At 36.3% G+C, this 72,089-nt stretch overlaps 6 protein-coding genes across 6 annotated transcripts; 3 read left to right on the plus strand and 3 right to left on the minus strand.

Moving 5' to 3' along the window:
• Positions 1 to 16,907: 16,907 nt before the first annotated feature.
• LOC128868924 (uncharacterized) lies at positions 16,908 to 24,567 on the plus strand. Its single transcript, XM_054111541.1, has 6 exons — positions 16,908 to 17,920; positions 18,331 to 18,715; positions 22,527 to 22,658; positions 22,733 to 22,920; positions 22,991 to 23,177; positions 23,238 to 24,567. Exons 1-6 carry the CDS (start codon positions 16,998 to 17,000, stop codon positions 23,427 to 23,429), a joined length of 2,007 nt encoding a protein of 668 aa, XP_053967516.1. The 5' UTR covers positions 16,908 to 16,997; the 3' UTR covers positions 23,430 to 24,567.
• On the minus strand, positions 19,643 to 21,967 carry LOC128868923 (protein O-glucosyltransferase 2-like). The gene is made up of 4 exons (XM_054111540.1): positions 21,677 to 21,967; positions 20,687 to 21,602; positions 20,325 to 20,624; positions 19,643 to 19,842 (listed from the first exon to the last, which is right to left on the minus strand). Exons 1-4 carry the CDS (start codon positions 21,859 to 21,861, stop codon positions 19,729 to 19,731), a joined length of 1,515 nt encoding a protein of 504 aa, XP_053967515.1. The 5' UTR covers positions 21,862 to 21,967; the 3' UTR covers positions 19,643 to 19,728.
• Positions 24,568 to 27,881: 3,314 nt separating the features above from the next.
• LOC128866819 (U3 small nucleolar RNA-associated protein 18 homolog) lies at positions 27,882 to 29,693 on the plus strand. Its single transcript, XM_054107811.1, has 2 exons — positions 27,882 to 28,794; positions 28,857 to 29,693. Exons 1-2 carry the CDS (start codon positions 27,991 to 27,993, stop codon positions 29,586 to 29,588), a joined length of 1,536 nt encoding a protein of 511 aa, XP_053963786.1. The 5' UTR covers positions 27,882 to 27,990; the 3' UTR covers positions 29,589 to 29,693.
• On the minus strand, positions 29,644 to 31,085 carry LOC128866820 (nuclear pore glycoprotein p62). The gene has a single exon (XM_054107812.1). The coding sequence runs from the start codon at positions 30,927 to 30,929 to the stop codon at positions 29,703 to 29,705; it is 1,227 nt and encodes a 408-aa protein (XP_053963787.1). The 5' UTR covers positions 30,930 to 31,085; the 3' UTR covers positions 29,644 to 29,702.
• Positions 31,086 to 32,285: 1,200 nt separating this feature from the next.
• On the plus strand, positions 32,286 to 60,111 carry LOC128868672 (kinesin heavy chain). Its single transcript, XM_054111017.1, has 4 exons — positions 32,286 to 33,187; positions 53,229 to 53,688; positions 53,767 to 55,640; positions 55,709 to 60,111. The coding sequence occupies exons 1-4, from the start codon at positions 33,041 to 33,043 to the stop codon at positions 56,150 to 56,152; spliced, it is 2,925 nt and encodes a 974-aa protein (XP_053966992.1). The 5' UTR covers positions 32,286 to 33,040; the 3' UTR covers positions 56,153 to 60,111.
• An 8,243-nt stretch (positions 60,112 to 68,354) lies between these two features.
• Positions 68,355 to 70,348, minus strand: LOC128867455 (protein arginine N-methyltransferase 5-like). Its single transcript, XM_054108657.1, has 6 exons — positions 70,090 to 70,348; positions 69,657 to 69,862; positions 69,430 to 69,595; positions 69,200 to 69,362; positions 68,597 to 69,144; positions 68,355 to 68,530 (listed from the first exon to the last, which is right to left on the minus strand). Exons 1-6 carry the CDS (start codon positions 70,108 to 70,110, stop codon positions 68,375 to 68,377), a joined length of 1,260 nt encoding a protein of 419 aa, XP_053964632.1. The 5' UTR covers positions 70,111 to 70,348; the 3' UTR covers positions 68,355 to 68,374.
• Between the last annotated feature and the right edge of the window lie 1,741 nt (positions 70,349 to 72,089).

A 72,089-nucleotide genomic window follows, 5' to 3' on the forward strand; every position in this document is an offset into this window, starting at 1 on the left:
GTATCCAAACCTAAAGGCTATCTTATATTGAGTTATGTTTAGTCGACCTGCATTGCTTCTAGCATTTGCTGTTGAGATCTGTTGGAAGTAGTGTTTGTGTTTTCTATTCATTTGTAGGAGTGGCAAGGCAGGTCTTTAAAACGGAGTAGTATAATAAGAACTATGAGGTGAAAGTTTCAGCGAGTTTACATTGCCCTTAATGCTTTGTGGGATTTGCTACCTCTGGACTTAGCAATCCAAGAGGATTCAAGAGGATGAAAATGAGGTATCGACTACACTCTGGCACGACAATCAAAGTTTTTAGTAGGTAGTTAGAGCAGTACCCTAAGATGTTAGGGTAAATGACAAACTGATAGCTGAAGTCTATTTTGGAGAAGAGTACCTACATCGTTAGATTACCTAAAAGTGAGCAATAGGTACATATATCTCAGAGGAGTCGGTAAAAACTTTCTATACGAATGGTTCTCAGACTTAAAATGGTACTGGAGCTGAATGGTATGTGGGAAGTAACTTCAGATGCTTCACTGCTTTAGGTATATTGACAATAATCCTGCAATCGGAAGTAAGTATTGCTGCCGACGGAAAGAATTGTGAAATGTGGCGTGGATGAAAATTCAGCGTCTGCAGTGGCAGTGAATTGGCTAATGAATTGAACCGGGGCCATGTTTAAAGTTAAGCATAACAGAAATAGTCGGGCTCTGTAAAAGTTTCATAAGTAAAGCTCATGAGAGAAGTTGGTAGGATATAGAGAGCTGCAAAACAACTAAACGTTTTCTAAAGTGTCCTATTAGGTTAGTAACAAAATTCCTCCAGTAAGGAATGGCGAGTGCACTGCAAGTACTTATAGGTATGATTAGTAGTCACCATAAATACCATTGACGATCCATTGTCTACATCTTGTTTGGAGGATTAGGATACTACAGAACGTTCAATCTGCCCCTTTTCGGCCTTTGCCAGACTTAGATGCCACATTTTTCGGTCGAATGCATAGACAATGGGCGGTCTTTATTCATCCTCCCTCAGCAAACTGCTAAGATTCATAAAAGAGTCAGGGAAGTTTGTTTAGAAGTAATGAGCTCTCACCCCACTTGCCCTTCCCCGCCCCTCATATTGTCTCAGAAAGTGTGAAGAAGTGAAACGAATAACATTTTCTGATTTCCTGGAAAATTTTGCCTATCCGCAATGACATTACATTTCATAGTTTGCAAATCAAATTAATGCGTGCGGCAGGTCAGATCCTGTCAGGTTCCGACGTGAGAAGTCTGTGCACGTGAGTTATTCTTAAGATAAATCCTGATTTTTTTCTCAGGTGTTCTTCCAGCTCATTTTTAATGTTCATTTTAGTCAACACTGTAACTTTCGAGTAGTAGGGTCATCATGGGAACCATCAAATGCTATCATTTATATTCCTACTACCTGGCGAGCATGAGTTAGAATCATCCAGAAGGCGAAGTTACATATTATATATACGATTTGTGACAATTATTGTAAGTTCCAAAAAATTGTGAATAAAACACAAGAAAATTAAGTAACGAGCAGAATTTATCACATCTCCCCCAACTCGACACAGCCATTTCAATGTTACACCCTTGGTAATCACCCGAAATTAACTCGTTGAGCACCACAGTTGCAGCTTCGTTCATCTCTTAAATGACACCTTGAAAAGTTCCCCTTAGCTGCGTCTTCATCTTAGGGACTCAGAAAAAAGAGACGCCAAACTGCCCAGCAACTGTCTGTCCAGCTGGAATATTCTCGCTTTCAGTGACTACTTTCCACCCACTACTAACTTTCTTTACGGCACTCAGGGTCATAATATTTGTAATCATAATCCGTAATCGCTGAATGTGTAACTACAAATCCTCACAGATTGATTTTCGCTCATTTTCACGATGCCACTTCCAAAGTTTTTTTTCGAAAAGCACACACGAAACAGAAACCAAACATTCAATAAACTTCAAGCTTCGACTGAAACTAAAGGAAAGCCTCTTCTTTCCATGTGTATATTTACAATACAATGTTGCCAATTTTCGAATTAAAACTAAACTGCCACACCCCCCAAAAAATGTAGTAATTTAGTCATTGGCTCTTAGTCATTTCTAAATTTAAAGTCAATTTTTCGAATTCACGCTAAAAATATCTGGATACATGGAATACGTGTGCGCGTGTGAGTTGATGCAATGATTTCTTCGAGGTGTCTAAGCGCCCATACATTTCGCTGATATTTTTATATTTGTGTATTGACATTTTTATATACATCAATTCATGCTTATAATCAACAGAAATTCATTTAATTAGTAACCAACCGAACAACTCCGCTGCGCTGCTCTTATTTTTGTTGCTGCATTTCTATTGTTTTTGTTTTTCTACTGTCGCTACTGCGTTTTTTTTTTTGTTGCACGGTTATGCCGTTAACTCTGCTACTCTTTTTATTGCTGCCTTTCAGGAAGAATTCCGTACTTAATTTAATTATCATTGGCAATAAATCTCTCAAGACAACTAACGGAAAACTTGAAAGGAATAAAACTCTAATTTTATCGCATTTCTTTGCTGCCCGACAACTGCCACAAGTGTCTTTCGAGCTGCTGCTGCTGTTGGCCAAACTTTGTTGGTTGTTATTGAGACTCCTGCTACCAATTGAATTGTTGTTGTTACTGCAGGCCACAGCAGCAATGATCTCTCGATCGCCTCTTCGTCTTCGTCTTCATCTTCGTGATAGTTGCAGTTACACATACACGGGCTCCTTCGCTGTCATCGACGGCCGTCGTGCTGGCGTCGGCATTCGCCTGAAGCAACATTCTCAGCAGGAGCGCATTTTCAACAAATGAGATAACACGATTAAAAGTTCAATAAATAACATGGCAAAGCTTGAAATCAACAACGTCACCTGCTTGCAACTAACGTGTTGCATTGGACATGCAATGAGATCCATTGATGCACCGTCGCAACAGCCATAGTCACGTTGACGCGTTGTCACACCACCAAATGGGCAGACAGCCCGGCAAACTGCTAGTCGACCGGCGTCAAGCAGCGTCCAAACCAGCTGATCAAGAGCAGTCTACATACATATACGAGTGGTGTCTAAGCGGCTAGCCAGCCACTGCGACCGGTAAATGGGTAGGCAGGCAGGATAATTAAGTGGCATCGCTAATGCGTAATTAACCAATCAACGCGTAAGCGTGCAACGCATGCAAACTATTGCTCCGCCTAGTGATCCACATATGTATAAAAGTAACCGAATGTACGTGCTTAGTATCTGGTGGAAGCCACAAATAACGTCGACACTGATGGCCACATGTTGCATGTGTTACAGATAAAATCTGCCGACTTGAAGAGTTGTTGCTGTTATTTGTTTTCGATTTTTAGTTTTGTGAGGCAGCGAAGTTGCTTCACTGCTTTCTACCCAGCTACGCATGCGCCAAAGTTCATTCATGCTCCGGTGCCGTGTGTAAGGTGTTTCTTATGCGCGGCGAAGCTAAGCCATACGTATTATAAGTGTTTTAAAAGTATTTAACGATTATATTGTCTACTTTTTTCCAACGTCCTTTGAATGCGTTCAATCTATTGAGATGGCTTTGAGCTGTGTGTTGTAATGATGCGGAAATGTTTATTATTTGTCGCTTTGTAATTTTGTCATTTCGAGTAGAGGAACACTCAACAAGCAGCTTTTGTTGTACGAGCAAACACTCACAAAATTCAGTAAAGAAAATCTTTAGTATGAAAGTAAATATTTGTTTATTTGTTATGAAATAAATCAATATTCTCAAAAATTTTCTTTATTTCACTTGTGCAATAGGGGATTGTATAAATTATAAATAAAAAATAAAATTGTGACTGACAGAATTTCGCTGACGAACTCAATATTTTTTGTGTTATCGAAGAGAAGCTGAAGGCAACGCCAATAAAAAAAAATTGTCAAAAATCAACGATATTTTCTAGTCACTTGAAACTTTTACTTTGTTGTACTAAAATTCAATGGGCTATAAAACCGCATACCCAGAAAATTTTTAGAAATACTGGAAATACAGTTGAAAATTTTGATGGAAATAAAAAAAAATTCAGAAAAAAGTCGTAGAGGCACAAATTGTTAGTGGTCAAGGGCAAGTAAAAGTGCATAGGATTTTTCAAAATAGATTGATTTTCGCAAAAGTTCCATGATTTTAAAACAGGGTTAAAAATTATCAAAAAGTCATTTGAAAATTATTTATAAAAAATTATGTGAAACCTCGAAAAAAGCCTAAGTAGTTCCATGAATGAAATTGTGAATATATTGTAAGGCTTCAAAAATGTAGCTTTAGGAAAAAACGTTACAAGTTTTCCGTATACCGCCCAGTGAGCGGGCTTAGCGTACAGCGTAGCTAAAATTAAAAGGAATTATTCGGTGAAATTGAAGACAAAGAAACTTTTTTAAAATGACCCTAGTTGCTCTGAGTATGCAGTTTTATACATCATTCAATATTAGAGCTACAACAACAAAGATCAAGTTTTAAATGGTTCAACATTCTCTTTGATTTTTGACATTTTTTTTTTTTTTGCTGACATTTTCTTCCATATAAAAGGTTTTCGAACAATTTTCTCCATATATAGACTTGTTTGAAAGTATTTCAAATGGAAGAAAATTATCCACATCATATGCAAAAAATACTCTCAAAATAAGCACGATTTGTAAGTGAGCTCAAAATTACACTTTATTACAATATACTAAAATTGAACTGCCCACCTACCATACCAAGTTTCCCAAAGATTCTGAATAAAAAGTTGAAAATTTGTACAAATAATATATATTAAGAGAATTTTGTTCACAGTTTGAAGCTTTGAATTATATTTTTGTTTTTGAGCATAAAGAAATGAAATACAAGAAACTAGTTAAAACTTGACCATACGTCGCGCTCTTATTATTTTGTACACAGCTGCACATACATACACAAAAGACAGCGTACTTATAGCGTACATATTTTGCACAATTATCTGTAGCTAAAAAAAATTCATATGACTTATTGATAAATATTTGCTGATTTTTCTAGTGAATTTTCAAAATTTAGGTCAACGCCAGTTGTAGTTCAAGAGTTCATTGGTTATTCTATTTCTGTGATGATTTTTTATTAATTTCAATTGAAATATGAAAATAAACACCGATTTCTTGAAGAGTTACTCACTTTTTGCAGTCAAACACCAAACAACATCCAAAGTTACGCTGAAGACAACTGTCGCCAATATGTACCAACAAAGCTTACGAAAGTGTTACTGCTTTGCAGTTGGGAATAAACAAGAAAAAAATAAGAAACGAAGCAGACAAAAATGTTTTCGTATTTTTTATTCTTTCGCATCGAGTGCTGTTTGTGTGTACGCGAACGCACAGCCTATACCTACATAAGTGCTTTTACAAAAACAAATGGGCACCGAATACATAGGGTGTGGGCATTTTTGCTCTAAAATGTGCGGTAGTAATAAATTTAAGCAAAGTGCAGGGATTTTTTGAGAACTTTGATGAACCAAATCGATTGTCTTTTGCCAACTTGCTCGTCAATTCCTGCCTTCACTTGCACTCAGGATGAAGCACGACGTAATTTCCGTCCATTTAATTGTTTACTGCAATCTCATTATATCATTTGTTGAGATAGACATCAGAATCAATCCATCAAATATTTGTCTGAGTGCCACAGCCCAATCCGAATTAGCATAAAAGATGCCATTTCGATATACCACTTGTAGAGCTACTGCAAGTGGAGGTTTTGTCTGAGTGACACAGCCTAGTCCGAATTAGCACAAAAGATGCCATTTCGATACACTACTTATAGAGCTACTGCATTTTATTAGTCGAACCATCTCGATTTGACTATGAATCTTCCCATGTTGTCTATTTCTTTTCTGCAATTTCTTTCAAGCTAACCATTGAGAAATCCTCCAGTATTCTATGTCGTAGATCACCCAGACTTGGTCACTCACACAGATAGTGAAAGACTGTTTCCTTAAATACTTCTTGATTGCAGTTTCTATCTATCCTTGCGCGGTCACCCCGTCTTCCTGGCATGGTCCCCCAAATGCCAATGGTCGGTTATTGTTAACGTAATTGTGAATATGTCTGCTCGTGGGTTTCCTAAAAACTTGTCAGTTCTGGATTTGTTGAAATTGGGCCACGTTTGTTTCGTTATTTTGCAGGTCACCGTTTTAGTCTGCTTCTGGAATAGAGAGAATATCTCCTTTTTGCGCACTCCTTCGGGACAGCTTATTTCTACCGCTTCGATTTCATGACTGAATGCCCCCTGTCTTTGCCAGTTCATCAGCTTTCTCATTCCCTTCTATGTTCCTATGGCCAGGTACCCAGATGAGAGTGATGTCCGTCGTGCGCCCTAATGCATTAAATTCTTCTTTGCATTGTCTGACGATTTTTGAATTAGTTATAGGTAGCTTTAAAGCAAAGATGGATGTTTGACTATCTGAAAAAATACATACTTCCGACAGTTGCTGTGGATGGTTTCTAATTAACCTGCAAGCTTCCCTTATCCCGAGAACTTCTGCTTGAAAGACACTATTCTAATTGCCCTGGCGAAAAAACTTGGAAGTTTCGAGGTCTTTCGAATGAACACCGGCCGCAACGCGGCAATCCATCTTGGATCCGTCAGTGTAAAGTGCAGTTGTATTCTCTTTGCCTCATTGGGCAACACACATCTGGCTTCTTTTTACAACCACCTTATTTCAAATAATTCAAAACTGGCTGGTGTTAGATATTGAGTTCTGTAGAAGGGGCTCGGATTGTATGTGTTCCCACAACAGTCGATTCTACGACACCAGAACGACGCAGAGGACTGTTACTCTAGCACTTTTTCCAACCATTTTTGGCATGGGAAATTAATCCAATGAAATAAGAGCCTTATTCAAATCTTTGCGGACGTTTACATATTTTGACGGCAGTCAGTGTAATTCATTGAATAGAAAATTATAGAAAGGTTTTTTGAGATGATTCTGCCCTCCGGCAGGCAATCGCTAATTTGTTCGTGTACTTTTCTTTCGGAGATGGCATAGGAATCACCATAAAAACATATAAAATAGTTCAGACTTTTTTAAGTTTTTTCAAGCCTTTGTTCAATATATTTTTTGGGGTGCTACCCTTACCACTTCCCATTTTCAGCAATTAAACTCAATATAAAATCTGAAGAAGTACTTAAAGTCTATAGTACACACTAAATGGTTTACATTCACTCACACATCTTTGTACATACATATTTATGTACATTAATAATTGACAAACTCAGCAGCAGACCTCCATAGACACCTATAACCCTTTGCCCCAACGAAATTTATGCGTTTAACTTTATATTTGTTTGTCAACCCAAAAAAGCAGTGATGAATATTGCATAAATAATGTGCAAGCAAAAGGCTAAAAACATAAAATAAACACATGTTCATACATACATATTTACATACGTGCATACAATTGCATGTGCGTACAAGACAACACCAAGCCTATAATGAATGTGTTTTAAGGTTTTGTGGCTACTCGCCTGTTAGTTGTCACTGTCACAGGGTGTCACATATGCACGTGTTTGTACGCATGTAGATACATTTATAAGTAAATATGTGCCGATGACTTTTAGGAGCATATATTTTATGGCACGAGTATCTATTCTCCAATGTAACAGCACATTTACTAGGAGACATCTAACATACGGGGTCCAACACCTCGTCTGCTACTATTCGGCTGGACAACGAAAAAAACATTTATAAAATATAAATAAAAAAGAAAATTCAACGAAAAAAGTTGTGAGAAAATAAGTAGAAAAAACCAGAACGAAACTAAAAATTGGATAGGTAACACAACACGATTACTACTACTGACAACATGGCCAATACATGTGTTGCACATGTAACGAAATGTATCTGGATATGCTGTGTATCGTATGTAAGTGTGCTCTATGCGACATGTACATGAATACGCAAGAAAGGAGCAGTTTGAGGTCAGCTGAGTACATAAATCACGTTGACGCATTGTGCGAAATTGTGCTGAGATTTTATTTATTTGTTTTATTCGGATTTGTATTTATTCATTTATTTGCTTTTGTGAGTGTAATTTTAGATGCAGTTGCTGATGTTAGCCTTAGCTGTGAGTGTCAGTACTGAAGCATTAAATTTATGAAAAAATTTTAACAAACGGCCACTTAAGTAGCTAATGGAATAGGTTAGCTGTAAAATGAGCTGGTGGCTGCCACTCTCCCTGAGGGTGTAGCGGTAGCGGGTCTCACTTAAGCCTAGATGCTCATTATAATATCACCTGGATGGGAGTAGCTAATAGTTAAAAACTCTATGTATTAAAAAAAGGTTTCGTAAATAGCAGCTTGTAAAAACTATATTTGTGAAATCTATGTACATATGCTTCTTTAGAAACCCTGAGTGAAATTTGAAGAATTTTTTAACTTGAGTGGGTTAGAAATTTAACTTTCAAATACTCATTCAGCTCATTTTAGGATTTCTTAAAAGTAAATTAATCAAGAATCTTTGTCATGCATTTCATTAAAAATGTAATTTGTATATACTTAAGTATTTTTATGCAATGTTTTTCAACTACTTAAACCCCATAAAACATGTGATAGAGTTTTTTAAAGATTTTGTAGTTACAACTAACATAGTCCGCAGTCAAAAATTCGACCACTAAAAAATCCAATTGTAATTACAGTGAAGCCTCGATATAACTAATCTTAATAAAATGAAAAACTCAATGTAACAAAATATTTACTGAATCCCATGAAAAAACCACGTTGTTGCGAAATATTGCATACAAAATTGCTCCATAGATATATAGAAGAAATTTTGAACATGAAGACCTTTGGAATATATGACGGTATGAGTACCGTTATAAAAAGGCTCTATATAATGAAGTGTAGTGCGTTGAGTGCACATTGTCAGTCTTGTTTTATTTGTTGTCAAAATCAGTTATCCAGTGAAACGCAAGTTGATTTCGCTAAGCGACAGTACTGCAATCAAAACACTCTAAACAATTTTCGAGGTCAAGTACTATACATCGCATTATGTAATATATTTGAGAATTTGACATCTGTAGAAAAATCGAAGGACTTTTTTATTCAAAATGAGTGTAGACAAAGAGAAGTGAAAAAACATTTTTGACATAATAAAAAAGCAAAACAGTGTATTTTTCCTTGATTGTTTGATCTAGAAATAAAAATAAAACAAATTTATAGGAATTCCTATTTTTTTTAGCATTTTTCATTGTGTCGAAGTTTTAATATTCTAAAAATATAACGAAACTAAGGAAGCACTTGTCAGCCTCTTCAACTTCGTCATATTGAGGTTTCACTGTAGTTGTTTTTATTCAAATTCAGTGTTATCTTTAACTTTGTCTCTCTATACCTCTCTCTATTTCTATCGTTGTCTCTATATATATCCTGTTCTTTATCTTTAAGTTTCTTATCGAGGTTTCACAGAAATTGTTTGTTTTCAAAATCACTTTTATCTTAACCTGTTTCGCCTTATCTTTATCCCTCTCTATCTCTATCTTTGTCGCTATTTTCATCCTGTTCCTAATCCTTAGCTTTATCTTTAGCTTTAGATTTTTTGGTTTATCCTTATGCTTGACCCTGTCTTTATATTTATTATTTTCGGTATTTACATATTCACCTTTACCTTTCTTCTTATATTATTATATTATATAACTTCATTTTCATATTTGCCTTTTTACCTTTTTTCATCTGCATATTCACCTTTCTTTTACCCTTGTATTGATTATAACCAAAATCTTATTATTAAACCGCTGCGTAACACGATTCATTCAGTAGAAATATTATAGCATACATTTAGGATGCATATATATAAGTGCTTTCGTATTCGCAATAGTATAAATTTTTTTAATGATTTTTTCGCTTTGTATTAAATAAATGTTTTTAATTTTCTTCCCTTCATTTTCAAAATACCTCTCGAATGGTATACCATTTATACTTAAAAAAAAATAGTTTAGTCGTGAGAGAAATGTAATGTATCATACTTATACGAGTACTATACAGTAGGTTCTGTTTTTATGCGGCTTTTTTTTATGCGATTTTGAAATAGTGCGGTTTTTTTTTTTAATTACAAAATGCATGTCGACCTATCGGGAATTGTACATATAAACAAGATTCTAAACCAGGTAAGCAAAAACTCATCACAGATTACATCAGAAATGCTAACCCTACAAGTATGGAACCGCCTGCATAAATATCTAGATCAGACGTGTACATTTCCTCAAGTGACGAAAGTGATTTTACGCCAAATCCTAAACGAACGCGCAACATGTGGGTATTGTCTGATTCTATTTCTGACTTAAATTTATTTTTCGATTCTACCGTTTCTTAAATAAAGATATAATTTTCAAAAATACAATATTTTGTTTGTGCGATTTTATTTAATTATTTCAGATTCATGCGGTCTATGGAACGTATCTATAGTAATAATATGGGACTAGTGCCCTTTTTTATGCGATTATTTCAGATTTATGCGGTTTTAGCACTTTGAAACGTATCCATAGTTTTACTATAGAACTAGTAGCTTTTTTTATGCTGTTTTTTTTTATGCTGTTTCTTGCGGAACGTATCTACCGCATAAAAACAGAACCTACTGTATATGATAAATTGAAGTTCGTTTCTTAAGTCTTTAGTTTTGATGAACATTTTTCAAATGATATGTAAAACGTTCTGAGTTAAGCTTCTGGTTTCAAAGAAAGAGAGTGAAATTAATAAATTAAAAAAAAATTTGCTCCCGTTATAGCTTTACTCTTTTACTTGATGATATAATCAGTTTAATGTTAAGCAATATTTCCAATGCCAATTTATCAATTACCTGTACATAATGGTATCCGGCTGATGAAGCGATTGTATTGGCATACCTCACATAGTGTAGTATTGACGATTAGAAACACTAGTACTGAGTTTTGACTACGTAGACCTATTCTAAGTGATCCCGTGCTAGCTATTTTCCGGGGCTAAATTTAGAATTTCCCGTTAAATATGCCTGATTTCACTTTAAAAATGATGCATAATGGGCCAAGATGCTATCGATGTTACTTATTAATATGATAAAACAACAATCAAGCCAAAGCTCAAAAACAACAATTAAACAAACAAAATACAGGGTGGCGCCCGAATCGTGCTACAAAAACAAAACGTAATAACTTTTTTTCTGTGTGAGTAATCGGCTTTTTTTTTATTTATTTTGCAGATTAGTATTTAGATTTACAAAAAATGGAGGCTTGGGATACCGAAAAGAGGATTTGGATAGTGCAGCGGTACCATGCTTTGCAGTCCATCATTTCCGTCCAAAGGGAATTTAGGCGGGAGTTTGGCGGCACTCCCCCGAGCAGATGGACCATTATGAGGCTGGTGAACATGTTTGCTGAATCTGGAAGCATCGCACGCAGACCGTACCATCGAGATCCCCATGTTCGGGTCGAAGCCACAATCGCGGCTGTAGCATCGTCAATTCAGGCAAATCCAAGAGTTTCGACTCGTAACTTGTCGGCGCAAATTGGAGTTAGCAGACGGTCATTGCAGCGGATAGTTCATGATGACTTAAACTTGTTTCCGTACAAAGTTCAAATCACAAGCAAATTCAACCCTCTGGATTTGCCTATTCGCCTGGAATTTTGCCAAAAAATTATTGAAATGGCCGAAGAAGACAACAACTTCATAAATTGCTTGTTTATGTCTGATGAGGCCCATTTTGATCTAAACGGCAATGTAAACAAGCAAAATTGCCGTATATGGAGTCAATCAAATCCGCAAATACTCCATGAAATGGAACTGCACCCAGAACGAGTCACAGTGTGGTGCGCAGTTTCATCAAGGTGCATTGTCGGGCCATACTTCTTCGAAGAAAACGGTGTAACAGCGAGCGGTGGGGACCGTTATTTAAACATGTTGAAGGAGTTTTTTTATCCAGAACTGCGGCGAAGACGTATCCCTTTTAACAGCATTTAGTTCCAGCATGATGGAGCAACTGCACATATAGCCAGACCGATTATGGAGGAGCTCCAACGAAAATTTAGAAATAAATTGATATCCAGAAATTCCACTTTCCGCTGGCCCCCAAGGTCACCTGACCTCTCTGCACCAGATTTTTTTTTATGGGGTTATCTCAAACAAGAGGTGTATAAAACAAAACCAAGTAATTTGACTGAATTGAAGCAGTCCATCACAACAATAATTGAGGCGATCCCGACTTAAACCCTTCAGTGCTCAATGAACAATTTTCTCATCAGGTGTCGCATATGCGTGAATGAGCATGGAGGTCATTTACGTTCTATTATTTTCAAAACTAATTAATTAATTAGTTACATAAAATAAAATTGAATTATCTATACAATAAAAAAACAAAAAGTTAAATACATTGATTAGAAAAAAAGTTATTACGTTTTGTTTTTGTAGCACGATTCGTGCGCCACCCTGTATTTAAAAAAAATAAACACAAAAAACACGATTTTTTGGAACAAGATTTTATTGATATATTTCTTTGTTCTTTGATTAGTGTGTAGCACTACGATCATATGATGAAGAATCTTCCTCGGAAGGGACTCCTATTATGGGGAAAGAAATTGTGATTTCTTCTAATCGCTTTTGCGATATAAAATTTATTATTAAGAACCACATTTCGATTTTTAATTAATCGCTCAGAAATGAATAATCATTCACATATCGAGGCATATACATATATATTTTTGTAATAAAGTTTCATTTTCTAGTTTTGTTTCTTCGCTCTGGAATAATAACTATTTTCTGAATTCTTCTTTTTTGATCAATAAATAAATAAGTAAATAATCATTGTTTTTTAACCCTTTACTGCATGATAAAATATTAAAAAAAAAAAACAAATTCTTTCATTCATTCAATTGGAAATAGCTTTATTTAATTATATAGAAACATACAAAAATAACGAATACATTTTATATTTTGGTTTTTACGAACCATACATAAAAACTAGTTGTAAAGTTGAACACAGGAAAAGTTATTATCCGCCGACACCATGAAAATATTTTAATATTTTTTTGCCAAAAAGTACTTACGTTTTACTCTGTCATCGTTTTTTTTTTTTTAATTAATCACTTGCACTTCAAATCTGCTTTTTCATCCACTTAACCAAAAGTGAGGTTATTTCGAAATGCCATAAAATCATAGAAATTTTTTTTTGCGTTTTATTATTGCTAAATAATAGGATTGATTAAAATAGTTTAAAATATTTTATAATACTTAATTTGAAAATAAAATTGAATCAAAACTGCAATACCATATACGGGCCCATATGTGGTAAAGGGTTAATTTAAAATTTTTCATCAAAAATAATTATTATTTGTTTAATAAAATTTTTATTTTGATCGATAGTAAAATTCATTTCTTGAGCGAAAAATCAAAATGTCGCATCTCAACCAACATTAACTCGCTCCTAACGGACTAACACAGCTCTGTTTGTGCGCGACTCTTTGACGAAAAGCAAAATTAATATCTTCCGGAAGGTTCGTATTCCTTGTGACGTTTTCCTACTCCTACGAATGTGACAATTGTGACTTCAAATTTGGACTATGACAAATGGTGTGAAGATTGTAAGAAGCGTTTGAATATGTGTCCTAACTTGGGAGCTACCTTGACGGAAATAAAATAAATATTGATGAAATAAGTGTGCTCATGGTAATGAGCGCACGAAACATCCCTTTTTATCTAAAAAATCTGTATCTTTATATGTTTCGTTTCAAACTGAACTAAACTTTGTAATTTTGTACCCTAGAGAGTATTTTTGGAAATAGTTTCGCTCTTCACTTTTTACTCGTTCGCTTCGGCAGAAATTGTTGGATAGGTAACCCATCCATTTACCTTTATAATAGTGATGACTGAACTTGTAAATTGGCGATGAAGAAAGATTTTTTTCAGCGACATTTAGCCAGATTTTTATAATACAGCTTCACAAGCAATATCCGAAATTCATCTCATAGTCGGTCGGCATAGACAATAAAGTCGTTATAATCTAATAATTCCAGGATTGGGAACAGAATGTACTTCAAACAATTTGATATCTTCCCTTTACTATCCCATCCGCAGTACAAGTGCCGCGAGTGCAACGGTGAACGGAAACCCCTACTGCATCCGTAATACAAAGCGGGGCCAACTCATTGAGGGATCTTCTACATTGCCCTATAACTAACTTCGAAGAGGTGCTGTACCCAACAGCAACATTTAATGGCTATTAGAATAAATTATATATATTGGCCAAGCTTACCTTATCAAACTATTTCTATAACATTACATAAATAAATCGAAAGTCATAAAATGATTTTATTTTAAAAATCTAAAACATTTTCAAAAATTGTAAATGACAAGAAAATGTAAATATTTGTGCTAAAACTGAAACAGTTTTTGTGTGTCGCCAAAACACGTCACACAATGCCTTTCACTAGCAATTTGTAAAGATTTCCAATTGGCAGCAAAGAACCAATAATTAAATGCGATTAAAAATAATAAGAGTCACATACTGCCCAGAGCAAGCAAACAAAGTTTAGAATGGTCACCTAACTGCTGAGTCTATTGGCCGACTAAAATGTTAGTGTGGACCATTTAGACTAAAATTTTAACAACGGCGCTTCAGGCAACAGCTACGCACGCACTAATTACGGAGCTTGCCGCAAGATATTTGGGCGTAGAGTAATTGGGGAATGGTAATTACAAAATATATTACAAGCTCGAATGGCAATTTTATGTGTGGAAATTTATTGTGGTACATTATTTTCAATGAAATATTAATAGCAGACATTACTGGAGTACGAAATTTCATATACGTAGGTTCACACATATAGTAATAGGTATACAGGGTGTTCAAAAAATAATGTAAAATTTTAGGATGAACCAAAAGAAGCTAAAAAGTCTGCATTAACTCAGGTCGGAAAACCAACGGTTTCGTAGATATGGCAAGTTATTATTTTTTTAGTTTGGATGGATTTCAGATTTAGGCACTCGGAAATTCTCGGAAACCTTTCGAAATTTCTGTTTTGAAAATAATTATTCCACTCGAATCCTAGAAAGTTGTCAATGGGATAACTCCAAGCATAAACGGGCTAATCTTAACCCTCAAGATGAGTGACAACCAGCGCAAACGCTACCTAGCCTAACCTGGTAGCTGCTCTAGTATTCAACTTGTGAAAACAGGAAAAACAGGAAACACAGCGGATTTTGTATGCTTGTGTTCAATGTTTTCTACGGACTTTCCTCTGCCTCTTCAAAGTCTGCTTTCTAATTTCCCCGAAACAACTCTAACACCTGACACCCAGTACAGATTAACGCTGCTGTCGCATAATCTTGGAGGAATCTTCGCCGTTCTTGAACACAATTTGAGCGGGCCATTACCACCCCAAAAGGTCTTGATCGCTACTTGACGGTCTAAATAGAAGAAGAGTTCTAAAGAAGTGAGGTCCCTAATGCTTAACACCTTCGCCGCAATATCAATTATAAGCTTATCTTAAAAAAAGTAGCAGGACGCAGACGCTAGATCTTGATCATTATTTCGTTTTTGAACAGAATCTTATGGAATGTTGTCAGTCGCTTCTACCGGGAAAGCAAAGATTATTCACAAGTTTATTCCTCAGAATTGATATTATCGCCTTCAAGATGCTCCCCATTAATTGCAACGCATTTATGCCAGTGTTTGATCCAACTATCGAAACATTTCTGGAACTCTATTTTCGGTATAACCATCAAAGACCCCCATTTTTCCATTACTTCCTAGTGTTTTTTGACTCGATCAAACAGAAAACAATCGCAGGGAGCCATATTGGATGAATTCGATGGCTGTTGAAGGGTATTCGTTTCTTTCTTGTTGCAAAATTCACAAGTTGTTTCCCCACAATATCCTTCATTTGATTTAATTGTTTCACGTAAAAATACGTGGTTTACAATACCGTTGTAAATCATAAAAACCGTGAGCATCGCTTTTTTTACTGAAAACGGAGCTCTCCACTTACTCGCCTAATGCCTGGATTGCGTATCGTACTCATAACGTCTCGTCTCCAGTAACAATGATGAATGTTCGGCCTTAGAAATCATTTGGCGACATCCACGCGGTCCCTTTTTTGCATAAAATTCAGGTTCTTGGGAACCAACTTTGCAACCACACTGCGAAAACCCAAATCCTTAACTACAATGTCTTTAACGGATCCATAAGCAATGCTCAAGTCCTCTGTCCGCTCTCTGATTGATCTATTGCGTTTATTGATTATTGACCGACTTTTCTTTCACTTTGTTGATACTCTTACCAGTTTTCGATGTCGACGGCTTGCCAATGCGTACGTCATCCTCGATGGACTCACGATCTCTTCTGAAGCAGTCATGCCACTCGTTAATGGGTGTTTTCTTTAGAGTATCATTACCGAAACAGTTTTCCAACATTTCTAAGGTTCTCGAACCGTTTAATCAATTTTTAGCGCAAAATTTAATACAAACAAGGCAAATTCAAATTCATTCCGTCTAGGAATTATTCAGTACTGGCATCTTGGCGTCGCTTTAGAAGGACCCTTTAGTATTGTTGTAGTCCATGAGGTTAAGCTTCCCACTTTTGGCTGTTGTTCTGTGGTAAACAGTGCTCGCATTGTTGAATATGAACCGAGGTTTAAAGGTTGTAAATCGAGAATCTCTGCAAATCTACTTCTAAATCTATAAAACAAATAGTCTGACGTTCGTATTGACGAATAATTTGGAATATGTAGAATAAAACACTAGGAGCACCTCAAAGAAAATCACAAAGACATTTATTGCATCCTTCCCACCGAGCTCCGCATTTCGGTAGTAAGGTTGATTACTATTACAAAAGCAATATTTGCAACAATTACCGCATAACGAACTTTCACTAAAAACAAATTTATTTATTTTCTTTGCCTCTCTACTTGCAGAGAACAACAGCTTCTCAACATCTTCGAGGTAATAATCTCAACCCTCGAGGGCAAGCTCAAGCGCATCGACAGCCTCGACAAATCTGTCGAACATATGGTGAAGCGTATGGAAGCACTGGATAATCGTGTGGCGGACAATTTACTTAAAACCGACGCCGTCATCTCCAAACTTCGCACACTGGACAATAAAATCACCAACGATATACACGCCTCGTCCAATGATGGCAGCGGTAGTGGCGGGCGCTCGGCACGCATCGCCAATATGGCCACTGCAGAGCATCTAGATAATCGCCTACTGCTGCTGGATCAAAAGGTTAGCGATATCGACACCAAGCTTGAAGTGCTCAAAACACAAATCGATAATAATTTTCTACAAGTTGACGACATTAATGCGGAGGCGAGCGAGAAGAAACCGATCAGCATGAATGTTGTTGAGATAACGAAGGCTATGAATGCCGAAGTAATGAATCATGTGTCTACGGAATTAAATGAATTACGCGACACTACCGACAATATTGACAAGAAGCTACAATTTCACATCAATATTGTGTCGGAGAATGTGGGCCATATGTTGCGTATGGTGGGTGACATACACGAAGCCGTTGTGGATCATCAGGAACAATTGAATGCATTGAATGCCACTACAACGGCACTACCAATTATAAAATCGAGTAAAATCGATGCGCTCGTAAAGCAGATACGGCCAATGGTATCGGTTTCGGAGAAAATGGACGAAGTATGGGACGTTGTTGTGGGCACAAAGTCATCGGTCATTAACGATTTGCTACCCAAATCGGATGCCTTACTGACGCAGACACAACGGCAGGAGCGTGCTATTGGCGAGATCCATCACGATCTGAAGGCGAAAACGAATCAAATCATCAACAATTTGGATATGGTTGAGAAACGTTTGAAGAAACAGGAAGATGATGTGCAACTATTGGCGCAACGACCAGTACCAGCTGAGCTGCTAATGGATCCCACTATCGATCGACTTGTCGAATATGATCCCAATCGGTAAGTATTCAATTCAATTATGAGGAACCAGTTTTTCAGTGCTCGTTTGGTTATGTTTTCCCGTTACACTAAATTTAAACGCCCAATTTTGCAGTCTTAAACTTAGTTTAAAAATTCACCACAGTCAGAGTAGTACTGAAAAACTGGTCTTAGCATGATACAAGGTGGCACAAAATTAATCACCCTATCGGAAGATTTATATTTTTTGCAAATGGCATCGCACGTCCATCATATTTGGTACTTATGAACTGGACAATTCAATTCACTCAAAATCATGTTTTTGATTTATTAAAATGGAAGTAACGCAAAACCAAAATTAGATGATTAATTTTGCGCCACCTTGTATTATTACTTGTTTATTTGTTTAAGGTATAAATAAATTCGAATTATTCTCATTTGTTTACTGGCAGTTACTCCGTCATTGATGAGTATCCCGAAACGAATATGCCCACCACACCAATCACTACAAGCGCAACAGGCACCTCAACTGTGCCACCCCCTACAGTAGCCGCTTCACTGAGCGCATATACCACATTCGCGACAACAACACCCAGCCCGTCATTAGCATCAGCCAGTCAACCTACTACGTCATCATTTACGGCGCAAATGGCTGCAAATGGAGGCGCTTCATCGGCGGCTATGTTAGCAGCGGTCTCATCGGCAGCCACAACAACATCAACCTCGGCAAAGCCACTATCACGCAAAGGTGGCATTATCTTTCCCAGCGTTAAGAATAAGCCTGCTGTGGTGAATTCAACATTTTCCACCGACATACTCACGCTGAAGGACATAAAGGTGAATTTGAATAATCACAAAAACAGTATTTTCTATTTTGCACAGACACATACATACATTTAATTTTTTTTTTTAATAATTTTTGTTCAACTTTTTGAGTACACTCAAGACAATATAAAATTTTGCTAATACATTTCATTTGCATATACATATATTTTTTTAAATAAACAAAATTTAAGTACAACTTGGAATGCTTTAAGTTTTATACTCGTAAAAAAGCTTTCTTAAAAAAGTATAAAATGTGTAAAAATGGCAATACAAATACCTTTGCATGTATATTTATTTGTTCAAGATTCAGTTCCTATAACCGAAAATCGAGTGATAATACACGACGCGGATTTAAATACATTAATTGTGCAAGGCTGGCGTAGACATGCATTTATACTCATTGATATATAAAAAAAGGAGAAAAATACATTTAAGCAACTTGAATTTTAACTATGCTGTGAATTCCATTAAATGAAGAGACATTGAACACTTCTAATACTTGCGGATAGGCAGTTTTACGAAAATTTAATAGATTTCCGATATTTAACTGGTTTACTAGTTTAGCAGCATAAGGTGTTCCTCTAAGAACCCGCACACGCGCACTGACACTCCTCGTTATTTACCGGTGCTGCTGGACTAACGATCAGGAAACATTCCGCCTTGAAATTATTTACTTTATAAGCAACTTAAAAATCTAGTACATTTTCTATTTTTTAGCATTGAATAGTCAAACTTTTTCAAGCTCCTATACAATGAGTTCCTCTACGTTTAACTTAAAAGCTAAAGATTGTGATGTGAGATTTCTATTCATGCATTGAGTACTACTTGCAGACGGTGAAAAACGAAAAGCAGGACTATCGCGAGGATGCAGTGTGAAAACCCACAACCAATGCATAGAAATAAATGAGTGCAAAAATAAAAAGTGAGAAAGTAAAAATGAAAAATGAGAATTTTAACGCTGAAAAAAATAAAAATAAGGGACATAAATATGTGCGAAGACCGCAGACGTGCACTTTAGTGAGTGTTTAAAGTTCATCTCTAGGATAAGGCGGCTCTTTGCAAGAGCAGGTGTAGACTTGGTCGACCTTCTCCATGCCAGGCAACACGGTAATGGGCGAGACAAGACGGGTGCTCCATTCCTAAATGAGTTAGATGACAAAAGTTATTTTTTTAATTAATGTACTGATTGTAAAAAAATATTACAAATTCTATGTTTTTGAACTCCCTATATTATTGTATATTCTCATAAAGGCTATAACATTTTCTCTGTTTCTCAGCTTTTCGGCTTTTCTTCTTTCAACATAATAAATATTTTAAAAACCTATGAAATACACCTAATTAAGCCAAAAAATTCGTGTAAAAAGAGAATTAGGTGAAAACGAAATTAAAAAAATTTTTTAGAGTTGACTTAAGCAATTATTTCTTGCTTACACATTATAATTCATTAAATAATATATTTATATTATATTACAATATATATAAGAAATAAATTATTAAACGGCGAGAGGCAAACCAACCGAGAGGAAAAGTCTCTGAGACTAATTTAAACGCTTCGTAAAATCTGACTCTACTTGCTTATTATATTGTTGTTGATATCAAAACCAAAATAGGATTTACTTACCTTAAACAATGCCATGTGATAACAATAAATGTTTTGTGGCATAAGATTTTGTTCTACAAATTTACGCGATTCGGCCACGATTTCACGCGCACGATCATCATTTTCTTTAGCCCACTGTAAGCGTTCAATCAAATCGCTTAAATCACGCTTGAATGGCACATATTGCTTGTAAGGCGTCAGTCTGCTGTAGAAGTGTTCGTAGAAGCCAGAATCTTGCTTGAATACCAACGAATCACTAGCCAACAAATAAGGAAAACGATAGGCGGCAACCACGCCATCCACATTCAATTGATATTTGTACTGTAGAATGCAAAAACAAAAGTATTGTAACTCATTTTGCTTTATTTATTACATATACTTACCCGAAAGAATTCTAAAAATGATATATGCGGCACTTTAGGTCCATAAACGTCCTCTTCGTTACGGAAGAAAAAGAAATTTGTCAGTGATGCATTAATCAAGTCTGGGTGTTTGCGCGCCAACTCTATCAATTCGAGTCTCTCACGCCGCGAATCTCTGCCACGCCAAAATGCCTTATTCTCTTTAATATCCCAAGGAAATTCACTTTTTTGCACCGACAACATATCTAACGTAACACGTCCCATATTCTCTAAAGTGGACTCAGTTATATCGTATGTCGGCAGCACTATATCATATGAATCGTCACTGCCACACCATGAAAATATAGGATAGGGGCCAGAGGTACGTTGTTGGCCACCCTTCTTCGATAGTGGCCAATCGCCCAAATTTAAATAGAATTCCATATCCGGCAACATGACAACACGTCCCAATGCCAATAATGTAGCGTCCATGAACATTTTGAATCCAGTGTACTTGCCATAGCATTGACGCCATACTTGCTGCTGCTTCACCACATAATGACACAGCGATACACTCTCGGGTTGATTGTATCGTCGCAGTAAGTTCTCTCGTATAGCGCTAAAGTTTACACGTTTAAATGAGTGTAAGTCCCAAACGATTTGTTTGTCACTTAATGGTGCAGGACAACTATTGTGCAACATCCAAAGATTTAATTCTTGCGGACAGTAACAGCGTTCCGAGTACACCTTGTTATATATGACATATGGCGATTGCGCCACATGAGAACCATTATAGCGCACTTCCAGCTCTACTTGATCACACCAGTCAGCTATGGTGTATCGCACAATCGAAGAACCATCGCCACGATCGATAAAATTCACATTCGAGCGGCATTTACCATGTGGCGAATTGCCTTTTACAGATACTTGAAAGTCCTGAGGAGGTGACTGCTCAAATCTGCAAAAATGCCAAACATTGTTTATACAAATTTAGGTGTTAACTTTCACTAATTATGCAAATATGTAACGCACTTGCGGCCTGTTTTGTCCACAGCGTGTATGAAGAAGTAACGCGCTGGTAAGACAACTTCATCCGGCTTCAATCCGGGCCCCCAAACCAAGGTTTTTTCAGCATCGACTATCCGCCTTTCGTCGATTGAGTAAACAAAACCGACTAGTGATAATATTGATAGCAGTAGAAAATTGAACCACAACATCACACGACTTTTCCTCCAACTAGTTTTTCAATGTATGCATTCGCATAAATTTTCCAAACAAAGACCAAAATACCGCTGATAAGCAAAAATTGGCAATTGACGTTGGTGCTGCCAGATGGCAAAAAAGTGGATGAAATGAGTGAACATATTTTTTTTTATTTGATTGAAATACAGTGATGACAAATTTCTACGCTTTATATCAAGGTGGATTTATTGTAGGTGACAGCATTCACCCAGCTGAATTTTTCGCCGTAGGTAGGTATTACGTCAAAATGATATGCTTTGTTTGTATGTATTGGTATGTTTACATTCGTATGTTTACATTTGATTACTGATTTTGACATGATGCTTGGACCAAACGCAACAACAAATACATGTAGGGCTTTACTTATATGTGGTTTTTATATATACATATGTGCATAACTTCACATTTTTTATAAATTAGAACACTAATTTATGTATGTGACTATAACCGATTCCCATTTTACATTGAATAACTGTTATAACAGAAAAAACTTGCTCGGTATCAGGGAGATAATACAATATATATAATTTTTTTTATATTTGGAATTTCATGTTATCATTATATATGGATATATATTGCAGACTTTGGTTAAAATAATGTGTTTTCTAGTAATATTGTTTTAACTTCCAACTATTTTTAGGGGTTCTCTTGCGTGGATCTCCTTAACGCTGGCATGAGGCAATCGGGTGTGTTCTACTTGCAAATTCGTGGTACCACCTATTGGTTCTTGAAGGTCTTTTGCGAGCAAGAAGTATCTGATGGCGGCTGGACGGTAAAATCTGCTTGAGCATTGTCAATTCAAACATCAAAAGATTTCAACACCTTGCCTTCACTTTTCAATTTTAGGTCATACAAAGACGAGACGATTTTGGTGAGCCACGCGAAAACTTCAATCGTGATTGGGCTGACTATAAAAATGGATTCGGCGATCCCGCCAAGGAATTCTGGTTAGGTAATGAAAATATTTATATGCTAACGAATAATGAGGATTATGCGCTTCGCGTTGAGCTAGAAGACTTTGAAGGCAATAAGAGGTATTTGTGAATGTTCTTATCAGATAACGGTTGTATGCAATTAAAAAATAATACTTTAAATTTGTTTAAGATATGCACAATATTCGCACTTTAAAATTCACTCAGAAGCTGATTACTATAAATTGGAAATCGATGGTTATGAGGGTAACGCTGGCGATTCACTAAATGATCCTTGGTACGGTTCGAACAATAGTCCCTTCTCAACCTACAATAGGGACAACGATCGTAGCTCACTGAATTGTGCTAGTATGCTGAAGGTGAATATATCTTCCTTGATTTAAATGGAAATTTTAAAACGTTTTCTATATAACTTGTAGGGCGGTTGGTGGTGGAAGTCTTGCGGTCGTGGTCTAAATGGTTTATACTTACATGATCCACAAGATTTGACAGCACGACAAGGTATCGTCTGGTTCCGTTGGCGCGGATGGGACTACACACTAAAGAAGGCCACTATGATGATCCGTCCTCGCGCACCCCAGCCCATGGGCAGTACCGTGTCGACGTCATAAGCATTGAGCGACTTGCGAACCTACTTGGAGGCGTTAAGTTGTAAACAAAAACAACAACTGTTTTTAATCACCTAAAATCAACCGCAAACAAGTTTCAAATGAAATAGTTTTAAAAGCAGAGCGGCATTTAAAAACGAAACTTTTTTCATGTAGGCAGACATTTTCGAATTGAAATATCCTGCACTGTGAAAAAAAGCGGAAATACGATATTTGGGCCGAAATATTACACGCACACATGCATACATACAAAATATCCATATACATTTACACGTCCATAAAAACTTGCATATGAAATGTAGTTTTACTTCATTTTCGGGTTGATTTTTATTTTCGAAATTTTTTAAATTTTTCGTTGATAGCCAATTATATATGTATACGTTTACATCCTTATTTGTTATTTGTTTTACAGATATTAACTTATTTTATCATACATATTGCATATATATATTATATACATATGTACATTATATTCGTACATGCATAGATTCATATTTGTAAACCACACATAAATACATTTTTTTATATTGGAAATTATTTGATTGTTAACCCAGCAATTGCCAAAACTCATCAACGCATCGGACTTTTTACGAAATTCTATGCATGGAATTCTTATTGTAACGAATATCGTACAAAATAACTGACTTCTGTTTGTTTTGTTAACGGTATTCAAAATAAAAAGAAGGAAATTGGCCGGTTATGTGACAATATTTTGCCTATCATTATCATGTACACATAAATTTTAGTTACTTTGAAGCATATGCAAATCAAAATCATATGTACAACTACATATATAAGTGAATACAAACTATCTTCTTTATTTAATTGCATTATCTTACGGCAAAGCATAATTTTTTTACTAAAATATTCAATTTTCCCAATTTTTTATATTCAGATAATTGTTGCGTTGTTTTTTGTTCTCTAAATTGGAGATATAATTTCCATTCAAGCATCATATTGTAAATATTATTCCTTTTCATAACAGCAAACTTTTTTAATCTAAATTATCTCCTGTTTATTTTGTCAGTTATCACATCTATAATTTTGATTGTTTTCTTAATTCATTGTTATTCGTATTTATGCAATCAATCCAAAAATGTACAGAACCTTCAATATACTCTTAAATAGAATTCGTAAAGAACAAAACAAAAATAGTATTTTTAAGAGATTTTGTAGGCAATAAAATAGTTATTAAAAAAATGCGAATTTTTATTAATTTGAAGCGGAATGTGAGTATATGGATAAAATCAGTAATTTAATACATAACCATTTGCCCCTATAACAAACCATTTTAATTTTTGGTTACTGGATAAAAACTATTTTAATTATATTACTCATAACAATGCCTAGAGGTCGAAATAGATCTTATATTAAAACTCAAATTCAGATATTAAGCAAATATTACCTCCATAGCAAAGATTTTCTATGATGTTGAAGGGCAAGCGAATAAAATACTCGTGTGAGAAGTAGGAATTTTATGAAAATGATAATTATATGACAGAATTTCATGTAAATTTTTCGGCGAATTCAGAATTGATTATTTGATTAACCTCTGACCGGCTATTAAGGTTTTTCAGTACTAGTTGTACTTTGCCGAGTTTATATTCAATGCTGCCAATACTCTCTTACTGATATTACAAAAAGGCGCTTTCGATTCGCCAATACTCTGCTCGTTTGACGAATGATTTGCATGTGAAAATCATAAAAAAGTTATCGAGCAAGATTCGCCACTAGCTCAATATGTTCAATGCTATCAAACGTTTTTTTTGACGTGATAACGTCTTATAATTCGATTTAACAGGCTGCACGCACGAAAAAATGTGTCGTTACCTTGCTCATTTGTTGTTACCTTGCTCATTTAGCGTTACCTTGCTCATTTGTCGTTACCTTGCTCATTGCCGTTACCTTGAATGAACTGCAAGCGAAAGCGCGGAACGAACGACAAAACAAACAAAGCAAACGAAAGGCAACGTTCGACATCTTGCTCTCTTCTATTTAAGTGAGCGTATATATGTATGTGTATGCGCATATGTACATATATAAATTCAAGTATTTGTATTTGCATATGCTTTCTTATTGATTATTATTAATTTGATTTACTTGAAGAATTTAAAATAAAACCAAGTTTGTTAATAATACCTGTTGTTTTAATGTTATTATTATTATTATATATGAAGGAAAAAATGTATGGTAATATTTACCATATACCTTATAAGATATGTTGTATACTAATATATGTATATAAACATGCATATACATATACAATTTCGCGCAATTTTCAAAAAGAACAAATCTATATGTAAAGATGCATACAAGTCATATGGACATATCAAATATACGAATCTATTCCGTACGCAAGCAAATGTAAGCTAATGTGCTTGAACTGCAAGCGAGAGCGCGGAACGAACGACAAAGAGCACAATCGGTCCCCGCGTTCGGCAACATTCGACATCTCGCTCTGTCCTACTTGAGTGAGCATATATATGTATGTATATGCGCATTTGTATATAAATTCACATACTTGTATTTGCATATGCTTTCTTCCTGTGTGCATGGTAGTGAACCATTTCTCTGTTGAGAATAGGACGATGATAGAAAAAGTAGGAAATGAAAGGGAGTGTTTCGAGTGTAAAGTGTCTTGAAAAAGGCGAATCGATGATGGTGCCTCTTAGTGTTGTTGACTTATTAACTTCTGATGCACAATCGAAATTGAAGATATCTTTCATGAACTTGATAAATGTTTCGTCATTTTTCACGTTTGTGTAAATGACCTATTCCATTGCAATTCCATTTACCTCCTCCTCTATTTCCATACAAAATATCTATCAAACAAAAAAATTTAAAATTTTGTTTTGAAAATTGCAACCATTCCATCAATATTTTCTTATGACGTTGTCACGTTAAACTATCGTCAGTAAACCGACTTTACAGACATTTTTTTTTTTTGATATTGGGCAAATTTACTTAGACCGCGTTCAAACAAAGCAATTTTGTTCATTCACCTCGTAGCTTGTAGAAGAGAGAATATGAGGAGGGGAAGGGGTACTGAGTTGCTCGTGCTCGGTCAACACGCTTTGTGTTCTCGTTCTTCACAATGTCGTTGCTGGCTGTAGATATAAAAACAATTGCAACCAACGGAGTTGCGTGCGTGAACACGACGGCCTACTCAAGAAGAGAATTCGCAAAGTTAAACCAATAAAAGTTTTCCGCTCTATGTAAGTGAATTCTCCGTTCCGTAGTATCGTAGATTTTATCGTGGGATTTTGGATAATTTCCGTAGAATCGTGTCAGCTGATTGCTCTCTCATCACACGGTGTTGCCAAACAGTACATTTCGAAATCATTTACAAAATAAACTAAGAAAAATTTTAAATTTTTATTAAAATAACTTAAAACCATTGTTGACTAATGTTAGTTATAGATAAATGAACTATTTGCATTTGTTGGTTTTTGACTTTAGCACATTATACAATGAAAAGTTATAACTGATAACGCGGATATGTGTAGAAGTGTGTATGAAAAAATATCCATGGCAACATTGTGTCGCTACAAACAAACACAATCACACACAACCCGATTTATTGAGTAAATATGTAACTAAAAAAATGCAGTTGTTTTCTATGGGATAAGTTTTACTCAGTTTTGTGTATCCTACGGGCAGCGGAAAGGGATTACTGCATTGGTGAGTGTGAGCACCATAAAGTTTGATGAATAGTAATCACTAAGTGCTATTTCCCAGCGTTGCCAACGTATTTTTCTTTGTACGGTGAATGAATGGTTATTCGTTTAAAATACGTACAAAGTTCTTTTAAAAAGTACATAATGGACTTAACATTAATTTAAATGACAATTTAGTGCTTAGTGTTTAAAAACATTTGACAACTTAGTGCTTAAAAACATTTGACACGTCGGGCTACGACCACGCGATTGTATCATCTTATTTACATTAGTTTTGCCCATGTCGTCGGCGACGAGGATAATAAATAGAATGCAAGGTTCGGCCATCTGAAAGATTCTTTGTGGGAGTAACTTTGCCTGCTACGTCATGGGGGTTTCGGCAGCAGATTTGTGCCCGCTCATTTCATACATATTCGGACGCTCTTTTGAGCAGCGCTTTCGTTGATCTTTTCTTATATTACCCACACGAGTTGAGATTTTGTCGACCTTTATCGTAAACGGACCGTTGAAAGCGGAGTAACGGTTTGATATTTGCCAACCTTTGCATTCTGTACGTCGTAGTTGGCCTTACGCTTACTAATTCTTCAAATAAAATTTCATCAAAATCTAATTTTGCATTTAATAAAATATTTCCCAAACACAAATATCGACAGGCGCGCACGAAAAAAATTAAAAAAAAAGAGCAATAGCAGTAGTTTCCCTAATTGTATGTTCCAATATAATCGACATCACTGTAATTTTCAATCCACAAGATCTACACACGTGTGTGTAAAAAATTCCAACTGTCAAAAATGCAAAACAAATGTATTGCCGTACAAGTTTTGCAAATAATATCGACGCATTATTATAATTATATTTGCTTTTAAAAGTATAGGAATCCAAATAAAATGAGTGACAGTGAAAACGAAAGCATTAAGGATCTGCTCGAATGTGCTGAAGAGTATGAAAATTTGTTGCAGGAAAAATTGAAAACGAGTGGCAAAAGGGATGATAGGGCATCAGCTGCAGTTGCTGTGAAAAACAAGAAACATAAAAGCAACAATGATATTCAGGAGATACCCATGGAAAAAGTTATATTTGGTGATAAGAAAAATTTGTTAAAAAATTTTGCGGCTGCCGTAGGTGAAACCAAAAACCTAAACCAGATCAAAGAAGAGGTGATCGGTGGCGAGAACGACAATCGCAATGAGACAAAGAAGCGTAAGCCCGCCTGGACGGACGCAGATGATACAGATATTACTATAGGCGATGTAAAACGACGAACCCGGTTCTCTGGTCCACAAGACCATGTACGAAAAGACAAATCTTACACGGAGTATCTCACATCACGATATGTGCGCACAGTAGCCCAACCTAATTGGGCGTCGCTAGATCACAAGAAAGAATTTGGTGATTCTGAAGAAGAAGCACTTCTACAAACAGTAGGTTTTGTAGCAAAGCCAGATAGAAGTACTTTGTTGCCAACTCATTTAAAATTCAAAGGATTGAAAGATTTAAACCGTGCCACTTATGCTGAAGGAGCTATAACTAGCATACAATTTATACCTAAAAGCACAGCAACTCTTGTAGCAGGACTGAAGGGCATAGCCACTATTTACAGCATTGACGGTTACCAGAATGAAAAGTTGCATAGCATCCGCTTTAAAAATTTCCCCATCATGTGTGCTCGCTTGAAACCATGTGGTACAAAGGTGAGGATATTTCTAAGAAAAGTGTAAATTTATTTATACAATTTTTCCCCTATTTTCTGCAGGCTATTTTTGGTTCCTCAAGACGGAAATATTTCGTTTACGATCTGCTGACGGCGCAGGAAACGAGCTATAACCTGCCAAATGATATCACTATAATGCGCAACTTCAGAGTGTCTCCATGTGGACGCTACATGGCCGTCGCTGGTCGCTTCGGCAACTTGCATCTATTCGATGCCGCCTCTCAAGAGCTTATACACTCATTCAAACAGGAGGAGGATGTAGCGTCCATATGCTTTACTGCAGACTCCAAAAGCATCATATGCAGCTCGCTGTCTTCTAAGATTAACATTTTTTCTTTACCAATGCAGCGTTTAGCGCATAGTTTTATTGATGATGGATGCTTGAATGGCAGTGCAATGGATCTATCCCTAGATCAACGCCTCCTCGCAACTGGTAGTATGGAAGGTGTGGTTAACGTTTACGACTTCCAAAAAGTGCAAACATCAGCTACGCCGCAGCCAACAAAGACGTTCCTGAACTTGCGAACTAGCATTTCTGATGTAAAATTCAACAACACTGCCGAAATTTTGGCCATGAGTTCAGCTGAAGTACCTTCTGCCGTGAAGTTGGCACATTTCCCAAGCGCAACAGTTTTCTCCAATTTCCCGTCAGAGAAAATCAAAATTGGTAAAATCCGTGTTGTCGAATTTTCACCCAACAGCGGATATTTAGCTTTGGGTAGCACTCGTAAAGTAGTGAATTTTTTGCGGCTTAAACATTATAAATATTACTAATATAATTTTTCACAAAAAGGTCATGGGAAATGAAATTAAAGTTGGTAGAAAAGTATATTTTAACAAACATGTTTTTTAAAAAAGAAATTATAATTTTCCATCACACATCATTATTTAATTGTAATAAGCTGATCGGAAAGAACGTTCCGACTCGCGCTTAAATGATTCGTGCATCTTTGTAATGTCATCAAGTTTATTGGAAATATTAGTTGCAGATGACTCGATCCATTGTAGCGAGCTCATATGCGCGTTCAATATTTTGCCAATTTGTATAATAGGATCCGTACTGTCTTGACCCTTATTGGCCTCATTCAGACTGTCGATGATTTCTTTAAGATCCTCTGACATTTGCTTTAGCTGTGTGTCCAAGTTTTCCACCAAAAGATATGTCTGACTGCGCTCCACATCAACTTGCGGCAATTTCAGGAATTCTTTTTGCAGCGGTACAATACTTTCCTCTAGTTCCTTGTGTTGAGTTGCTATGAATTCCAGCTCCTGTTCCAATGTTTGCTGATCCGACTTAACTTTTTGCACAGCGTCATTTAACTCGAGTATTTTATGGTTGTTGCCTATAAGAATTTTATCCCAAGCATTTATTTGCGTAGCCTGGTCAGCAAACACTTTTTCTTGCTCCTCTAACTCTAAAGTCCATTTGTTAATATGTTCTTCTAACTGATTATATGATAGTTGTGAAGCATTTGCCACAGCCGCTGAATCCGTCGTCTTTGTTGCCGTACTAAGATTTGCAAAACCGCCCGCGGCGGGAGCAGTTGACGTACTTATTGCACCAAGCGCCGGTAGAGATGCAGAAGTGGTTTTAGCAGTTGCCAATTGGAATGCTGGCGCTGCGGTTGTTGGTACCGAGGTTGTACTCGCACCTGCTATTGATGCTGCAGTTGCTGTAGTGCCGAAATTAAAGCCGGTCGTGGTAGTTGTGGTTGTAACGGCTGACGCACCAAATCCAAAGCCTGCCGAAGTAGTTGTAGGAGCAATGGCAGTTGGTGCAACAGCAGCGGAGTTTGCGGTTGGTGCCCCAAACGAAAAACCTGCCGATGTGACAGCAGTTGCGCTTGGGAGAGCTGCAGTCCCCGCACTTGAAGTGGTGGTACCAAGAAATCCGCTACCAAATCCCACAGCAGCGGGAGCAGCCATTGGAGCCGTAGTCGCAGCTGGAGTTCCAAATGTTATTGGTTTTACTGTACCTGCGTCTCCGCCACCAGTGGCGCCAAATGAAAAAGATCCTGGTTTTGCAGTAGCTGCACTACCCGCGGAGGGCGCTCCCAGACCAAACGAGAAACCTGTGCTCGCGGCTGTGGTTGTTGCTGGTAATTGGAAACTCATGGAGCCCTGCACTTAGTACAAATATTATGATGTTTTAATTTATGTCTGCACAGCAAATTTTTAAACAATTAGATTAAAGCGTGTTTATAAAATTACGCACCGGCACGAAATTATCAAAGCGAGGGATTTTTACAATGTCAATTTATGATTAGTGTGGTGTTGCCAGAATTTTTGAGTACTTCTACACAAGGCGAATTGAATACTGAAAGTGGCGTCCAAGCAAGGCGAATTTATTTATTTAATAAATTCAACTTGCGTCCAAGTTACCAAGAATGATAGAGAAGAAAATTGCACCTTTCAAATTCGCCGTGTCGTAAGAGTCCAACAATAAAAAACAATAGGAAGGGGAACTACTTGTTTGTGAAAAAGAAGACTAGGCAAAAGCAGTGGAAACAACCAAACGCAAGAAATTATACACACACACACATACTTTCTATACACGGCGCCTTCCGCACTGCCTTTGGAGGCCTTATGTTGTTGTTGTGCTTTAACAATTTGACACACGGCATTTCGTTTGCATTATTTTACTTAGTTTTAATCTCACAAATCACAATATTACTAAGCCATTCACTGAAATTTCACAACCTCCTACTCTTGTTTGTTTTATTCGTTTGTTTTGTGTTGGAAAGAAGGCATAAGGCAAATAACTTACAGGCTTGTGAAAATTCCGCGATTCTCTTGGTAATAATAATGAAAACAAAGTGCAACGTGTTAATTGCATTATCTATCATTCTTGCAGAGAACGTAAATTCCTGCATTTAAGTTCTCTGATCCTTGAGGCACAAGGTGAATCTGCGCTACTATTACTGGTATGCGAATTCCGACAAGGCGAACCCACACAAGATGAATTCTGTAAAGCAGCTGATTTGTTTGTTTCTTGCTATTTGCTGGTTGGAATGTGAAAGTGCTTTACAGCTTTGTTTTTTCCTTATTTCTGTGTTAACATTCCTATTGAAATTTTTGCATTCCAAAGATTAAATTGTAAACACAAAATACTTATAAATAATTCTGTTGCTGCAACAAATGCATCTTTTATGAATTTGCCTTAGATTTCGAGTTGTGAGCATTATACAAAATCTTCACTACGAAATATAAATTTATAAGCAATGCGAATTTGAAATTCGGGAAACTTTGTGAAAGTAAAGATAAATAATTAAAGTTAGTATATTTTGGTTCACTACATTTAATTGTCTGGCAACTGTGTTACGACAGCTGATTTTGTATTGACCGTTAAGAAAAAAAAGAGACAACTGCTGTATTTAAATGCGAAATAGAGTGGAAAGGTTTACGCAAAACCGCAAACGATATCAGTGTTGCCATATTCACAGTGAACAAAAGTGGATTATTCAAGCAGCCGCGTTTTAATACCTTTGAAACAGATTTTATAGTTTGTGCGCAGATTATTCTTTTAGAAAAAATAAATATAAAGTAATATTTTAGGCAAACATATGTGGCTATCATTAAATTGCCTTTAATTATATCGCCTTGAGTTAATCCCACATCTGTCCACTCTGGTGTGCTGTCAAATGCTGTCACCTTTCCAATACTCTAGGAGATGTGTATTTGTCGTCTCGTTTGCTGCTGTTCGGTTCGTTTCGGTTCGGTTTAACGAGCAAAGTGAAAATTTTTATATTTTTTAACAATAAAAAATTTGAAAAATTTTCCATAAAACCTTCGGAGCGTTGAATGAAGGTTATTCCTTGCTAACTTAAATTGCATTTTTTTGTATGGAAATCGTAACGCGTCCATTCCGTTGTGTGATTGACGTGTGAATTGCATGTGCCTGCGTCTCTGCCCAGCAGAAAACGTCGTCGTTGAAGTCGGAGTCGTCGTCACAGTCGTTAAAGCAAAAGCAGCAATAGGGAAGTTGGAAAAAGAAAATAATTAAAAACTGGAAATAGGAAGCAGGAGTGGAAGAATAGCCAATAATTGTTCAACCAAAGGATCGTTTTCACTATAGGGATAGCGTAGAAATAAGAAAGAAAACTGCAGTGGAGCGGTGCTAATTGGAAGTGTAATTGCAGTGCAATCGAATTTGCTGCACCCTATCGATAAAATTCTCAATTCTTAAATAGTTTAACGGTCTCATCAGTACCGCTGTAGCCATCAAAATGTCTGCGGAACGAGAGATTCCAGCGGAGGACAGTATCAAAGTAGTCTGTCGTTTTCGTCCGCTCAACGACAGCGAGGAAAGGGCCGGCTCCAAGTTCGTCGTGAAATTTCCTAACAGCACTGAAGAAAATTGCATTTCCATTGCGGTATGTTTATTTTTTATTTCCAAAAATTTAAAATGTAACAAACTGTAGTTTTACGGCTTTTGTTTGCAAAATACTTACGCATATGCACCACTCCCCCAACGCACCTTTGCTGATTGGATGATGACGTCATTTTTACCCCATACTATTCCTAACAGAAATAAGATGTACAACAAAAAGCAGGAGACATCGGAAGGTTGGGTTATTATTGGGTGTTGCCACCCCACAATGTGAAATTTCATAACAATGATGATGTGTTTGATTCCTTATATTTGATTGTGATTTTATTGGTTGCTTATGAAATTTAGGCGGCCGCCGTAGCCGAATGGGTTGGTGCGTGATTACCATTCGGAGTTCACAGAGAGAACGTTGGTTCGAATCTCGGTGAAACCAAAATGGCTAGAATTTAGTATAGTGCCGATCGCTTTGGAAAAAACGGTAAAAAGGGGGTGATAGAGGGGTGTATCCTCATCTTAAAACTGAAAACAGAACCTGCCGGAGGCTTATAGTTTTTAAGTAATTTAATGTTAAAGTTCTATAATTTAGCGAAAAGTTGGTGTTGCCATACACCTGAAATGAAAACGAAGTTCGCACGCAGGGATGTTCAGTGGAAGGTTCATTGTAAAACTGCAGTATTTTTTGCTGTAATTTAAAGTTGAGAAATGAATTTGAAAATAAAAACATACAACTCATTTAAACTTAAAAACAATGATATTAAGCGTATCACAAAAAATAATAAAGTAATTAAATTGATTAACACAGTATTTTTGCGTGGAACTCTTTATCGCGTAGGCGGCCTTCGGCCGCGCTTCAAAAAAATAACCCTCATCAGTCCAACTCCGGCTACGCAATCCACAGTATTTTTGCGTAGAACTCCTTTTCGCGTGGGCGGCCTTCGGCCGCACTTCAAAAAAATAACCCTCATCAGTCCAACTCCGGCTACGCAATCCACAGTATTTTTGCGTAGAACTCCTTTTCGCGTGGGCGGCCTTCGGCCGCACTTCAAAAAAATAACCCTCATCAGTCCAACTCCGGCTACGCAATCCACAGTATTTTTGCGTAGAACTCCTTTTCGCGTGGGCGGCCTTCGGCCGCGCTTCAAAAAAATAACCCTCATCAGTCCAACTCCGGCTACGCAATCCACAGTATTTTTGCGTAGAACTCCCTTTCGCGTGGGCGGCCTTCGGCCGCGCTTCAAAAAAATAACCCTCATCAGTCCAACTCCGGCTACGCAATCCACAGTATTTTTGCGTAGAACTCCTTTTTGCGTGGGCGGCCTTCGGCCGCGCTTCAAAAAAATAACCCTCATCAGTCCAACTCCGGCTACGCAATCCACAGTATTTTTGCGTAAAACTCCTTTCTGTGTTAAAACCATTGAACCCAAAATTAAAACGTCATATGCGTGTATGTAATAAGGAGGCACAATAACCCCGACCCCCATGATTAAGACTAAACTTAAGAACTTATTTTTTGTTTTCATTTGCAGGCATCCGGCAACACCATACTGTTGGCATTCCAATCTTCTTCTTATTCGCGCTTAAAATTGGAATGTGATTGCATAGGCAAATGTATTTGCATTTAATTTTAATAGATATAATTAAAATATTAGCATAAAAATCGGTAAAAACACGCGTGTGAGTGTATATTTGGTGATTTATAGTGAAATGTTAAAAAATATAGAGTGTAATGTGGCAAATTATACTGATGTTCCCAAGGGCATTTTGAATGTAAATAATTAAAAAATTATTATTTCCCGATTAATTTAAAGTTATAAAGAGTGTTCCTTAACACCTCACTAACATCTCCACCAAGTTTCATTAAAAAAAACATTATAGTTTGCCAGAAATTCCAAGATCGGCACTGTTCTAAACTCCAGCCACCAAAATTAATAAACACATTTTTCTAAAGCGGCCGCCCCTCGGCAGGCAATGGCAAACCTCCGAGTGTATTTCTGCCATGAAAAAGCTCCTCATAAAAATATCTGCCGTTCGGAGCCGGCTTGAAACTCTAGGTCCCTCCATTTGTGGAACAACTTCAAGACGCTCGGTACAAATTGGAGGATGATCTCGGCCAAACACCCAAAAAGGGTATACTCGCCAATTATATATATATACAAATAAAATGTAAGAGCATACACGATTAATTGTGAAAATTGGTTTTAGATACGCATTTTTTCCCCCTTAATCGTTAACAGTCAGTCCTTCAGCAGATATAAAAGCTAAACCATTTTTTTTTTGCAGAGAACTAAATCGATTATAAATAGGGTGTCGCACAAAGGCCCCATCTTAATAAATGATAAAATAAGTTTTTAATAAATTTCAGAACGTTAAAGAGTTTTTTTAAGAACTGTATTAAGCTATCAATCAATTTCTCTTGCAAAGATCAAACAATTTCAATTTATTTGGCCAAGCAGTGGCCGCTCTTAAAGCATTTTTTACAATCCAGTATTTTCTTGACGTCATTCACGTTCTGCAATGTTTCTCAGATAGGAAATTGACCGATTTATAAAAGGCGATACTTAGTCCCCTGGTAATGTACAGAGTACTCATGTCCTGGTATTCTTCAATAATTTTTACACAACGAGGGTCAGCGATATTTTGATAACGAAAACTGGTAGTCCATTTCGCTATTGTTTTTCTATTATCAGCGTTATATTGCACCGCACACTAACCGACTTTTCACATGCCATATCAAACCTACTCACACAACACAAATCTCCCTCTGGACCCAACCTGCCGAAACACCAGGTTACCTGGGTCCATCGTTAGATGAGTTAGACGAAAAGGACTGGTAACTACGACGGTCTGACAGGGTTTAGTCAGCTGCTACAACAACAAGATTGCCTTTTTTCATTAAGACAAAAAATATATACATATGTACATATACAATCAAACTTCCATAACTGAAACCCGGGTTTGTCTATAACTCGAATAAGAATTTCACAAATGCTTCTCTATGTCAAGTTATTTAGGGGAAGTTCAGAAAATGATGATGGGGGTTTGGTGAAGAAAATTGTTTATATGATATTTGCAAACAAATGATAGTATCACTGACGGTCCTTGTAAGGCTTTAAACAAATAAGAATATCTTTTTTAATGAAAACTTCAAAAGGAAATTAAGCTTGCAGTCACTGATTTCTGATTATTTTATTACATTATACCTTTTACTTGTGTTTGCAGTTTCTTAAAAAAAAACAAATATTCTGTACCTCGAAGTCCCCATAAGTCATTGGATTATGGTGATTCGAGTTATAAAAGTTTAACTGTACAATATATGAAAAAACTGTTAAAAATCATAACATACATGCATACTTGCATATGTATATTCAAATATTCAACGGTTTGTTAAATTTATTGGTTTTAATATTAAAACAACAAGGTTTTAATTTTTAAACAACAACATATTATTGTATTATATTTTTGTTTACATTTTGTTTTAATTCTAATTAAAAACCGGCTTAGCAATTACTTTCAATCGAACATATTTCTCTCAGCATTCTCATTCTAATCAATCATTCAATTCAAGTCTAAAAATCTGGAGACGAATATAAAAAAAAACAAAATTGGGAAATATAGAAAACAAAACAAAAGACAACGATTCCATATTAATTTACAGCAAGTACTATAGGCTAAAATGGCCGAAATTCCGGCTGTAAAATTTTATTTCCCCATGTTTTCCATTGTGGTTACAGCCGACGACGCTGATGTGCGTCGACCGCGCATAAGCTTTACAGGGAATATAAAGACAATTTAAGTACTCAAAAAAACACAAAAAAAAGATTAAAAGATACACTAAGTGTAAGCGAATGAGAACACAACGCTAAAAAGAGAAAAGCCGAAAGAAAAGTGGACTAATGCGGGCAAAGACGTAGGAAGGAAGAAAGAATTGCGCGTATCTAAACGAGTCATACACCGCTTATAGTCACCGATGCCGATGCCGTTGCCATCGCTGTCGTCTACGACGACGTTGTGATTCGTCGCCAGCGTCAGCGCTAACACAACCAATTCAGCCTCATACCAAGTATCGTGCCAACTTACCAGCAGCATGAACGGTGTCTATGGCGCGCGTGAGTCATGTCCATACATCATTTAGGAGCGACGAAGGCAATGAAGGCGAAGACTGCACGCGGCATTTTCATATGTGCGCCGGTGAGCAGCATGGAATGGCATGGGGGCAGTATTAACTGTCCAACACAGGCGGCAATGTTCTCCACTGTAGGAGTAGGAATGTAGCAATGTCAAAGATTCATACTAACAATATTATACTAAATGAACATTTACATATGTAAGCAAGTATATGTGTTCATCAGTGAATATGTTTGCCAATTACAGAGTAGCTATCGACAGAGCTGTGCACAAGGCAAGTATTTCGGTGCGAATGAAGCACAAGAAGTTTAATAATTTATTTAGCCCTCACAGGCACTTTTGCTGCAATACCTATGTATATTTGTATGCTTCTTCGACTCCAAAAGCGTTAAATTGAAATGCGAAAAATACTAGTACGTACATACGTACTCAAGCATATTTTATTTGCATATGAACATATGCATGTATGTATTAACGCTTTTGTTGGTAATTCTCCTTTTTTCATTGAAAGAGAAAAAGCTCGAAAGTGTTTATTATCTCTCATTTTTAATGCATGCAGGTAAAAATTAAGGATGAAATTTAGTTTTTCGTTACAAAATAACGGGAAACGTTTACAGAAGTTTCCCGGATTTACCAGGGATTATCACTTATACTTTTGAAACAGTGCAGTACGGAGGAGTTATGTTCGTATGTAGCGGTGATTCAACTTCCGCACTCAGGGATTGCATCAACGCCGCCAACAAAGCGTATTACGCCCACCTTGCGCCTACGTTCTAATGACAGTCGGTTCTACGCTACCGGAACGACCCGGATTTATATCCGGCCAAGCAGCATTCCCCGTACATGTATAATGTTCATGGGAATAATCATGCTGCCAAAACAACAACAACACCCACCTTAACTTGTTCAAGTCCCCACTTTTCTCTAAAGCTACAATCTAACTCAACCTATACCTGCTGACAGTACCGTGAAGAAAGCCTTGATAGGCAAGCTAATGAGCGTGAAAACCAAAGGCAGAAGTTTCCACGGCAGTCGGTTCTACGTTACCGAAACGACCTGGATTTATATCCGGCCAAGGACTGTCACTCCAGCAGCATACACCGTATGTAAGTATGGGGAATATTTATGCTGCTACAACAACAACAACCAAAGGCAGACCGAGGCACCGTTGGATAGACGCAATGGAACACGATCTTAAGAAGTTGGGAATACGTAACTACGAAGCAACACCTCAAGATAGACCGCTTTGGAGGAGCATTTTGAAGAAAGCTTTTTTGACGTACCCCGCGTTGTAACGCTATGAAAGAAGAAGAATGGGTTATCACTTAAGCAGCATTACTTAAAAGTTTGTGGGGATAAAACGTTACAAAAACAACATCATTTAAATCTTTTTAAACAGGAAAATTTAAAAAGGTCTCGAAATTGGAAATACCAATTAGAAATCCCGTATGTTCGAACTATCTTTTCCATTATAGATCATATCTTTAATCCCATATCTGCCATATCGACGAAAAGTTCGAAATGCTCCTAACTAATTCTGTTCGGTTGATTTGGGAAAGTCATCAAACTCAAGTCGCTGTTTCCATACCCCCTAATAGCTACTCATCTGCATAATACCCCTTTTCCTTTTGGTTAGATGTGGTCGAACTAGGGCCGATCCGAAGACCTACAGTTAGGTCATCGTGATAAATAAAATATTTTACTAGTTTGCAAATTTTATTACTGAACCGTAACCTTAGTGAGGAAAGCTGCCAACAATGCGATAGGGTGTGGTGAAAATATTTCTTCATGTAATAGTGTAAAAGCTCAAGCCGAAATGCTCCTGTTGCCTGCTTTGGTATTCCATATGTGCAAATATGTAATAAAACATTCAATTCAAGTAATGCCTAAATATGTTATTGCAAAAGTTGTTGGAGTTTTTATTTGCTGTAACACAAATTGAGTATGTATAACCCTTATTTTCACCTTGAGTACTTTGTCCAAATAATTTTTGTTTATTTAGCTATCTATCAATAATAAATAGGTATATCAAATTTTCATAATACTAATCATTTTCATGCTTTCTTCTCATTTGCTGGCTCCAATGTTTCGCCTTTTCCATGCGCTGAAAAATATGTGTTGCGTCAAATGCGGTCTGACCGATCAAACGCCTTTCAAGTTGGCGCACAGCGCCACATATTTCTTTCTTTTGCGTCTCGCTGCACGAATAACAACGGTTTCGTGGATTTGTACTCATACAAGTATGTTTGTTTGATTTCTATACCTATGTACGGTTGTACGATTGTGGGTTTGGCAAACTAAACCGTCTGAACAGGCAACTATACATACATATATTACATCTACATACGAATACATACAGCTAGACAATTCGCTAATAGTAAACTTTCATATGCATCTACCACCAAGAAGCGATTGCCAATTACGAAAATGGCAATTAAACTCCAACGTCCATTACCGACTGACTGGAGTGCACTCGTCGCTGACGGACTAACTGACTACCTACAGTCTTCATTGTATTATTTTTCTCAATTTTTTCTAACATTTTTCTAAGTAAACCCTCTACATCTTTACTGCATAGGGTTTTTATCTACAGCATTTGTTAAATTTTTTTTGTCGAACATAAAAGACGGAATATTTTTATTTATCATTCACACTTTGCCAACAGAAAAGTTAACATCTTTTGCTGTGATACTTTTTGCGGATTTTCTTCCGCTGCTTCTGCCTCATGAGCAGAAGCGAGCATTTTGCTGTTCATGCGTATGTAATGTTTCATGAATGATTTTAAAAATAGATTACTTGACGCTTTATTCGAACTCTCTGTGTGCCGTGCTGGTTCTTTCGTTTTTCTTCTTATTATTCACGTCTTTTCTCGCCTGGTTTTTTGTGTTTTCTTGGGAGTTTTCTTAACAACATAAAAACTTGACATCAATTTTATGTCAAACGCCGGCGACTTAAGTGCAAGTTGTTTCCTCCTTAGCAAACTCATAAAAGTGAAAAACGTGTTGGTTTTGATGTTTACATTTTGTTCTTAAAGAGCTTAATTGCGCTCTAAATAAACGGGGATATGATGTGCGATGTATTTTTGAATTTTTTATTATTTTACTTTTCTTTTTAAGGACCAACTTCTAACTATTCTAAATTTTGGGTTTAAATATTAAAGTTTGGTTGAAAAGTAACAAAGCGAAAATTAAAATAGTTAATTTTTTAATTTAATCCTTGCCATGAAGTTAGTTTTTTTATCCGATATAATCTTTTTCAACTTTAATACACTTATACTAATGTTCTTCCAATAATTTTTTACCAACACTGTAATGATTTTCCGGAAGCTCTGTAAAATACTGTTCAACAGCTATTTGCTGAATTGTTTTAATTTTAATTCTTCATTTAAAATATTAGGTGCACTCGTTCACCTGAGATGCCTATGGCATCAGCCGTTCTGCAATTCTTGGATTCCCACTACGTAGTTCCTTTTCCATGTTTGGACGGTCACATTTGAACTCTGAAACCCATCGATGCATAGTTGGAAATGAAGGAGCAGAATCCTTTTAACACTTTCAACATTTTGTTTTTATACATTTTTGTTGCTAATAAAACTTGCAAAATAAAGAATTTTGCACAATGCGCGATACTTGGTTCTTTCCTTTGTAAAAAAACAGCACTGAAACATACTCGTATACCTCAAATAGCTTGTAAACAAATAATGAATTTACAGTCACAAAATGAATTTGTGTATTCAAATAAAAGTTGAAATTTAAAGGGCCTTGCACTTTTTTATAATTGCAGTAGGATATGGTAGTAAGTTAAATTCTTGAAAAAGAATAAACAAATAATTGGCGCGTATACTTCTGTTAGGTGTTTGGCCGAGCTTCTCCTCCTACTTGTGGTGTACGCCTTGATATTGCTCCATAAATGGAGGTACCTCCAATTTAAAGCCGACTCATAAATGGGTTTTTATGAGGACCATTTTCATGGCAGAAATACACTCGGAAGCTTGCCATTGATTGATTAATTTTTTTATGTTTTTCAAAATTTTACGTCTTTGCTTCTATGGGCATTCACGAAAAACAAACATGCCTTGTTATCTGTTTTCGACAGTATCAGTTTTTTTCTGCTGACGCGCCCATACAGTTTATTTTCATTAAATCTCCATCGAACAAGTATGTTTAATATATTCGGGCTATATTTTTCATTTATTTTCACCGTTATTGAAAGGACTTAAAAGGGTTACGTTTACTTTTCTTACCAATATCCTTGTCCTGCTGAAATGAACGCGTGAAATACCAAATTGAAAAAAAAATATTTTTCTAATAGCTGTCGCAAGTAATGGCAAACCTCCGATTGTATTTCTGCCATGAAAAAACGCATAAAAAATATCTGCCGTTCGCTTACACCCTTTGCGGGTGTTTGGTCGAGCTCCTCCTCCAATTTATGGTGTACGTCTTGATATTTTTCCATAAATGGAGATACGTACAGTTTTAAGTCGACTCCGAACGGCAAATATATGTATATTTATACAATAACTTATGTGTATATACCTATAAATATATATATAACAATTTACCGAAAAAATGTGCTGTAATTATCCAAGCTAATGATTGAAATAGAACTGTGCTATTTTGTTGGCCAACTTAATAATATGCATTTCGAGTGAAACATGGCAAAAAGAAACATTAAAAAAGTTAACGGGACTTATTGTCCGATATTAGAGAGAAGTGATTCACAGCATAACATTGGCATAAAAATATGTACGAATACCTTCTACAGTATCGGACAAAACATTTACAACTGCAATGCAGCCTTCAATTTATTTTTTGTCATAATGTCATTCTTCACTCAATTGCAATTCAATTTCACGATATGGATACTAGAGCATCTGAGTAATATTTTCCAAAAAATCTTTTCAAGATCCTTCCTTTTTGTAGCTGTATTTAAAAAAAAATTAAATTATCTGGCAACTATGCGCGACAAAACAATTGCAACCTTGTGAGCTTAGCTATATAACGGTAAAAATGCTTGAGCTTGGTTTTGTTTTCTAACTGTTCTGAGTTTAGTTTAATCGTGTCAATTTGTGAACATCAGTTTTGTGCAGAATTTGTGGCGATAATAAAATTTTTTTGTAAAGTTGAGTTAAATGAAGTAATGGCTCGAAATAAGTTCGGTGAAGTATTACGCGAGCGTGTTGTAGATGAATATAACAAAGGAATGACCCAGAAAGATATATCCATAAAATATAATATTCATAAGTCATCAATTTCTCGAATTATTGCAAACTTTATAAAAAACAAAACTATCGCGGTGGTGCATCGAGGAGGCCGACCAAGAAAAACGAATGAAAGAACTGACAAACTGATAGCGAGAGAGGTAAAAAAATATCCATTTAGAAGTGCCCCCCAATTGGTAAAGAAGCTTGGGTTACCAATCAGCTCAAAAACTGGCAGTCGTCGCCTGGCTGAAGCTGATTTACGGACGTACCGACCAGCAAAGAAGCCGCTTATTAGTAAGCGTAACCAACAAAAACGATTGCAGTTCGCAAGGGATCACATAGATTGGCCATTAAGCAAGTGGAAAGCTGTTCTTTTCAGCGACGAATCCAAATTTAATTTGGTCGGAAGTAATGGCGTATCCTACGTTCGGCACCCGCGTAACAAGCGTCTTCAAAAATCATACTGTGTAAAGACTGTTAAGCATAGTGCTTACATTATGGTCTGGGGATGCTTTTCTGCTGCTGGTTTGGGATCACTCCATCGTATTATGGGCATAATGGACCAGTACGTTTACAGGGACATTATGGAATCGGTAATGCTGCCACATGCTGAGTGGGAAATGCCCTTGAAGTGGGTCTTCCAACAGGATAAACCTATGGGAAATAGTAAAAAACAGAATTGATCGGACTAATGTGGCAAATACTGACCAATTTTTCCAAAGAGTCCTGGAGGCATGGGGAAATATACCACAAACGATAGTTGACAATTTGATAGCTTCAATTCCGAGACGATGCAGAGCTGTTATTCAGAGCAATGGTTTTGCCACGAAATACTAAGTTTAATAAAAATAGTTTACTGATTTCCTTTAGTTGCAATTGTTTTGTCTTATTAGATACAGGTGTTGGGCACATTTGATTTTTAAATTTAAGATATGAACTGTTGAATTTGAATAAATTTGTTTTATTTATGTAAATCAACATCTTTTTTTACAAATAAAGTGAAATTAACAGGTTCCAAACAAATAACGGCTGAGCAATCTACAGTTTTCATTGCCCACATTTTAGTTGCAAATGTTTCGTCCGATACGGTACCTGTTCCGCTTGTGAATGAGCCGGTAGGACTCCAACCATTTCTTTACTTTTTCCCCTCAAAGCAACTTTTGCTACACCCTTTTGCGTTTATTTTGATTTCATAGAAAGGGCTGTTTGTTGTTATTTTATCAATTTATTTTTGTTTCCGTTTTCTTTCATATAAAAATATTCAGTCCTGTACTTTGTATGGAAGAAAAGGCGTGACACTTCAGCGAATAAAAAATGTCAAAAAATAACGGTATTTTGCAGTCACTTGAATTGTACGCATTTTCATACAAAATAACAAGTGCACAAATTTTACATAGCAAAAAAGAGAAAGTTTTAATGAAATTAAAAGAAAAATTTTTAATTTTGTGGAAAATTTGATGCTTTTGTACAAAGTGTTGCGTTTTAAATTTTGCAACGCATTACTAGTGGTTAGGGCAAGTAGTATGAATACATTAAAATTAATTTCCATAAATGGGTGTGTGCAGCTCAGACGAAGTCTATCGGCTATGATATTCAGAATAAACAAATGTTTGCACTTTAAAACGCGTGCATTTCGTCATTGTATATATGTCTGCTTATTTCAATCTAATCTGCATTTTTTTCTAATCGAAATATTATTACTGGATTGTGCATACAACATATGTACATACATACATACTCTAAGTAATAGAACAAAAAAATTCTTAAAAATTAATTCATGACTATAACGATTCAGACATTGCAAATTGCGCAAAAAGAACAGCTTTTTGCATATTGCTCTGATGAGCGTAAATTTCTCGCACTTTACAACAACATTTGAAAATGTATATCAAAATAATATTGTAGCAACAACAAATCAGTGCAAAGTCTCAAGCACATTTTCACAACCGCGTACTTTTCTTTCCTTGCTGTCATTGAATTTTTGAGTCATTGGTTTACTTCAGCTGAAAATATTTCCTACCATTGCTCATACATTTGTCTAGTTTTTCGTCTTATTTTTATTTTTATTTTTGGAATTTGGTTCTTAATTTTTCTTTCTTGCATTCATTTGCATTATTTATGAAACTCTCCTAAAACGTTGAGTGGTTGTTGAATGGTGAAGTGTGAAGTAAAGTTGTTCCCACTCGTTTCTATGTCCGTAAAATTTTGGGGTTGGTAGATTAAATAGGGTGAAGCTTTTTATTTGATTTCAACGACTTTTGAAATTACTTTCTAAAATTAATGTATAAAATAAGATGCTGTAGTTTATAAGAAACGATCTACTGGTTCAAAATATATCATCATTTCGTAGCGGTCATTTTTTTTCGACTCGGTGTTTTTAATATTCGGGTCCGCCCGAATTATAATGAGTAATAAGATCTGCACAGCATAGCAAAGTTATCGTTACACTTGTTTTAATTATGTGTGCATGTGTGTGTGAAATTATCACACAATTCCTAAAAAATCTCCTGGATACTTGCTTACTATTACTTGTCCGCTTGCGATCGCTTGAATCTGTGAGAACATGACTCGACTTTTTTAATATTTATGATCTAAGTTATAAGAGCACAATACAGCCGATTTTTTGTGTGTACATTTGAATCACTTAAATGCTCTCGGTATACGTAGATGAGTCAAACATTGATGACCAACACAGGGCTGCGTAACGATCTATTCAATTACTACAAACTTAATTGAACTTAAGCTAATTTGTTTTAAGTTTTAAATACTCGTATAATGCTGTTGATGTTCTGAAAGCTCCACACTTTCTCTCAAATCGTGCAAATGCCGCATTTATCAGCGGGAGACTTTGGTAGTTGCTTTTGTTATCATCGCATTTTCTCATGCACTATCATTTTTTATTTTGATTTTCTATTTGCTGCATAATATGTTACTTTTTCACATCACCACATGTACCTATAATAATTTGATATTGACTATTGCGCTTTCTACTCCATATTCCCGTTTAAGGGGTAAATATTGATTTTTTCTAACATCATCGCAATTAATTTGTACAACGTTTTGTTATTTATTTTTACATAAATATATTGTATATATATAATATCATTATATATTTAGTTTTTTCTCATCGCCGGTAATCTATTGTGAAATTTTCTTTGGCAAGCGGCCAATATGTGAGTGCGTTTCAAGTTCTACTCGTACTCGTTGCCAATCAACTGCCGGTTAGCCTAACTAATGTATTTGCCCCAAATTTAAGGTTCCCCTTTCACTGCGGTCTCTTTGGTACGAAGCAGTCAGGTACCAAGTCGTTAGCGCATAAGTAAATATTCGTAATACAGCAACAAGAAAATGATTATGTGATTGATGGCATATCGAATAGAAGATAGTAAAATGAAATGCGAACGTTTACTAAAACAAATGAAAACCATATTCTGTCCATGCGTTAAAGCTTTATGGATTTGAAAAACCCTCAATGACTTTAAAAGCAACACAAATGTAACCAAACTATTACCCAAATTTATATACGCCCGTCGTTCAACCCATTTTATTATTCCACTTACTTGTATGTGAGGGCTTGGTATTCACTGAAAAGTAGGTCAGCAGGATGCATTCGTTTGCAAAGAAAAAAACAACAACAACGACTTTGTGCCAAACAACCCACCGTGGCATGTGCACATCGGAATTTGATGGAACTTTTGCTTTTATTTTTGTACCTACACATCTGTCAGGATGTTTGATTGCACACACATATCCGTAACTAGAAGATCAACAGAAAACTGTTGATAAATATAAAACAGATTGCCTATTGCTGAGCCATGTTGGTGTAGCAATTGGCAGTTAAACGACAAATATATAGTATGTGGTAAAATAATTTGAGTAATTACCCAACTGGAAAATACCGATTTAAAAGCATCAGAGCGGTCGAGATTGTTAGTGTTGAAGAAATGCTAAAAATACGAGTATATTTACAACCATCGGTCGATTCGATAGGATGCATGCATATGTCATACTTGTCCCAAGCACGATTACATCATGCCTTTATAAATTTTTCTCATATGCACCCTGTTGCAAAACTATAAACACAGCACTTAATTTTGTATAATAAATATAATAAATGCAGTTCATGCTGCACCGCAAAGTTTCAAACTTAGTACAAAATTTCATCAAAACATTCACTTTCTTAACCAGAATTTTCAGAATTTTATTATAAGAAAGTGCAAGTCTCAAGCGACTACAAAATACCGTTGATTTTTTTGTTTATGGTGCTAGGCTTTTTCTTCCATATACAAAGATTTTTGTACGTGCTTTGTATGGATAAAACTAGTTATGCACTCACTATCTTTCACTAAAATTGGCAAGTAAACAACTGACAGATATACCAACGTAGAAAAATTAGATTTCAGAGTAAGCCCGTTCCATTAGTTTATCATGGATTAATTACCCCTCTGCGACTTGCTGTAGAATAAAAACCTCTTCTCTCTCAAAGAGAAATACATAAATATTTCCAAAAACGAAGTCAAAATTTGCGAAAAACGGCAAGTTTCATGAACAGCTGATTGACTGCTTTTTAACATCTTTGGGGAATTTACTAAAGAAAATTTGCAAAAATCAAGAACTTGTGTTCCCGACATCGTGGACAAAAATGATCTCTAATTCTTGCATATTTATTTATTTCGCTTCAAGAATTAGCTGTTCCTCCTTAAAATTGAATATCGCTTTGCTTCCTCAATTCTCCACTTTTTTCTAGGTTTATGGGTACTCGAGTACCAAATGCGGATGATTCGTGATAATTAGTACAAGAAATGATATGTACTATCAATAAAATTTTTGGGTCGAAACGGATTTTTTTCTGCAAAGAGGGCATAGAATACTGCCACTGTGCTTTGTATTCATCTTTGCACCTGCATAAAGAAATCCGGCTCATACTAGTTTTGCAGGGCCGGCTGACGTGGGAACGGTGAAATTTTATAATAGATTGATGGACGGACAACAGTTTTTTTTTCAGATGGCAATGCTTCGATACATTAGCATTACCACTAACAATGCAAATGAGTAAATTTTACAGTTTTGGTCATATTGAATCATTGTTTGATTTAATCCTGCTTCAATATTTTAAGAGCAAAGTTTCGTGCATGATTTTTTTAAATTAGTTTCACCCTCCAAGTAGTGGACTACCGATGTTAGCTGAAGTTGATTTGACACTGACAACTTAGCTCTATGAAATATTTGTAATAAATTCCTTGTATTACATATCAACTATGGAATATTTAAATTCATTTAAAATTAAATGATTTCTAATTCTTTAATTCTCAGTCATCGACTGCCTTCCGAACCATACGGTCGTTTCCACAGCGAAGGTGTGTTTTCTCGTCAGTGCGATTATTCTTTTCCCCACTTTCCAATTTCTCATTTACTTACTAATTCGTGTGATTTTTGCCTCTGCTGATTGATTGTTTTTGGAGTGTAAGCCGAAATGTCCCTAGAGGGACCTCCGCTAGGGAATAACAGGTTTTCCTTGTTATCCCCTAGTCCCCAACCAAAGAGGAAAAAAGCAAAATCAGTAACTACAGAGTTTTTTCCATCTTTACCAACAGTAAAAAAAGACAACCCAAAATATCTCGTGGTAAGTGCTGTTGATAATAATAAGCCCCTGAAAAAATATTCGTGTTTTGCAGTGCATAAAGCCCTGCAAAATATAAGCTCAGAACCTATGAAAATCACGGACTTAAAAGATGGAAATCTTTTATTAATGGTGAAAAATTTCAATATTGCTAAGAAATTTCTGGCAACCAAACATTTAAATGGAATTTGTAAAGTTAACATTGACCTTCACAATACCCTTAATTATTCCAAGGGCACCATTTACGCTCCGTGCTTAAATGAAATACCAGAGAGCGAAATAGTGGAAAACCTAAAAGATCATGGAGTAGTTAGTGTTTATAAATTTCAGAAATACAATGAGGGCAAATCATTTCCCAGCGGAGTTGTACTCCTTACATTTGATTCTTACTATCTTCCAGAAAAAATCGATGTCTCTTGGTATACAACTAAGGTAAGAGCATATTATTCCAATCCAATGAGATGCAAGAGCTGCCAACTGCTTGGGCACACAGCTAAACGCTGTCAGAAAACACCAGCATGCGATATGTGCGCTCTTCCTCCCCATCTTCCAGTACCTTGCACTCGAATCTTCTGCGTAAACTGCGCTGGAAACCACTCCGCTTCCAGCAAGCTTTGCCCAAAGTATAAACAAATGAAAGAGATTATTGTAATAAAAACTGACAATAAATGCTCAATGAGAGAAGCAATAAGAATACATAAATTGCAAATTCCACCTCAACTCAACGAGTACTCTACTTCCTTTTCTACTGTAACTAAAGATTCTCTTATTTCTTCTCCTCTCCCTACTGCAGCTACAAACAACATATTAAATATTCAACAACAAAATAACTCCAAAACTTCACGACTTCTTCCTTCACTCTCTAACAATATTTCATATAATCAACAACAAAGTGACAAACAAACCTCTTCACCACCTCTTTCCATAGCCGAAAATTGCATTTCAAGTAACCAACAGCAAAGTAATACAAACCTGTTTTCTACATCTCTATCCATAGTTACAAACAACAACAAAAACAATCAACATAGCTTTAACACTAACAACATTGCAAGCCTTAATGCAGAAAGCAACAGTCACACTAATAAAAGCCCTAACCTCTCAAATCAAACTATAGCACCAATAAATTCAGTCGATGACTTAAATAATTCGAAATCTTCTTTATACAATATTTCTACATTAAATAAAATATCCCAATCCGATTATTTATCTGATAATATCTCAGATTAAACAATGAAAATTTTGCAATGGAATCTAAATGGTCTACTAAACAATTATCCAGACCTTAACATTCTCATAAATGAATTTTCTCCCGATATTATTGCTCTGCAAGAGACACACCTCCCACACAACAAAACAGCTTTTTCCCCAATCAAGTACAATAGCTATTTCCACAACCTCCCTCAAAATTCTTCATGCAAACAAGGCATTGCCCTTTTTGTAAAAAAATCTTTCGCACATAAAGCTATCCCCATTTCATCCAACATCTCCGCGTTAGCAGTTGAAATAGACATTGGCTTTAAATTGTCAATTATAACCTGCTATATTCCGCCCAATCAGACTTTTAATAGCAGGGAACTTCAAAATATCCTAATCTTATTTCCCCCTCCCTACATCTTTCTCGGTGATGTCAATGCCTGGAGCCCACTTTGGGGCTCTCCATCAACAAACCGTAGAGGCGGAATAATTGAAGATATTGTCCTATCTAACAACCTCATCGTCCTTAACGACGGTTCACCCACTCACTTTTCCACTCATGGCTCCTTCACCCATCCTGACATTATCCTCGCTTCCGCCTCCCTAGGACCCAAATTGTCATCCCGAACACTTGACGAGCTACATAACAGTGATCACTTCCCCCTAGTTACTACCCTCAACCTACCGATCCAATACCAAGTTAAGCTTAGAGCAAAATTTTTAACTGACAAAGCGGACTGGCCTTAATTCCTCTCTCTTTTGGCAGATACATGTAGCAGTAAGCCATCTTTGCATAATATAAACGCTGAGGCCTCATCCATAAAATCGTTAATCAGATCCGCTGCTCACATTGCCATCCCTCAATCCAGATCAAAACAGTTTGCTACAAGGCTTCCTTACTGGTCTACTGTTCTCTCATCCCTAAGAAACCACAAACAATCATTGTGGGTCAGTTATAAACAAAGTAGAACATTAGACAACCTTGTAAGATTTAAAAAAGCGAACGCTGTATTTAGGAGAGAGTTAAAATTAGCAAAACGGAAAGCATTAGAAACACTTACGGCCAAAATCACTCCGGCATCTAGTCCCAAGCATATTTGGGCAGACATAAAATCGTTCACAGGATCAGGCCAACACAACCATATAAAATTCGTCCACTCCCAAAGAGGTCCGATCTACAGTGCACAGGATATTTCCGAAGAATTTGCAACCACTTGGAGGGATTATTCACATTCTTCTAATTTCCATACAAATTTCAATACCGTAAAGAACAAAATCCTATCTGAACCCTACGACAACACCTTTCCCTGCCCTAAAGCCATCCTTTCTGATTTACCAATTACGATAGAAGAATTTGAGACTACAATAGGCTCAATGACCGGCAAAACCCCAGGAGCGGACAAAATCCCATATCCCCTTCTCAAAAATCTCCCACACAATCTTAAAAACAGACTCGTAAATCTCTATAACAACATTTTCAACCAGGGTATTTATCCGCAGGCCTGGAAAACTGCAAAGATTATTCCTATCCTTAAACCTAATAAACCCAATACCATTATTTCGAACTACAGACCTATATCCTTACTCCCCTGCATGTCTAAAGTTTTCGAAAAAATAATTTCAACTCGGTTACTGTGGTACGCTAAACAAAAAGGTTTCATATCGGACAATCAATTTGCGTTTCAAAGGGGTCTTGGTGTGATTGATCCACTTCTATATTTTGAACACTTTGCCTCAACCGCTTTATCCTCTGGAAAACACGTTTCAGTTCTTAACCTAGACTTCGAAAAAGCTTTCGATAGGATAGGTCCTCATATTGTTCTTCGGCAATTAAAACGCTGGAAAGTTGGAAACAAAATGTACCATACAATTAAGTCTTTTTTACTGAACCGCAAATTCTTTGTTAGTATCAACAATTACAATTCTAATATTTTAAAATTACACAATGGCATACCTCAGGGTTCCCCTCTTTCAGTAATTTTGTTCATCATAGCTTTTAATGAAATTACTTCCTTAATTTCCCCACTCCCATCTATTAGTCATTTTGTTTACGCTGATGACCTGGTAATTTTCTCTGACCTAAACGACCTTTCGCAGATAAAAACTCATTTTCTAAATATTTGAAGTCAGATCTCTGAATGGTCTAAATCATCAGGAGCCAGCATTGCTTTGAACAAGTGTGCAACATTCCACATCTGCCGTAAACATAAGTGTATCTTCCCTTCCCTTTCCATTTCTAACACTATAATCCCCCACACTAACACTCTTAAGATACTCGGCGTTGTTTTTGACAAAAAACTTACATTTAAAGACCATTGTAAATATATTAGAATAAGCTTGTTATCTCGATTAAATATTATAAAATATCTTTCGTCTAAACATTTTTTTGTACATACTTTAACCCTAATAAATATAACGAAAGCGTTAATATTATCAAAAATTGATTTCGCCCTGTCTATATACGGGCACTGTGCCAAAAATCATCTAAAACTACTGCAAGCACCATATCACACAGCTGCTAGACGGTGTATCCGGGCTTTCCCTACATCCCCAACCAAAGGTCTTAACGGAAGCAGGACTACCAGATATCGCATCCAGAGTATTGAGCAAGACGCTGATGTTAATACCAAAAATTATGCACTGCAAGAGCAAACTTCTATTCAACATAGTCGAAAGGTCGTCACACCTTACAATGCAAAGCAAAAAGCCGTCGGTCCTGTCGCGATGCATCACACTCGCCAAAGAATTGAACATCATATCGACTCCGATCCTTATGAGAACACCAACATACCCTCAGTGGGTTTCCCTCAAATCCTGTTTCTATAACAAATTATTCTGCCTTAAAAAAATTGAAACAGCATCGGTCGAATACATACAGCACTACAGCGAAGCTACTGAACCTTTTCGTGCAGAATGGGATTTTATATTCACTGACGGATCCAAATCGGACACCAGCACAACATTTGCTGTGACAAATAGCGACGGTGCCACAATTTCTGTCGGTGCACTGCCTACATACTGCTCAGCTTTCACAGCAGAAGCAGCTGCACTGCATGAAGCAGTAATGTTTGCCTCCCAAACGAGCAAAAAACATCTAATATGCAGCGACAGCAAATCCGTCATCGAAGCCTTGCAGAACCCAAAAAACGATATGTTACTCATCAATATGATTAGAAATATTATATATGAAAAGAAAGACGCAATAAAAATTATGTGGGTTCCTGGTCATGCTGGAATCAAAGGCAACGAAGTTGCTGATGAACGTGCAAATAAAGCACGGATGCAGCCATTACATTTCTTTAACCACTTCACTCCTAAAGACCTACGGAGGTATGCGTAAAATTATTTAGCCGGAAAACTCACGCATGATTGGGCCGCCTATCATCACTACTACAAATTAAATAATCCCCGTGGAACTAAACCGATTTTCCCATCTGACTCTCCTTGCAGAGGTATCAGAACTTTTGTGCGTCTACGAATCGGACATTCAATTCCAACTCATAGTCATTTACTAAATGGAGCCTTGAAGCCGCCATGCTCATACTGCAATATACCAGATTTATCAGTACAACATCTCCTGGACGAATGCCCTGGCCTAAGTCAGATCCGAACAACAGTTTTTGGCAGCAGCAAACCCTCTGACCATCTGAAAGTAGCAAATTCAGATAATATTGACGCTTTCCTTAAATTTCAAATCTTAGCTAAACTAAATATTTAAAATTATTGTTACTTTCATCCGGAATAACACAAAGTTTTTGTTTGTTTTTTAATACTTAATGTAAATTATCTCTAAATTATCTAAAATAGTCTTATAAGTATGAATCTCGAGCCGAAGGCCTTAGTAGCCAGAGTTCTTGTTAAATTTTAGTGTATTGGTTATTTATAACTATTACTCTTACATATAAATAAATAAATAAATAATTCTTTAATTCTTTTTTTTAGGGCAAAGTATATTTGTTCGACAAAGTCTTCAAGCCAAATGCATCCCAAGAGAAAGTGTACAATGAAGCCGCAAAGTCTATTGTCACAGATGTTCTGGCCGGTTACAACGGTACGATTTTTGCCTACGGTCAGACATCTTCCGGTAAGACACACACCATGGAGGGTGTTATCGGTGATCCTGTCAAGCAAGGTATCATACCGCGTATAGTCAACGATATCTTCAATCACATCTACACAATGGAGATGAACCTCGAGTTTCACATTAAGGTCTCATACTATGAAATTTATATGGATAAGATTCGTGATTTGCTTGATGTCTCGAAAGTTAATCTGAGCGTGCACGAGGACAAGAATCGTGTGCCGTACGTTAAAGGCGCTACAGAACGTTTTGTGTCGTCACCTGAAGATGTATTCGAGGTGATTGAGGAGGGAAAATCGAATCGGCACATTGCTGTGACAAGTAAGTCTAGTTTAGCGTTCTTTTTATGAGCCCAAGATTGTCAGTTTATTTCTCTATGCAATTTCTTTTGGTTTGCAGACATGAATGAACATTCTTCACGTTCGCATTCAGTATTTTTAATTAACGTAAAACAAGAGAACTTGGAGAATCAAAAGAAGCTATCCGGCAAATTGTATCTTGTGGATTTGGCTGGTTCGGAGAAAGTATCAAAAACTGGTGCCGAAGGTACTGTACTTGATGAAGCCAAAAACATCAACAAGTCATTGTCCGCCTTGGGTAATGTGATTTCCGCACTGGCGGACGGTAATAAGACGCACATACCGTATCGTGATTCGAAGTTGACGCGTATCTTGCAAGAGTCTTTGGGTGGTAATGCACGCACCACAATTGTGATTTGTTGTTCGCCAGCCAGTTTTAATGAGGCTGAAACCAAATCGACATTAGAGTTCGGTCGACGCGCCAAGACCGTGAAGAATGTGGTATGTGTCAACGAGGAACTTACTGCTGAAGAATGGAAACGACGATATGAGAAGGAGAAGGAAAAAAATGCACGCCTCAAGGGTAAGATTGAGAAGCTGGAATTGGAGTTGGCTCGCTGGCGCGCCGGTGAAACGGTTAATGCCGAAGAGCAGGTCAACGTAGATGACGTCATGGAGGCGAGTACACCCAATTTGGAAGTTGAGACTCCTGCGCCCGCTGCTGGTCCAGTACCTGCCACTCCAGCTGCCGGTCTTATGGTGGGCTCAATCAGCAGCGATGAGCGTACACGTCTGGAAGCTGAACGTGAACGCCTCTACCAGCAGTTGGATGAGAAAGATGAAGAAATTAATCAGCAGAGCCAGTATGTGGAGAATCTGAAGGATCAGATTTTAGAGCAGGAAGAACTCATTGCGAATGCACGCCGGGAATACGAGGCACTGCAGTCGGAAATGGCACGCATTCAACAGGAAAACGAATCGGCCAAGGAAGAAGTGAAAGAAGTTCTACAAGCACTCGAGGAGTTGGCTGTTAACTATGACCAAAAGTCGCAGGAAATTGACACCAAAAACAAGGATATCGATGCCCTGAACGAGGAATTGCAACAAAAGCAGACACTACTCAATACGACTACATCAGAGCTGCAGCAACTGAAGGATATGTCATCGCATCAGAAGAAACGCATCAATGAGATGTTGACCAATCTTTTGCGTGATCTAGCCGAAGTTGGACAGGCATTGGCCACAAGTGACTCTGGCGTCGATATGAAGATGAACAGTGTTACCGGTGCGGGCGATGCGACTAAGGTAGAGGAAGACTTCACCATGGCGCGCCTATACATTAGTAAAATGAAGACAGAGGCGAAGAATATGGCCCAGCGTTGTGTCAACATGGAAACGCAGCAGGTGGACTCGAATAAGAAATTGTCCGAGTACGAAAAAGACCTGGGTGAATACCGTCTATTGATCTCTCAACATGAGGCACGCATGAAGTCGCTGCAAGAATCAATGCGAGAGGCTGAAAACAAGAAGCGTACACTTGAAGAACAAATTGATTCGCTGCGCGAGGAATGCGCCAAACTGAAGGCAGCCGAGCATGTGTCCGCTGTGAACGCTGAAGAGAAACAAAAAGCGGAGGAGCTACGTTCCATGTTCGATTCGCAAATGGATGAGCTGCGTGAAGCGCACACCAGACAAGTGTCCGAATTGCGTGACGAGATACTGGCCAAGCAGCATGAGATGAGCGAGATGAAGGATGTATACCAAAAATTGATCTTGGCACACCAGCAGATGACAGCTGACTATGAGAAATTGAAGCAAGAGGAAGCCGATAAATCCAATAAGCTACAGGACATCATCTTAACCAACGAGAGACGCGAACAGGCACGCAAGGACTTAAAGGGTCTCGAAGATACCGTAGCAAAGGAACTGCAGACGCTTCATAACCTCAGGAAACTCTTCGTGCAAGATTTACAGGTAAGTGTTAATGAGAAAGAAATTCACTTAAATGACATACAAAAAAAAACTAAATCACATCCATACAGGCGCGCATCAAGAAGACCGTGATCAACGAAGACAACGAAGAGGATGGCTGCTCTTTAGCACAAAAACAGAAAATCTCTTTCCTCGAAAACAATCTCGATCAGCTGACAAAGGTGCATAAGCAATTGGTGCGTGACAATGCCGATCTGCGCTGTGAACTGCCGAAGTTAGAGAAGCGACTACGCACCACTATGGAGCGTGTTAAGGCACTGGAGTCAGCGCTCAAGGAGGCGAAAGAAGGTGCGATGCGTGACCGCAAACGCTATCAATACGAAGTGGATCGCATCAAAGAAGCAGTGCGACAAAAACATCTGGGACGACGTGGTCCACAGGCACAAATCGCCAAACCCATTCGCGCCGGACAGGGCAATATTTCCATTCGCGGTGGTGGCGGCGGCAGTGCAATGGGCGGTCAATTGCCGCAAGCAAGTGCTGTTAATTCATAAAGCGAGCAATGCTACTATATTTTAACGTAATGCGTATGCTTTTAAAAAGAATTTGCAATTTTCCAATGAATGATGCAAGCAAGAAAGTGCGGGAGAGAGGAAATGCTGAAAAGAAAAAGAAGGCGGGTTAAGAGCCCGAATCGATATAAGAGTGAAGTGGTGATGGAGGGATTAGAAGCGTTGAAATGCATTGAGGCAAGAATAGGAATGGCGAAGCAAATAACAAATGATTTAATATTTCTATTTAGAGAAAAAAATAATTATTTATTTTACATGAAAACCATAATAATTAATTGTAATACAAAAAAAGAAAAAACTAATGATATAAAATATAATTTTAAACCATACAGAATATGAAGAAAATTAAATGAAAAAAATACAAAAAAAAAATACATAGTATACAATATATACATATTTGTGAAAAATGAATATAATGTACGAACGTCACTTTTGGTTGCTACAGGAAGGGTATATTCTCCTTGTTTCCTTACTTATATTTTGTGCAATGAAAATTGTGTATTCGAAAAGGATGCTGAGCAATAAGTTTTCCAGCAAATGTGTTTCATTGCGTTTTTATTGCTTTAAATTTCAGATAATTTCAGTTCTTGTGCTCTTCTTTCAGCTCTTGGTTCGCTGTGGTGAACCATCTTCTGCGCAACAGTTATATGATTAGAATTTTTTTTTATTTTGTTTTGTATTTATAATGGAGTTCTTATTTGGACAGCAAAAGCATGATTTTGCCTGGTGCAAAATTTCGAAAAATGCATTTTGCTGATGAGTTTGCTGTGCTGATTATTCCATTTGTGCCTTTTGGAAATTTGCTCAATTACTAACATTTTTAAATTTGTATTAAAATTTTCTGTTTTAAATTCATTCAATTTTCGTTATTATTTTTATAAAATACGATATTGTAAATATGTATCTACTATGTAGTTTTGAATGACCTTTTTTACACTTAATGGCAACTAAAAGTGCTGGCGTGGTGATGTCTCTGAAAATTCAATTCAATTAAAGCGATGCTGAAAAGACTTTGAAAAGCATCTTTGGTTGCATAGACATACATACATACAAGCATAAAAGGATGGGTATGTATGATTTTAATAGTTTTTATTTAAGGGTTTCTGGTGATTAATTAGCTCAGCCAGTGAAAAAAAAAACAAAAAACGATTTCCTCAGTTTTGCATGAAAACTGGAAATAATTGCCTTTCGCTTTTTTAAAGTAACATATTTTTATTAGAACTAATTGTGAAACGCTTTAAAAAAGATGCCGCATAACTAACTACCTTCACATATGGAAAGTAAAGCTTGTGTTAAAAACTTCGGTTTTTATGACCTATGACCTGTATCAAAATAATTTTTCTCGATTTGAATGGGATCAGCTGATACTCAAATCGAATGAAAAGATATCTAAAATTAAACGGTTTTGAGCAGATTTTTATTATTTAACTTTCTCTTATTGTTAATGAAATGTAGTTGGTTCAAAAACAAAATAAAAAAACACCGCATGCTCCTATTGCATTCGTCATCTGACGACCTCCGATGATGAAATGGATTCGTTTTAAATTTTTCTTACTGTACAGTGAACTACGTAAAACAATTGTAATTAAGTAGCAAAAAAATATAATTTTTTTTCTGCTTACGTAGTTATCTCTTAAAACAATTGAAATTAAATAGAAAAAAAAATAATTTTTTTTTTACTGAGTCAACAACTTAAAACAATGGAAATTAAATACCAAAAAAATATATTTTTTTTTTACTGAGTCAACAACTTAAAAAAATGGAAATTAAATATGTACTAAAAAAAATTATTTTTTTTCTTACTGTACAGTCATCTACTTAAAACAATTGAAATTAAATAGCAAAAACATATGTAATAATTTTTTTTTTTTTTTTCAAAATACAATTTTTTTTTTTACTGCGCAACATCTTAAAACAATTAAATTTTTTAATTTATGTATATATACGTATACAACTTTTTACCTTGCTTCATTTGCTTTCTAAATTCGAAATCTCTTTCTTATGGTACATTTTTGAGAAAGGAAAAGTTGAAAACACAGCAAGCAGAAATTCAGAGTATAACAGTACTTTTTCCACTGAATTTACTAATCAAAAAGAAAACAATTCAAAATTAAATATATGAATCTAATTTTTTTATATAAAATTTTAACAAAAATGGCAAAAAAATAATACTAATACCAAAAGCATATAAAAAAAATTACTGAATTTTTTCACAAAAAAAAAACATCAAAGAAAACTTAAAAAAAATTTGAAAATAAAGTAGCGATCATAGTTTCAAAGAAAAAACTATAATTCCACAAATTGAAAAAAAAAAAATTATAATAATAATTAACAACAGTTTGCGCGTGTCCACGCTCTGCTTTAATTTTTGCGTATTCTGCATTGTATTATATTGGAAGTTCGGTAAGGAAAATTATAGTACATCACGAATTTGAATGGGTAAACAATTTTAATAAAGTAGTTTGAAAAAAAGACGAGTATTTATGCAAATTAAACTTATCTAAATTATGCCAGCAGCGTTAAGATGCAATGTGCTTTCATATAAATTTACTCAACGCCACGTTGTATTAATTCAATATTTAGTAAAATAAGTAAGTATGCGCGATGGGAGATGGGAGAGTTATGGCACAGAATCCGGAACACCCGTTGCCTTCCCATACTGGCGACGGCGTGTTTTGCACAATGTTTTTGCTATATTATAACAAAAAATAATATATAATAATAATTAACTAAAAATTACCAAGCGTTTCTCAGAAGGAATGCATAAAAAATATTACAAAAAAAAGAAAAAAAAATTAACAAAATTTGCTTATAAACACAACATTTCACAAGAACACACGCAGAAATTCAATAATGCGGCAGCAGGATTCAAAAATTGTAGAACTATAAATATGAAAATGAGAAATCATGCAATGAAAAATGAAAATAAAAAAATAATTAGTAGTTATATATGTATGTATGTATTTACGTATACATATACATATGTTCATGAAGGGATCAAGAGTAATAAAAAGGTATATGAAATTCATTCTTGTTTTTATTGGGTGGCTTTAAAAAAGCGTTCACTACGATTTTAGTATCTCAGCGGAGTGAAGTGCGCGAATCAAGCAATCAGTTTTTCAGAGTTGGGCTGTGTTCATAAATGCAACATGACGCGCAAAATACAATTGCATAACAATCAGAACGTTCAGAAATGCCAATATTGCAGCACTGCAATAATCAAGCGTTCAAAAAGACAACAATTCTATCAGTTGTCACTCATAATTTCTATCAAAAAATTGTTTACTGCATTTAACTACGATGTCTGATGAAAAGTAAGCAAAACTGTTTTATTTTAATTTTTGTATTGAAATTTAGTTAAATTATGTTAATAATAATTGTATAAATTATTATTTTTAAATTTTTAGTGAAAATCTCAGTAATGTGGAGACACAGTTATTGCTGAGAGTACGGTTGAATATGGAGGACGAGTTTAAATCGGGTAGAAGGAAAAAAAATTTATTGTGGAAGAAAGTTGTGTCCGAAGTTAAAAATGTAAATCCCAATGTAAGACTGGACAGCACCACAGCGCAGAGAAAATGCTTAAATCTCTTGGTAACGTACAAGAGCATTAAGAAAAGAAATAATTCTTCCGGTAGAGAAGCTACATCCTGGAGGTATTTTGAGGACTTCGACGAAGTTTATGGTACAAGGCACTCAATGACTCCGCCAACAGCAAATTGTTAAAGTGAAACTATAAATGGAAAAACTTTCCTTTACTACCACGATATATTTGAATGGGGGGCGGAGAGGGAGGGGGCGTGGCACCACCCACCACGCCCATTAGAAAGAGCAAGGTTACACCATTATAACTGTGAAAGTCCCAACCTCCTAGTGTCCCTATAGAACTCCCAGGAGATGTTTAAAAATTAGGTTTTTTCCGACCGCATTTGCAGTTTGTACTGAAATACAGTTGAAGAGAAGAGTATACAGCAATCGTCAACCCAGCAAGCATTTAACTTAGGTTTTATATTTCATAGCACTTATGAAAACGTTGTTTTATCGTAAAAGTTATGAGTGTCGATGGCGAAAATTTAGGGCAAAAAATGTTCGATTTTGCATTATTTCACTATTTATAAAATGTTTTTTTTATAAAAATATTTGTTTTTGTAATATAAATGTAAATTTGAAATCAAAAAAGCGGCGCAGGCGAAAATTTGGACTAAAAATCGCGCGATTTTTATTCCAAATTTTCAGTATTTGTAAAAATATTTGTTTTTGTAATATATATGTATATTTGAAATCAAAAAAGCGCCGCAGGCGAAAATTTGGACTAAAAATCGCGCGATTTTTATTCCAAATTTTCAGTATTTGTAAAAATATTTGTTTTTGTAACATATATGTATATTTGAAATAAAAAAAAAGCGCCGCAGGCGAAAATTTGGACTAAAAATCGCGCGATTTTTATTCCAAATTTTCAGTATTTGTAAAAATATTTGTTTTTGTAATATATATGTATATTTGAAATAAAAAAAAAGCGCCGCAGGCGAAAATTTGGACTAAAAATCGCGCGATTTTTATTCCAAATTTTCAGTATTTGTAAAAATATTTGTTTTTGTAATATATATGTATATTTGAAATAAAAAAAGCGCCCCTATAAATAATAAAAATAATAATGAAAGAATTGTTCCCTTTTGGTTGACTGGGTTTTTCTTATTTCCCTTTGTTCTTCTCTCTCTCATCGTTCGTTTGACAGTTCGCTCCTCAAATTTATTCTGCACGGCATTACAAACGGTTAGAAGAACATTTGTAATAATAGAATTTTAATAGAATTTGGACTATTATTTAGTAAAAATAGCTTTAAATCGAATCTTAATGTAATAAAGAATCTTTATAAGTGATTTTGTTACTTTTCTGTGTTTGTATTTAAGTGAAATAAGCCTCTGTAATGGGGCATTTTTTCAAGCTTATAAAAAAAAAGATGCATTTTTAACGTTAAATATTGCTTGTAATTCTTAATTTTAATTTATAAAAAGAATATAAATCAAAAGGCTGATATAGTGACTACATTTGCGTGCTATAATTTTTAAATTCGGTCCACGCACTTAGACATTATAACCAAATATATCGTGGTAGAAAAGGAAAGCTCAGCCCTATAAATTATTAATTTTCATAAAACTTATAAAACCTTACTTTAAAAGTGGCCCAATTCATTCGGAAATGGGAATAGAAAAGGTCCTCGGGAAACGACTTTATTGTTTTAAGAAACGATTTGTTTTTAGGTATTTTTCTTTTTAAAGACAAGCATTTGTACTAAACATTTTTCTCTTTGACTTCAATAGCCTTCTTTTTCTTAAATTTAAAGAAAATTTATCTTTTCTTTGCTCACAAATTTCGTCTAGTGTTAGATTCAGCAAAATTTCCATTTTAGTATTATACGCGTTCAAAAATGCAAACAAACGTATTTGCAAATTGTCAAAAATTGTATAAGAAGTATCAAATGTCAAACTTGCAGTGTTGCCACTGATGCTTATGCTGCAAGTCATGTTGCATTTACGAACACAGCCTTGGTTTAACTATGCTTTTGCAAGTGTTTATGTCGCGTGTACTCGTCATGAAATGATGACATTTTTTGTTTAATGGCGAGTATTTTAATATTTAAGTAAACAACTCCAAGCCTTCGCAGAAGATGTGGGCGTATTAATCTCAGGACGATCACTTGAAGCTATTTGTAATAAAATGCAGGTAGCTCTAAATAAGATTGAGCGTTGATGCGAATTGCATGGTCTTTCGGTGAGTCCTATAAAAAGTACCTTAATGCTTTTCACTAGTAGGGGACGCAATATGGAAGGCCTTTTACTACCCACTTTGAAAGGGGTAACACTGAAACTGTCTTCTGAGGTTAAATACTTAGGAGTAATCCTAGATAGTAAGCTTACCTAGAAGAAGCACATCGAGCAGAAGGTCTCTCGCACACTAAAAGTTTTCTGGTGGTGTATGAGAACTTTTGGCAAGACATGGGGTCTAAGACCGGCGATAGTACTCTGGTTGTACATCACCCTGATTAGACCAAATATTACATATGCCTCTGTAGTATGGTGGAAGGCTACAATGGTTAATTCCAGAGTAAAACCCTTAAACAGGCTACAGAGAAGTGTGTGCTTGGGTATCACAAGTGCTATGAGTACTACATCTGGCATCTGGTGGTGCTCTTAATGCCATTCTGAACTTGAAACCTCTAGGTCCTCAAATTCGAAAGGAAACGATGAGGGCGGCGTGAAGGCTCAAGTTAAACGGAGTATGGGGAAATGAAGAAAGCACTGGCCACTGTCAGATATACCACCAGTTGTCGGAGCGGGACACTGTTCTCGAGTTCTCGATGCCAGTGGAAAATCGGGTGCCTTTCGTTAGCTTCGGTTGAAAGTACGATGTTTTGATCCCAGACAGAGATCAATGGTTAAGTCCAGAGAACCTATTAACGGGATATTAGCACACTTTCTACACCGACGGATCCAAAACCAGTGATGGTAGCGGACATGGATGGTAGTTAGACGAAGACACTAAGTACTCCTATGCCACAGGACAGATGCACACGTTATTCCTTACGAAAGTCTTTGCCATCTTGAATGTGGCATACTGGCTAATTGAGAAAAAGTGGCAGAGTAGTAGTATTGGAATTTGTAGTGATAGTGAAAGCCCTTGCTAGCCCACGGTGCTCTTCGAAGTTAGTCGGTGCATGTAAGACAAAACTGAACAGTGTTGCAAAACACAACAAAGTTAGTCTTATTTGGGTGCCTGGTCATTGTGGTATTACAGGGAACGAGTTAGCTGATAAACTGGCTAATGAAGGCTCTTCAAGTATGCCACTAGGCCCTGAACCCTTTCTAGGTGTCAATTCCGCATCGATTCAACTATGGATTGACGACTTCATGACGTCGTCTACCCATCGAGGCCGTTGCTCTGGGTTGAACTCGTGCAGAGTAGCCAACTGCTTTGTGAAAGAACCAACCAGGAAAATAGCGACCTTTCTCCTAAAACTCAGCAGAAAGGACCTGAGAGTACTGGTGGGTGTAATCACATGGCACAACGCCTGTGGTCAGCATATGGCTGCCATGGGGGTCGTCAACAGCCCGATATGCCTATCCTGTCTTGAGGAAGATGACACTGCAGAGCATTTTCTCTGTAGCTGTCCGGCGTTTTCCAGAATCAGACTTAGAATATTGGGCTGCGATGTACTGAGTATGGATAAAGTTCATACTCTCCCTCTTCCGGATCTCTTAAGATTCATCAATGAATCCAAGAGATTTGTAGAAGAGCGATCAAACTAATTCTACAACACTTCATGCTCGTACATAAAAAGTTGCTATCTGCAAATTCTGATTAAAAAGTTGACATTTTTGAGGACAATTCTTTGAAATTTTTAAAATTTCGCAAAAAAGTTAAAGTTTGGAACTTTTTTTTATAACTTTTTTTCTACAATCAACTAAATCTTTACAAAAAAATGCGAAACAAATTTTGCATGAAAAATACTGCATAGACAAAGTTATTTAATTATGTGAGCACAAGTGTACTTATAGGACTATGAATAAGTTCGTGCGGTTTTACAACAGATGGCGTAACTTGATTATTATTCCATCGATCCACATTTCCAAACATTCATTGGAGAGCTACTGTCGTAAGGCACAAACCAAGAATGATAGAAAGAAGATTGCGCCCATCAGAGCGTACGTGACGTCACGTTTGCAGAGTTGTGCAGTATTGCCAACCATTTGCTCTTCTCAATAAATTTTTTATACCGAAAATGCGACAATTTTTAAGTTTGGTGTTTGTTTCTTTTTGTTTTTAATTTAAGGCTACCGAGACTTAAGTTGAAAAAAAACTGTATTATTATACAAAAGAAGTTTAAAAAAGGCCACTCTGAAAAGATTTTAGTGCTAATGAAAAGTTTTTTACTCTTATAAAATTTGATAATTTGAAAGTGCAAATTTAATTTTTGGCTCCATTTAAGGCTATGCAAAAATATTAAATGCCCCTCTCTCAACTCTTCTTAAGATTGAAAACCTTTTTACACATTTTAAAAAGCCTTTGAATTTATTGAATGCGAATTGAAACCATAGAGGTGTAATCGTTTCTTCCGGTCATCAATCCTTAGTGAGACATAGAGCATCAAGAGGTGTATTCATAGTAAAAATAACCAACAAAATACCAGAAAATACTAAAGAAACCATACTGACATTTTTACAAAAAGAGTACCTTATCTAGTTACATAGCTTCAAATATAGCAAAAAAGTCGTTTCCTTAACAAAAGAATTTCGCTTAACAAAAAAAACTCATAAATTAAATTGTACATAAGCATAACACATTTATTTAAAAAAAACGCACATTCTACAGACAATTTATCACGCATACAAAGTTCTTACTTAACACAATAAAAATTTCGTGTTTTATTTTCTTTAAATGGGCATTTAGTGCGTTTTTATATCCAAAGCTAGGCAACTCTGCAGTAGCGAGAGAGAGATTTGACTGCCGAAAGCAGAAGAACACCCACAACACCGGCAATCGCGGGCAATGCCACCAGATGTAAAAAAAAAAGTAAAGCTAAATAAAACTGAGTGAATTATTTAAATAATTATTAAAAAATGTATATTTTACAAAATTATAAACATGACATTTTAATTAGAACAGCTAGAAAAATGTCATGAAGAAAGAGCTAAACCTCCGAGACAAAAAATAATAAAAATAACAAAAAAAAATGCTAAATCAAGTTACGAAAATGGTAATCTGGCCATACTGGAGCTAAAATCACGTAACTAGTTGTCCAAGAATGATATAAACAAGATTGCGCCCATCAGAGCGTACGTGTCGTCACGTTTGCTGAGTTGTGCAGTATTGCCAACCATTTGCTCTTCGCAATAAATTTAGTGCTTTTTTATACCGAAAATGCGAAAATTTTGAAGTTTCGTGTTTGTTTCTTTTTGCGTTTAATTTAAAGCTACCGAATGCTTCAATGCTATCACTAGTAAAATGCTTCATACATATAAAGCTCGTTTTTCGATTGAAGGCATTTCCTCGCCGGCAGAAATGCATCCACTGTTTGCAGAGCGCCTCATCCTTTGGAAATATAATATAAAAAAGCTTATATCACACGCTTTATTGAGGTTCTTACTAGCACAATTTTTCACTGCACATTTCATGTTTTCTTATTTTTCACTTATACGAGTACACTTTCACGAAATATCTTATTTTTGCGTAAATATTCACTAAAACGTTTGTTACCGTTTGTTCTTATTAACGCACATTTCAAATAAGAAACGAATATTCATAAACATCAACAATAACCGCAATCATGGACAATGTGACCAGATCTCTGAGAAGATTTTAGTGCTAATGAAAATTTTTTTACTCTTATAAAATTTGATAATTTGAAATTGCAAATTTAATTTTTGGCTCCATTTAAGGTTATGCAAAAATATTATTTGCCCCGCTCCCAACTCTTCTTAAGATTGAAAACCTTTTTACACATTTTAAAAAGCCTTTGAATTTATTGAATGCGAATTAAAACCTTAGAGGTGTAATTGTTTCTTCCGGTCATAAATCTTTAGTGAGACATAGGACATTAAGAGTTGTATTCATTGTAAAAATAAGCCACAAACTACCAGAAAATACTAAAGAAACCATACTGACATTTTTACAAAAAGAGTACCTTATCTAGTTACATAACTTCAAATATAGCAAAAAAGCCGTTCCCTTAACAAAAGAGTCTCGTTTAAGAAAAACCTCATAAATTAAATTGTACATAAGCATGACATATTTATTTAAAAAAACCCACATTTTAAAGACAATTTGTCACGCATACAAAGTTCTTTAAGTGATTCAATCAAAATTTGTTGGGTTATTTTCTTTGAATGGGCATTTTAATGTGTTTTTATATCCAAAGCTAGGCAACACTGCAGTAGCGAGAGAGAGATTTGACTGCCGAAAGCAGAAGAACACCAACAACACCTGCACTCGCGGGCAATGCCACCAGATGTTAAAAAAAAGTAAAGCTAAATAAAACTGAGTGAATTATTTAAATAATTATTAAAAAATGCATATTTTACAAAATTATAAACATGACATTTTAATTAGAACAACTAGAAAAATGTCATGAAGAAAGAACTAAAACTCCGAGACACAAAATAATAAAAATAACAAAAAAAAAATCATAAATCAAGTTACGAAAATGGTAATCTGGCCATACTGGAGCTAAAATCACGTAACTAGTTGTCAAATTCGCTGAGCGCAAAGTAACGGGACCACGATGGGCGCCATCTCATTATTCTTTGCATCATGACTAGTTGTCAAATTCACTGAGCGCAAAGTAACGGGACCACGATGGGCGCCATCTCATTATTCTTTGCATCATGGGCACAAACGTCAGTATAAGTTTTTTATTTGAAGCGTAAACAACAATATTTTTACCACACTTAAAAATGTCGAATTTCGTGCCAAATAATGTGTTTTTGCGGGGAATTCTTCTTCATTATTTTAATATGAAGAAAAAAGCAGCCGAAAGTCATCGTATCTTGGTGGAAGTTTATGGTGAGCATGCTCTATCTGAGCGAACGTGCCAGAAGTGGTTTGCACGCTTTAAAAGTGGTGATTTTGGCTTGGAAGACGAAGAACGCGAGGGTGCGCCGCCAAAGTTCATGGATACCGAATTGGAGGAATTGCTCGATCAAGATCCGGCTCAAACGCAAGAAGAGGTTGCAAAAACTTTGGGAGTTGATCAATCAACCATTTCCAAACGTTTAAAAGCCATGGGAATGATCCGAAAGGTAGGCCATTGGGAGCCGTATGAATTGAAGCCAAGAGACGTTGAACGCCGTTTTATGGCATGCGAACAACTGCTTCAACGGCACAAAAGAAAGGGTTTTTTGCATCGAATTGTGACTGGCGGTGAAAAGTGGGTCCATTACGACAATCCAAAACGTCGGGCAACGTATGAATACCCTGGCCATGCTTCAACATCGACGTCGGCGCAGAATATTCATGGCCTGAAGGTTATGCTGTGTATCTGGTGGGACCAGCTGGGTGTTGTGTATTATGAGCTACTGAAACCGAATGAAACGATTACGGGGGATGTCTACCGACGACAATTGATGCGTTTGAGCCGAGCACTGCTAGAAAAACGGCCGCAATACGCCGATAGACACGACAAAGTTATTTTGCAACATGACAATGCTCGGCCACATGTTGCACAAGCGGTCAAAACATACTTAGAAACGCTCAAATGGGATGTCCTACCCCACCCGCCGTATAGTCCAGACCTTGCGCCATCCTATTACTATCTCTTCCGATCGATGCAACATGGCCTGGCTGACCAGCACTTCCGTAATTACGATGAAGTCAAAAAATGGATCGATTCGTGGATTGCGGCAAAACCGACCGAATTTTTCACAAAGGGAATCCGTGAATTGCCAGAAAGATGGGAAAAAGTAGTAGTAAGCGATGGACAATATTTTGAATATTAAATTTGTAACCATTTTACGTCAATAAAGTTTCAAATTTCGAAAAAAAACCGCACGAACTTATTTTTATTAAATTTAAATGAGGAAATTAAGCATTTGTTTTACAATGTTTGTGTCTTATTATTTCACATTTCTAGCATATGATATTGTCGAATGATGTTTTTAATAACTTTTTATTCCATTAATAGCTCTGAAAAAATCTTGGCTTTATTCATAATGCAATAGAAAAACGGGGTAAAAATGTTTAATAAAATATGCTGCATGAACTAAAGTTTGTGCTTTCTAAAAAAAGTTATAGTCAAAACAATGCAAAAAATAAAGTACATAAAATAATTCAAAAACGAAAATATATATAAATATCTGTAAATAAAAGCTTTTTTTTGCACTATAAACAGCCAAATTTGTAGAGTAACTTTTATGCTATTAAGAAAAAATCAGCCATTTCCTATTCAATGTTTTTAATATCATATAAAAATATTTGGTTTATAATACAACATACATACATTTCGGATTCTTAAAGAAATCGGTTACAAAGTGTTTCTGATTCAATTATTAAAGTCATAGCGAAATAATAGACACTTATTTATTAATCCCTTAACAGAATTTAGCAAATTATTAATCATTTTAAATTTGTCAAGTTTTTCGGTGAACGAATTTTATATTTCTAATTTTTGTATAGAATATTTATAAACGTATGCAACGTACGTCTTTATGCTTATGTACAGTAGATGGGACACGAGCGTCCACCATGATTGTGTATATGGGTGCGGAGTGGCGCAGCCAAACACCATTCATACCAAATTTTTTGTTTTGTAACGCAACGCCAAAAGTGAATTTCAATAGTTTGACCTTTTTTTACGTCCATTGGTTCCTGTAAAATTATATGATACTTAATTTGACAACACTCAAATGTATAAAGATTTCAAAAAAATATTACCGTGAACGGAAAGTACATCGGAAACCAAGAGAACATGCCTGGCGTGTGCGTTTGTGGGTTAATGCTCAGCTTAATATCCTTATAAAGCACCGTATCAAAGTAGCCCGCTATACCCGTAAGCACACAATCCAATTCCACTTCGAAGCGCAATGTTTTATAGCGACTATTATCAATTGGACTTTGAGGGTTAGGATGTACAAATTCGAACAAAGATTGTGGCAAGCCAATATTGTATATATTTTTGAGTAGCACAACAAAGCCACTCTCTGCATGTGTATGATAAGTGGCCTGCTTTTGCCGACCAAATGTCTCGTGACGCAGCACTTGACGCACACCATTAAGCAGCTTGGAAGACATTATTGGATTGATATAGGAGGTAGACTTGCAGGGAATGCTTATGCCATCGGATTTTAGTAGTTTTTGTGCACAATCCAAGCATTCTGGTGAAAGTTCATTATCACCAAATGAGCCCAATAGCTCAGAGACTAGAATATCGGCTGGTTCAGGTGGTGAGAATTCGCGCATATCCTTAGAGAATATATGCACATCTGTCGATGATTAAAGAATGTAATTTAAATTTATATAATATTAATAATGGTGTACCTTTCTTGTACCACAATTTTTTAGCAATAGCATTCAGTGTGCGTATAGCGTTGGGATTTTTCTCGATAATGTAGACGCGCACTTTACGCCCGGTGTTTTCTGCGGCATTTAGCGCTGAACGTACAAGTGGACCTCGACCTGCCCCTAACACCATTATAACGGTCTGTAGGTGATAACGTTTATTATAAGTCAACGCTTTTGATTTGATGACAGAAATAAATAAAAAATACCAATTTCTTTTCCTTGTCTTTTTCAGCAACACGGTCCAAAAGTGCTTGTTCAATGGCCTCTTGATAAAGCTTATATTTGGCAGGATCCTTTTCGAAGACCTCATAAGTGTAACAATCCAAGTTATCGTACAATGGTTGCAGCGGCTCTTCCAACACATCTTCGAAACTGTAAATAAATATAAGCTGCTTACATAAATTATTTAAATATGGCCTACTCAAAGACTTACGCCAACAGTTCGTGCATGTCACTGTTAATATCCTGGAAACGCATCATATATTCGGCATAGAGTTTCAGGCTGCCGTCATGCACATCCGAAGAGATAATTATATTTATGCGTGCACGCATAAAATAAGATAAAATCTCCTGCCAAGCTTTTGGTATTGTGTTTGTATTTAAGTGAAATAAGCCTCTGTAATGGGGCATTTTTTCAAGCTTATAAAAAAAAAGATGCATTTTTAACGTTAAATATTGCTTGTAATTCTTAATTTTAATTTATAAAAAGAATATAAATCAAAAGGCTGATATAGTGACTACATTTGCGTGTTATAATTTTTAAATTCGGTCCACGCACTTAGACATTATAACCAAATATATCGTGGTAGAAAAGGAAAGCTCAGCCCTATAAATTATTAATTTTCATAAAACTTATAAAACCTTACTTTAAAAGTGGCCCAATTCATTCGGAAATGGGAATAGAAAAGGTCCTCGGGAAACGACTTTATTGTTTTAAGAAACGATTTGTTTTTAGGTATTTTTCTTTTTAAAGACAAGCATTTGTACTAAACATTTTTCTCTTTGACTTCAATAGCCTTCTTTTTCTTAAATTTAAAGAAAATTTATCTTTTCTTTGCTCACAAATTTCGTCTAGTGTTAGATTCAGCAAAATTTCCATTTTAGTATTATACGCGTTCAAAAATGCAAACAAACGTATTTGCAAATTGTCAAAAATTGTATAAGAAGTATCAAATGTCAAACTTGCAGTGTTGCCACTGATGCTTATGCTGCAAGTCATGTTGCATTTACGAACACAGCCTTGGTTTAACTATGCTTTTGCAAGTGTTTATGTCGCGTGTACTCGTCATGAAATGATGACATTTTTTGTTTAATGGCGAGTATTTTAATATTTAAGTAAACAACTCCAAGCCTTCGCAGAAGATGTGGGCGTATTAATCTCAGGACGATCACTTGAAGCTATTTGTAATAAAATGCAGGTAGCTCTAAATAAGATTGAGCGTTGATGCGAATTGCATGGTCTTTCGGTGAGTCCTATAAAAAGTACCTTAATGCTTTTCACTAGTAGGGGACGCAATATGGAAGGCCTTTTACTACCCACTTTGAAAGGGGTAACACTGAAACTGTCTTCTGAGGTTAAATACTTAGGAGTAATCCTAGATAGTAAGCTTACCTAGAAGAAGCACATCGAGCAGAAGGTCTCTCGCACACTAAAAGTTTTCTGGTGGTGTATGAGAACTTTTGGCAAGACATGGGGTCTAAGACCGGCGATAGTACTCTGGTTGTACATCACCCTGATTAGACCAAATATTACATATGCCTCTGTAGTATGGTGGAAGGCTACAATGGTTAATTCCAGAGTAAAACCCTTAAACAGGCTACAGAGAAGTGTGTGCTTGGGTATCACAAGTGCTATGAGTACTACATCTGGCATCTGGTGGTGCTCTTAATGCCATTCTGAACTTGAAACCTCTAGGTCCTCAAATTCGAAAGGAAACGATGAGGGCGGCGTGAAGGCTCAAGTTAAACGGAGTATGGGGAAATGAAGAAAGCACTGGCCACTGTCAGATATACCACCAGTTGTCGGAGCGGGACACTGTTCTCGAGTTCTCGATGCCAGTGGAAAATCGGGTGCCTTTCGTTAGCTTCGGTTGAAAGTACGATGTTTTGATCCCAGACAGAGATCAATGGTTAAGTCCAGAGAACCTATTAACGGGATATTAGCACACTTTCTACACCGACGGATCCAAAACCAGTGATGGTAGCGGACATGGATGGTAGTTAGACGAAGACACTAAGTACTCCTATGCCACAGGACAGATGCACACGTTATTCCTTACGAAAGTCTTTGCCATCTTGAATGTGGCATACTGGCTAATTGAGAAAAAGTGGCAGAGTAGTAGTATTGGAATTTGTAGTGATAGTGAAAGCCCTTGCTAGCCCACGGTGCTCTTCGAAGTTAGTCGGTGCAAGTAAGACAAAACTGAACAGTGTTGCAAAACACAACAAAGTTAGTCTTATTTGGGTGCCTGGTCATTGTGGTATTACAGGGAACGAGTTAGCTGATAAACTGGCTAATGAAGGCTCTTCAAGTATGCCACTAGGCCCTGAACCCTTTCTAGGTGTCAATTCCGCATCGATTCAACTATGGATTGACGACTTCATGACGTCGTCTACCCATCGAGGCCGTTGCTCTGGGTTGAACTCGTGCAGAGTAGCCAACTGCTTTGTGAAAGAACCAACCAGGAAAATAGCGACCTTTCTCCTAAAACTCAGCAGAAAGGACCTGAGAGTACTGGTGGGTGTAATCACATGGCACAACGCCTGTGGTCAGCATATGGCTGCCATGGGGGTCGTCAACAGCCCGATATGCCTATCCTGTCTTGAGGAAGATGACACTGCAGAGCATTTTCTCTGTAGCTGTCCG

The sequence above is a fragment of the Anastrepha ludens genome, chromosome 6, assembly GCF_028408465.1.
Source record: "Anastrepha ludens isolate Willacy chromosome 6, idAnaLude1.1, whole genome shotgun sequence".
NCBI lineage: Eukaryota > Metazoa > Arthropoda > Insecta > Diptera > Tephritidae > Anastrepha > Anastrepha ludens.

What these genes read in the sequence shown, in the direction of transcription:
- LOC128868924 (XM_054111541.1), top strand. Translation starts at nt 16,998, where the DNA reads ATGGTGAAGCGTATGGAAGCACTGGATAATCGTGTGGCGGACAATTTA. An exon ending in GTCGAATATGATCCCAATCG is followed by an intron (nt 17,921 to 18,330) that starts GTAAGTATTCAA and finishes GTTTACTGGCAG; the next exon opens with TTACTCCGTCATTGATGAGT. An exon ending in GACTTTGAAGGCAATAAGAG is followed by an intron (nt 22,921 to 22,990) that starts GTATTTGTGAAT and finishes AATTTGTTTAAG; the next exon opens with ATATGCACAATATTCGCACT.
- LOC128868923 (XM_054111540.1), bottom strand. Translation starts at nt 21,861, where the DNA reads ATGTTGTGGTTCAATTTTCTACTGCTATCAATATTATCACTAGTCGGT. An exon ending in GTGGACAAAACAGGCCGCAA is followed by an intron (nt 21,603 to 21,676) that starts GTGCGTTACATA and finishes GCATTTTTGCAG; the next exon opens with ATTTGAGCAGTCACCTCCTC. An exon ending in ATCACATGGCATTGTTTAAG is followed by an intron (nt 19,843 to 20,324) that starts GTAAGTAAATCC and finishes TAACTCATTTAG; the next exon opens with GAATGGAGCACCCGTCTTGT.
- LOC128866819 (XM_054107811.1), top strand. Translation starts at nt 27,991, where the DNA reads ATGAGTGACAGTGAAAACGAAAGCATTAAGGATCTGCTCGAATGTGCT. An exon ending in TGAAACCATGTGGTACAAAG is followed by an intron (nt 28,795 to 28,856) that starts GTGAGGATATTT and finishes TATTTTCTGCAG; the next exon opens with GCTATTTTTGGTTCCTCAAG.
- LOC128866820 (XM_054107812.1), bottom strand. Translation starts at nt 30,929, where the DNA reads ATGAGTTTCCAATTACCAGCAACAACCACAGCCGCGAGCACAGGTTTC.
- LOC128868672 (XM_054111017.1), top strand. Translation starts at nt 33,041, where the DNA reads ATGTCTGCGGAACGAGAGATTCCAGCGGAGGACAGTATCAAAGTAGTC. An exon ending in AAAATTGCATTTCCATTGCG is followed by an intron (nt 33,188 to 53,228) that starts GTATGTTTATTT and finishes TCTTTTTTTTAG; the next exon opens with GGCAAAGTATATTTGTTCGA. An exon ending in TCTTCGTGCAAGATTTACAG is followed by an intron (nt 55,641 to 55,708) that starts GTAAGTGTTAAT and finishes ACATCCATACAG; the next exon opens with GCGCGCATCAAGAAGACCGT.
- LOC128867455 (XM_054108657.1), bottom strand. Translation starts at nt 70,110, where the DNA reads ATGAATTGGGCCACTTTTAAA. An exon ending in GACATGCACGAACTGTTGGC is followed by an intron (nt 69,596 to 69,656) that starts GTAAGTCTTTGA and finishes ATTTATTTACAG; the next exon opens with TTTCGAAGATGTGTTGGAAG. An exon ending in AAGACAAGGAAAAGAAATTG is followed by an intron (nt 69,363 to 69,429) that starts GTATTTTTTATT and finishes TATCACCTACAG; the next exon opens with ACCGTTATAATGGTGTTAGG.